Consider the following 72,089-nt stretch of genomic DNA (forward strand, 5'->3'; position numbering starts at 1 on the left):
ACGTAATGGACGGTAGTGGAAAATAGGAAACAAATTTATACCTAGAGGCAAACAAGGAAAAATATATTTTCCAGTGTCAAATAGGGAAGCGAAATTTAAGGTAGTGTCAAATAAGGAATTCTCTCTTGCTCATGTTGTTCCATCATCGGTGCCATCTCTCTAGTAGTCGGGACCATTTGGTGGAGCCAATCCCACAATGGTGGCATGTCGGCGCATTGTTCGTATCGGTGGTGGTGTCATCCCTATAGTCGGTGACATGGTAGATCAACAACGCCGTACCTACCATCGCATGCGTCATCGGCAACATCGGTGACCCCCTCTCTACTGTCCGCGGGGTGGTGCGGTGGAGTAGAAGCGGAGTGGGAAGCGCGACAGAGTGGTCGAGCTAGTAGACATAAAGGTAAGGAAACCTAGTGTAACATGTAGTATGTGCTTTAACATAATTTATATTTTATTAGCAAAAAAACATAATTTATATTTCTACCCCGTAAAAAATATACAAATATATTTTACACTGTTCAACAAAAAACAGCGAGCCAAAGCTAGCTAGCTAAGCAACTTGATGGATGTAAGAATTTGGTTCATGCATTCGTATGTGGTATTGTGCTGCTGACCTGCTGAGCGTGCATGCTCGGTGGCCTATAGACGTGGAGTGAACACGCTAGACGCGGGAAGGAGTTGGCAGAGAAGAAAAAGGGAGATCGCGAGATAACGTCGATAAAAGGTTGGCCCTGATCGGTTAGCGGATTTAAAGGTTTCCTCCAATTTAGACAGAGGACTGGTCGTCAAGGTGTTGTTAGCTACAGGTCCAAAAAAAAAGTGTTATTAGCGATTTTTTCTTTTTGAAACCGTACACCCGTAGGCATACGCTACTTGTATTTATACGAGTAGGAAAACAGTACAGACAACTTTGACAGCAGACGTACAAATACGATAATACAGGAAGGATACAAGCCGAAGAGCTGACTCCGCCTTGCACTACAGAAGACCCCAAACAAGGAAAAGCTCTGCCGTCCTTGATCTTCTCTGCTTCCGATGCCGCTCCGTCGCGTCGATGCCAGCCACCATCGCCGCGGGTCGGAAAAAACGCAAAGGAGCGGCGCACCTGGAGATGAAGGAACCCCTTGCACAATGGCGTTAGTGAGCCGCAGCAGCCACCGGCTCCGTAGAACCGGATCTGATCCCCAATCTTCTATCGGCCGGAGGCGACGACCATATCGGCCGTGTTCCCCGAGCTCCTTCACCCCCGGGCCTGGGGACGACGCCACACCGCCTTGCTGGAGACGGCCAGGCCCCTCCGCCACGAGCCAAACCCCAAGCCAGCCGTAGACTCCATCCATCCCAAGCGGGGATCCGGCAGCACCGCACCAAGCCGCGCATCCGGGCGAACCCCGCCGCAAAAGACACCGAGCCCTCACACGATCCCCGCTGCCGCACCGGAGCACACCCCCAGAGCCAGGGAGGAGCGAAGAGGACCACACGCCCACAAGCTTCTCGCCGGAGATAAGATCTCCCGCGAAACGCGGTCGAAGCCGAGGCGACTTATTTCCGACGCGGCGCCGTCGCCGACGCTTCAACGGCGTCACCTGGAACCTATCTACACGCCCACGGATCCCCGGAGCTCCCCCACCTCACGAGGCTAGAACAGCCATCGGAGGCGGGGAGGGGCGGCGAGGTCGCCGGCGGAAGAACCAAACTCGGTTTCGCCTCCTGGTCGCCTCTCTCGCACTGTATCGAGACTTCGAGAGAGCCAGTGTTGTTAGCGATTTTGTTGGGACTGGATAAGTACGTCCTCATTTTATCTACTCTGGCCACTATTAGTTGCGTTTTTTTTGTGATGTGGGGGTATTATTGTCCATCCTGAAAATGTGACACCAGGCACTCACCAGTTTGCTCTTAATAGTAGAGATTTGAACTATTTGGTTTGTTTGTGTTCCGTTCAAAACTATGTGCTATGTGGTGTGAAACATTGTTATGGTTTTCGGATTTCTATTTATTGAGATCAAGGCTATTATATTATGTGTGATGCTATATCTCTGTATTATATATCTACACATGGGTATGATTTCTTGCATCCTATCTCAACTTCATATTTGTCGATGTCTATTGTTAGAGCTCATGTTGGATACCTCTTGTGTTGAGGCACCTCTCTCCTATGTGTTGTGTATTTGTATTCAAATGCAAATTACTTATATGCACACATGTAGGGGAGTGCCTCTATGTTTTGCCATCATGCTTGTCTCTATAGTGATTCTCTTGCAAATCCGTATATTGTCATCAAACACCAAAAAGGGGGAGATTGAAAGAACATCTCTCACATTATGTTTTGTGTGTTTGATGTCAATATATGTGATACACTAATGTTTGTTTAAGTGGTACATGGATTACATAGATACATTTTCATGTGTGTTGGATGTGGTCAGTTCTGTCAAAAGAAAGCAGAAAAAGTTCATCAGGCCGGATAATCCGGGCCGGATATTGTGGAAATATCCGGCCCCCAGTTTTCGACTAAGTCTTTGAGGAAAAACAAGTCAGTATAGGGGCCGGACATTTGCCCGGATATTGTCCCGGTTTTATTCCAGGGCCGGAATATCCGGGCCGGACTTTTTGGAAATATCCGGGGCCCTCGAATTTGGCTAAGGACCTGAAGAAAAACAAGTATGGCATAGGGCCGGACATTTGGCCGGATTTTGTCATGGTTTTGTCCCGAAGGCCGGATTATCCGGGGGAGGGGGGGCGGATTATCCGGCCCTTACTTAGGCCGGAATATCCGGCCCCCCGGATGCTGCAACGGCTCATTTTCTGGGGGGGGGGGGGGGGGTATAAATACCCCCCTTCTTCTACCTTGGAGGCTTGCTCAATCATTACACAAGAAATCTGCCAAGCCACCTCCATTAGAGCCACCTCAAGAAACACAAGATTTGCAAGATCTCCTTCCTCCCCCAACCAAATCTCTTGATCTTTGGAGATTCAAAGGAGAAGACACCGATCTACATCCTCACCGAAGCGTTTCTCATTTCCCCCTCTCTTGTTTGAGGGATCTCATGCTAGTGTTCCTATTTGGTTCCCTAGTTGATTTGTGTTGATGTATTGTTGATTGATTGTTGTGTTGTAACAGATTTGGGAGCCTCCAATTCGGTTGTGGATGTGTGCCCCAAGAACCTTGTAAAGGCCCGGTTTCCGCCTCGAGGAAATCCCTTAGTGGAAGTGGGCTAGGCCTTCGTGGTGTTGCTCACCGGAGATCTGAGTGAAGCCTTCGTGGCTGTTGGTTTGGCTTTCGTAGCAACCACACTCCTCCAAACGTAGACGTACCTTCTTGCAAAGGAAGGGAACTACGGGAATCATCTCCGTGTCATCGCGTGCTCCACTCTCGGTTACCTCTATCCTATTCTATCTCTTATATTGCTTAGTTGCTTGCCTTGTCATATAGGTAAATTCACTTAGTTGCATATCTAGAGAATTTATCTTTGTGTCAAGCCTAAATTGAAAAAGAACTAAAAATTGGTTAGCACCTATTCACCCCCCCCCCCCCCTCTAGGTGCGGCATACGATCCTTTCACCAACAATTCATGATTTTATTTCTATTTGTTTGCCTCTATGAATAATTTAAGTACTATTTGTTTGTTGGATTGTATGAATAATTTAAGTAATATTTATTTGATTGATTGTATGAATAATTTAATTATATTTGTTTGATTGATTGTATGAATAATTTAAATCTATTTGTGTGATTTTATGAATAAAATGTGATATGTTGTTTCAAATATTGTAAAAAGAAAAAAAAAAGGGGGCCGTTGTTTGGGAGGCGTCGGTGTGTGAGTAGCCTCCCCAAATGGTGGATGCACTGCCGGCGCCTCTGCCGGCACCTATTTAGGGACTACCGGTAGAGATGCTCTTACCAAGTTTTTAGAAAAGCATGCTATGCCATGAACCAAACATACCCTTACAGCCCAACTCCTGATTTTAGACTAGTATCTTGTTGAAATAGAACTACCCTCGCAATGGCGCCCGGCACAACGTTGGGCTCTGGTTTTGGTTTAGCCAGGCAGAAAGGCGGCTCCATCGGTTGCTGCTAGTGTACTGGTACGGGAGAGACGGCAGGGAAGATGCAACGCACCGGGACTAGCGGCTGCCTTTGCGCGTTTATGGAGGCAACAGCTACGTGCGTTAATTGCGTCATCAGTGCTAGCGTCCCGATCGTTTTGCCCCGTTGCACCCGTCCAGCTGCCTGATGCGATGGAAGGCTGGAATCGCTGGGTGCACGCCACGCAGCCAAACTCCTTTCCCTTATCCGAAATATCAGCCACCCAGACACTCACATACACGTGTATACACTCACCCCTATGAACGCACATACGCACATTCTACCCATAGGAGCACGATTTGTACGTGTGGCGCGTAGGAATTTTGGTTCAACAATAAGGTTTCAGCTACCTGCTGCACGGCCGCTTAATGCGCAGTCAGGAAGAAATGGATGTTCTACTTCATAAAAGAGTATCGAGCCAGGTTGCATTGTGACGTGTAAGCGGCTATTGCTCGTCTCATCTAAAACCAATTCGGAAAGTTTAAAAGGACGAAATTTGTACAATTCTAACTTTATAGGTCAGAGTATCAAAACTGTGTTACTTGTGAGGGGCCAGAATCATAGAATTCATTAACATTTTCTAGAATCAGCTTGTTTCGCTGCCACGAAATCGGATAGGAAATTCACTAGGAACTCCTTGGAATCCTTCGGTTCCGTATCTATACTCCGTCATTCCTCTAAATCTATTCCGTAGCCAAACACGATTCGTGAACTTGCGATTTAAATTTTGCCAAATGAAGTAACGTCATCATTGTCATTTCATTTGATTTCTCCCAAATGAAATGAAATGAGGGATGCCAAACGAGATACTATCTAAACTCCTTGCAAGGAAGAAATAGTTTGGTCATTTATAAAAGGTAAAAGATATTGTGCTTTCACTTTATTTAGCCAATCAATAAAATTGGATCATTCACCAAAATGAGAAAAGATGTGATGGGCTGCATCAACTCGATGGAAAAATGGAGTAGGGGCGTTCATGCAGGTTGCAAATAGAGAAGTTTCCGTCAAGAAAGTACACCGATTTCCAGTGGGAACGAAGATATGGTTGTCGCATCGAAAATGTTTGGTCCAGATCACACACCTTCACAATGTCCGTATCTTTTACAGAAGCATCTGCATGCATGGTGCTTCGATGAGCTTTTGTTGGGGTTTCAACTACGTTTCAAAGAGTTTGAGATATGAGGTTTGATATAAACACGTGTCATTTACTTTTATGGATTAGTACTATCTCCATAGGGGATGTTGGGATTGGATGTGTTGGTTGATACCAATTTTACAAAATAACATTTTATTTTATTTAAATTAACCTGCAATCCATATCATAAGTAAGTTTCATCTATGCAAATAAATTCCTAGTATTTTATCAAACACGAGCCTCACTCCATTATATCTAAGTTTTTATATGGAATTTACATGAGGTAGAGTGTGGGTTAAATTTGATAAATGTGAGGTTCCTTTTTACAAATATGTGAATTGTCAAAATATGATCCTGTTTGGATTTCAATTATTCACTGTTTTCCTTATATAAAGGAGAAGAGGATCTTCTCCGGTGTCTATAATGAACGGTGCACACATTTTTTTGGCGAAATATATGTGTGTCAGATATGGTTTTCATGTTTCTAGAATGACGACTTTGTAAGTGCTACGACGTTTACTGACATGTCATGTGGAGTATGATATTGCTTGTATGTCATAATATAGAACACGCCTCAGTAGACTGTTTTTTCCCACTGATAAATCCAATAGGGTTTGAAAGTTAGGAGAACATCGACTGGTTGATGTTTGATTTATGCAAGTGGTGCAGCAGTCAAACAAATTTGGATGTTACTGATTGCCCGGTTGTGAGCAATATCTTTCTCTTCTTCCCACCTGAAATCTCCTTATCTGAAGATATATGTGCATTTTGTGATCGAATAGGGTGTATGTTGATCCATCGATATCTTCTTTATGGAAATGGTCAGCATCAACAGATAATCGTCTTTGGAAAATCCCCGGACTTTTGTGGCGAGAAATATATTGATCTTCTACTTCCTCGGGATAGACTAATATTTCTGAGATCATTATTTGGATTGTTTTGGCAAAAACAACGTCATATTGTCTACTACACTTGATATCGTCACCACATGTATACTTATTCAAATACTATGAGATTCTCACAATCTAGTTGACCTGATCGCAGCCCAGAGCAAAATATTAGCGCATCACGACAGTAGGTTGACGCCAAAGCTGGTTTAGGTCCATCATCCATGACTCCATGTGAACTTATATCCAAAACAAATATGCAAACTCAGTCACGTCGTGATAGGGCACAAATTATTAAAAAAAGTGTACCGCGCAAAATCAGACGATCAGCTTGGTTCTTCAGCCCGTGGGTTTACTTGTATATGTATGCTGCAGGTAGGTAGAATTTCATAAGAAAAGGTTCAGTTCTCTGTTCTCATGTATGGGATGACCGATGACGTATGACGATTCCACGTTGGGATCATGCCATGCAGTGTGCCCATGTCGAGAGGGAGAGGGAGAGGGAGAGGGAGAGGGAGAGGGAGAGAGGGAGAGCGAGAGCGAGAGAGCGAGAGAGAGAGCGAGAGAGAGAGAGCGAGCACATGCCCATCTTAAATAAGTCCCAATCATCATAAAGGGGGCTTAGCTCTGTTATACTCCAACTGTTTCTTTGTACGTGGATTATATTAGTTTGATATGCTTCATTAACAATTATACACCTTTTGGGTTAACACGTCTTCTAATCCAATTATTAAGCATTGGAAATCCCCACAAATGAATGTTTATTTTGCCCTCTTTCTGAGATGACAAGCGTAGAACTTAGGGTATCTCGAACGGCTCGACGGAAACAGACACCAAAAGCATTCGTTTGGATCAGGCCGCGAACACGAAATTGGATTCGTTCGCTGATATGTCTGTTTGGGTCAGAGTAGTTCCAACGGCCCGATGCATTTTTTGCCCAAAATATTTTTTCAATATAATATAACCATTTTACAAGTGCCAAAAATAAGTTAAAAGACTAGAAACTAGGGCGTCTGCCATGGCTACCTACTTGCCGCCGTCGTCGTCGACGAGGTCGATGAAGACCAGAGACGTCCAAGGCCACATCCAATGCAGAGGCTGTTGAGGCACCAGAGGCGGTGCTAGCGTGGTGGGAGGCGGTGTTGGTGTGGGCTGAGGCGGTGCTAGTGCGGGGGACTCGCCAGAGAAGTGGATGGCCTCCCTTGGGCCAGCATGGACGCGCGCAGCTGGACAGCGGGGCCATCCCACTAAGCGAGCTGGTCGAGCTCGTTCTGGGCGAACGGCCATTTCAATCACCTCCTCCTCTGTGAGGTTAGGCGGTTGGAGTTCCTCCTCCGAGGCTCCATGCTCGTCCTTCTCGTCGTCGCCGAAGCGGACATGTTGCTCCCGATTGAAGAAGTCGATGTCGCATAGGTAACCAGCGTGGCGCCGTGGGTCGAACTCCCAGGTCCCGAAGGTGGACCAGTTGTAGGAGTTGAGGGCGAATGTCGGATCCTCGCGCAGATCCGGTGGCTGGATGAATCGGTGGCGGTAGATCCCGTACCGGCGCTGCCGTTCCTCGTGCGGCACCGGAGACACTAAGACAAGGTGGTGGTTGAGGTACCAACCCCCGCTCGGCAGGCTCGCATCCGGCTAAGGGATCGGGCAGTTCTCCTCGAACAACCGGTGCACGAACTACCAGCGGTTGCGTGGGGTTTTCTCCTTATCGACGTTGGAGAGGACCCAGCCTCGCGATCGTGCTTTGTCTTGCAGAACGACCAACCCTTTCCCATGACGATGTCGGTGACGGTTGGCTATAGGCGAGGAGTGGGCTGACTAGTCCTCTTAAAAAGGCCATGCGCCGCCTTCAACTGGCGGGATACAAAAACGCCGCCCACGCCAACTGCCGCGCGTGTAGGCGGGACAGCGCCAATAACGTGGTGCGGGAACTGACTCGTCACCGGAGCCATTACTCGCTTCCGCTGACCGTGTTGTGTCCGCGAAGATGCATTCCAAGCACATATTTGAGCCGTGAATGCACTGACCTACCGATCAGTTTGCGTCGGTCCGATGGGTTGAAATTTTTCCCTTTTCTGTCCAATCCGACCTTGCGTCCGAGCGCTGGAGATGCCTTATGTCACATCTGGTTAACTTACTAGAGGCAGTCGATCAATCATGTACAAATATATATAGTGGCGGGGAGGATAGAGAGGCGAAGTATCACGATTTAATCAATAGATTTTGAGCTGCCAACCGGTTATTATTGTGCCATCTGGTGCATGCAGGTCCTTCGTAGCAAAGCTAGCGATTACTAGTAGTATTAAGAAACGTCACATCTGGTTAGCTTATTTGTTGTAATGTGTGCAACTAATCGCAACTACCCTGTGATGGAAGCAAAGTTGTTGTGAATTGTGATGGATACTTCTGAACTACGGAATGTGATGGTTTGTAGCCTCATATATGACACATGCCTGGTCTCTTCTGTTCGGTTATTCCACCGATCATCAGATCCAGCATCTTTCATTTATTTATTAGAGTTTTTTTCACTCATCTTCTCGGCCCGAACGTACTACACAGTTTCTCCCCACATATCTGAAAACCGATCGCCAGTAGGCAATACCAGGATGAAACTATTTCAGTACACAAGGTCACCTATCATTTCATATGCGCTCAAATACACATAAGAACATAGTAGTCAGAATTGTGGAATAACCTCTTTAAGAGTTAATGAGCAACCTGATGCCATAACTGATTCAGATGACGAAACTTGCTTATTCAAATAAACAAATCATTGATAACACACAAGATAGAAGAATGCACATTTTGCCAGGGGATTTTGCAGTAAGCCTAATAAAAAAACATTCTTGATACCTTTTTCACTAGTCAATATGATACTTATACAGAGTACAGTAAGGCTACAAAGAGAGATTTCTCAGGTGAAGATATCAGCACATATGATTGCTAGAGGGCGATGATAAATTACAGATTGGATGTCATCCGTTAAGGAAAAAAAAGAGGGAAAACTTCTTTTCCGGGTGAGAGATAACACCAAACACCGACACCGACCGTGCACGGTGCAGGCAGATTCTAATCTTTTAACTCTATCTTTCGGTAACTTAACCGAAGCAGGTAGCTCAGTACCATAGTTGCATCATACACAGCTAGACGAACTGTTGCAACATACAGTAATAATCGAGGCAGGTAGCAGATGCTTGCCATTGCTTATGATTCCTTTCCATTGCACCACTGGTGCAAAATCCTAAATGCTTTGACACAAAGGAAGTCATGACAAGCAATTGATTCTCCCCAAGCAATGAGCGAGTGAGGGATGCATCATCATCATATTTGAGCTTTTTCTATTTTTGATCACTCTATTGGGAGGGTTTCCAATCATACTGAAGATTATTGAAGTTATTTGCAGCTCTAAGTCCACCCAACAACTGATTACCGATGTCATGCTGGTGCTGCTGCTGCTGCTGTTGGTGCTGTTGGTGCTGCTGCTGCTGCTGGGCCAACTGTGATAGATCATGTGCACTGTGATGCATTCCCATCCTCCCGTTCATCGTCATTGCACTGTTCACCATTGCCATTCTCAGTCCACTAGCTGCAGGGTTTGAACCAAACCCACCCATGGCCCCAAATCCCATCCCTCCCATTCCTGATTGATTTGTGACAGCATTACCAACTAAGCAGTTAACCCCATTAATACCAGGGGTAAGCCCGTTTGGTCTCTTCATGTCATTCGCTACATGGCCAACACCATTCCTTTGTGATGACATCATCTCTTGCAAGATTCTCTCAACCGAGCTTTGGGAATCGCTTGGTTCAGGTTCCTGAGGCCTAGTTGCAGGCGGCTGCATTGGTGGTAAGCTTGAAGATGATGCTGCTGGGGAACCAAGTTGGTTTGTATTCTGAGGGACAGGCATCATGTTGTTATTGGAGGACGTAGGCACCTGGGAAGGGAACGAGGTAGACGGGTTTGACTGCAATGAGCTTGTTGAGTTCACCTTGGGAATTGCACCATTATTTCCACTGTTATACAGACCATTTACACTGGTCATCGCATGATCTTGTCTAGAATTCACGGAACCTTGGAGGAGCCCAACAACAGATGGTGAGGGTGCAGATGTAGAGGGTGCACACGTGAGAGAATTATTTGATGTCACATCTGCATTGGCAGAGGCAGAAGTCTGCACACCAGCCATAGGAGCAGAATTTTGACCACTCTGGTTTGAACTCTGGGGGACAGCTTGCTGATCTTCAGGCTGTTGCTGTTGTGTTTGAAGAGGATTGATCCCTGGAGTCCTCCGAGGGAAGTTATGAAGGCTAGCTGAAATAAACAAAAATAACAGTGAATGTTAAATATTGACAAACATAACATACAACAGCAAATAGCAGGCATCAATATGACTAGAGATCACATCTTGTTCAATGGCAAACTAACAAAGCTACTGCATTTTGCAACCAGGAATCAAATAATCAGTAGGAATCAGGCAGCCTAGTTCCCAGCCATTTCCGTGAGGCTCAGGTGCAAGACAAATCATCTTTGAGTATTTACAAATTTCTTCACCAGAGATGTGTATCAAGTAACACTGAAAGGCAATCACGATATTACAGTTTCCTGCCTATGGATTTGGTTGGAAAACTTGAAATCACCCATCACATCATGCCTAGAAAGGAGAATCCATGGGACCTGCCTTGGTGATATTTGGTTGATGTCCCGAATAGTCAGCTAGTGGCCTGGCCTGGAAAACCTGGCACCAATGTTACCCTGGCTCGGGCACCTTGAGTTAGAGCACCTTGAGTGGGCCAGATGCAGTCTGGGAGCTCCTCCCCACTTAAGAAGAGGAGGTAAGCAGAGGTGGGAGCTCATCCCCACTTAACTGAGCAATGGCAGCCAGCTCGGTGCCTCCATGGCACCATAGCATTGAAGCTCCATCCTTATCGGGTCCAAGCTCCACCGTTGCTGCATACAAGCTACTGTGCTGGATATTGGGTCTGGGATGAATAGGGGGGAGAAGGCACCCCATGAGGCTGCGCCGTTTCTTCTGCCGTTACAAAGGCCAGCCTATATGCCAGCGACAAGTGACCATCCTGCCACCAACAGGCTGGCCTGCTACTGCTGACAATGGCGGTGGGATGGATACGAATATGATGCGCGTCACTGCCAATTTGGGACTTCTTCGTATTTTGTTAGAAAAATGAAAGCTTTGTTGCCCCTGGCCTCTGCACCAACTACAAAACCAACAAACGAGGGATATGCATTGTCATCCCGGGATTGGACTAACAAGGACAAATCCTGGATTTTCATCTGGGAAGCATGCATCAGCTCCCAACAGAAACACCTTCAGGGGGGAAAGGCCGCATAACATCGCCATCACCAGGTCCAGATAGTCAAACCTAAGTTTTCACCCTAGTTAGCCAGTACAGTAGCTGCCAACTGAGTCCCCAATATGCCACCATCGCCTGATCCAGTCAGACAACATCCTGGCTGATCACCGTCACCATCACCGCCACTCCTCGGACCTGCCTACCTTACCAACCATAACTCTTCTGCAGATAGAATGTATGTTACTGCTTGGTACGCAAATCCAGTGAAGGCAAAATCATCAACATCTCAGACCCAGGCCAGGCACCACTCTTACCCAGGCATAAAACCCAGGATACCAACCAAACTAGCCTTTTATCCCTGGTTATGAGTAGTTATGGGCTTGTGATAGATTGTCACCAGCATCAAACTAGTATCACGGTGTTGTCTGACAAAAACTGAATGATCTCCTACCTTATCACTGTCCTACCATATTTAGAGGAATGAGTAGGCAAGTACAAAATGTATAGCAAGGGAACTTGGCTAAATAAATAATGTTATAAATATACAGACCAAAGAACACATATTTATGTCTCGTACAAGTGCGTATGCACATGGCATGTGCAAATTTGCTTCATGCTGAAAAAATGATGTGAAATTAACCAACGGGATAAAATGGTTAAGATGCTATACCGATTGGTCCAGATCCAGTCTGCCTGCTGTAGTCAATCAAATCTTTCATGCAGTTTACGACCTCCGCTATCTGATAGTATCAATGTTTTGCATGATAATAGGTCAGAAAGAATTGCATACTTTTAACACAATCTAACACCAACTTCAATTGATAGAAGCTTAGAAAGGAAACTATGACGGATCAGATTGTACCTGAAGGCAGCGGACATATCGTTTTGTGTATCCTAAATCATTTACCAGAGGCACCTCCAAGGCTTTGGCCAATTGGCGGGCACATGCAACGAACCTATTAGTTCAAGAGTGCAATATAAGTATATTGAAGGGACTAGAAAAGTACAATGAAAATTGATGGAGTTGGTGAATGGTTACTAAAAGAAAAGCAAGGACAGTGTGATTTAGGTGCTACCCTTAAGATCGCATTGGTAACCATGGCAATTTCTATCAGAGATGAGTTATAACAATGGAAGCAAAAGATAATGCACATAAAGTCCACGCAAAGAAGTTCAGTACAGACAAGCATTGTGCATATAAAGTTATATTTGCTTAGGAACATTTTATGCTTCTAGAACAAGAACAATAGGCTTTTGTTGTTGGTAGATAGAAGTAGAACTTGGAAATTAACACATAATATCTTGCTGCTAGAGGCTAAAACATTACATATGAAAGCATCCGCTTGCCGCCACATAACATCATAATTACTGAAACAAGATCAGCCATTTAACCCAGCAAAGCTTCCGGTCCACTCGTTCGCTATTCGATAACTGGTGGCCACCGAGGGAGCTTAGTTTAGCACGCATAAATAAGACCAACCATTTCCCTTTGGCACAATACCAAACCAAGGCTGGACATGCTAACACCGTGAATTGTGATCACCAGATTATAATGTCTAGCGTTCAAACCACACCCCTCATCAATTTTGCTAACTCTGTGCACATTGACTGGCTAACCAAAGTCAGACCAGGCCAAGCGCTAGCCTCCAGGTATTTTCTAGTCGAGCCACCTATCCCGGTTTCAATAATAAAGCATAAAATCCAGTACCCTGCATTTACACCAATTTTTTCAAGCAACTGTTTTTTTCTCAATCGGTTCTATAGTCCGAGAATCCTCATGATTTTAACTAGAATCCCATTTCCGAGGGATTAATGAGCAAGTATTAATTCAGATCGAAACAATTACAGCTTATCAAGATACACGAGAAACAAAAACATGCTTAAGATGAGGTTACCTTTTTCAGCGAATAAATGCACAACTTTTAAGTAAATTATTGACCATGCCCTGACAGCATAAGCTCTTAGGTGAGTTGGCTTGGCTCACGTATGAAAAAAATGAATACGAGGAAGCGCAGAGTTCAATACTCGGCATGCCCCTTTTATTATTCAAAAAGGATAGTGCTTATACAGTTTAAGAATGCATGCACTTGCAATTCTAGCTCCTTTCACGACCTAACTGAAATTGACTACTAATGAAACCTCACCATATTTTTACTCTGTAATCTATAAAGATCTGACTTAAGATGAGTCTAGATGTACTTTAAGAGAGTGGTCGGATGAAATTCGACTATAACCAATGACCAAAGGGATGGCAAAACCTTCAATGTTCAATGAATTACTTGATTCCTTCCAACTTTATCTCCCCTAACCCTCCACACAATGCAGTGGAACGGAAACACGTTACAGTAGTTTTAATTATAGTTCTGATGAAAACACTTCTTTTCGGAGTAAAAGACTTAAAAGGCATGTGAGACGAATATGTTGACTTCACATCATATCTCTTTATTATGAAAGACCAGATTGGCCCATTCCGCCATACATAAGTAACCCCTTTCGTCTGAGTAGGATTCGACAATTGATGAGTAGGATTCGACAATGGGCTTGAGTCAGTGATTTGAAAATTTAATCAACTTCATTTCCTTAAATCTCAGTCTGAATTCGCGCAGCAAAAATGATGATACTAGCGAACGGGGAGGGGCATCGCCGAACCAAACTTCCTGGTTTAGATAATGTAGTGTGATGTAAAATGACCTAGTTAACCATCACGTTCAGAATGCTCAATAGGTGTTTTTATTGGTCACACCTAGTTAACGGGTTATTTAGGAATATATTAAATGACTTCTCCATGAGAAACATTGCAGACCAAATAATCACTGTATTTACAGCAGAAACACGTGTTCGCACAGGACCGTGTATCAAATATCCTGCTAATTTAATTTCTTAGCAAGGTTTCAAGGTGTTCACAGTTATCCAAGTCTTTTCGCTGCTCAGGAAGGAAAATTTAACACGTGAATTTGATAGTAGAGTATTTCATAGTTCCTATAACGGCAAGGGAGAATAGAATAAGAATGTTGATTTACTTCTTGATTGTTTGATATGAGAAGTTGAGAACGACGAACTCATTATGCAAAGGCGCTTAAACTTTAAAGACAAACTATTTAACAGGAAACTACAAAGATAGCAACTAACCAAAAGGAAATATCCAATATAGAAACAGATCATAAAAACCCGACCAAGAGCCACTAGCACCTGTGGTATTTTTATTTAGAACAACGTTGAGGCACCACGGGGAGACCAAACCTCAAACCCAGGTGGGTTAAGCAAGCAAAGAAGTTACTAACCAACTCAACGAGGCTGAGTTATCTATGGATACAAATTATGATAATCCCCAATGTGATGTTTCTAGCTTTCTACAATATGCACTGATTAACTGCTGCTGTGTTGGACAGGCCAGGTGCAGATGACTACTTCCTCCTAAACTTGGAATCTCATCATTGTGCTGTTGTGGTTGCGAGGTTGAACACTACGTAACATCTCCATCACGTTAAGCAAGAGAATGCAAAGAATTAGAAGAAAAAAATGGTAAATGAAAATGAAAAGGTGCAGTAACCTAAACAATAGGAAATGTCTAAAAGCAAACTTTATACATATGTGTGTATTAAACAAAAATACTGATGTAGAAAATAATTGTAATAACCACTCATTGTGTTCCTGCCTTATACGCCAATTTGCAACCAGGTGAGGTACATGTGCACATGATAACATGACAAGTGTACTGCTCAGGGCCAGCTCAGACACCACATGGCATGAAACAACAATGGCAAGCATGGAAACAATCTGAAAGTCACCTTTAGTGAAGCAAGATGAGCCAAGAGCCCAGCTTTGCTTCCATTCTGTTCCTAAATCTCATTATCTTAATGGCTTATTTACAGAATGTTCCTATAAACTACAAGTCATGTGTATGTCAATGGGACATTTTACCCTACCCAAATTATCAAATTATCTTCGTATGGACTAAGGTCCATAGACCATAGCACCTTGGCTCCTAACTTGTCATGGTGACCGATGCATCTAAAATTACGCATTGAGGGAAACTAGCTCAACCCTACAAATGCATCCTTAACATGGATGGTGGATGATAAATTTCAAAAGATCAGGCACGAATGCATGCAGAAGTGATGTGGACAAAGCATTAATGAAAAGGGAAGAGATAGCACCAGTATCAAGTTGGGTACACCAAATGATAAGACAATATGTAAAGCTGATTTTAGAAAAGAACTTAAGATAAAACATATATATGCACATCAGGGCCAATCTCCTTACGAGTTGCAATTATTCTGCATGTCCTGAGTCGTTAAACTTGTTGAATTTTGAGCAGCGGCCTGGTATTTTTGTACAACTGTGCCAAGCTGGCTAACCTGAATTGAACATCAAGGTGCAAGAATATATCAAATGGTTGTTACCAAATTGAATATAAATAATGGGATCCATGATCTGGTAGTGAGACTATGTCTATACACTAAAAGTCTTCCTACCTGTGGTACTATTGATCTCCGTGGAATAAGTTCCTCATGACGCCTAGCACAAAACTCCCAAGATGCGATCTTTAATAAAAGAAAATAGCACAAGATTGTGAAACATGCTAGTAAAAAAGGCACCACTTATTTAAAGAATAATATTATACAAGAAGTGACATAATAATAATACCTTGAGATCTGGATTAAAAACTATTCTTAGATGCCCCTCACGTACAACACGCAATTGGTCAAAGACACTTTCCTGGATTGCTTTTGCATAGTCCAAAATAATCTGACCAGATGCGTTCTGGGATTCACGTGGCATATCTATATACAATAGTTCTTCCAACGTGCCACTCGCATATTTGATTTGGCATAGTCGCGGTAAGACCTCAACCGTTGTCTCTGTAAAGGTAACAACATAAGATAAAAATAGGAACACGTGGAAGAGAGGAAGATGCAGAAACTAAGATGATGCTCACCAAATCCTCGGCCAGGCTTTCGATTGCATATTTCACAGTGCCAGACATCCTGCAATTGCAAACGTATATGGGAAGTTAAAGATAAAAAATTGAAAGGAAAAGGTATACTCGAAACAATGTGGTGCTCCAAATCCTCAGACTAAGAACAGAACATAGTTCACTTGCATAAATGAAGTATAGGAAAACTCGAGTGAAAGAGGTACAGATTCAATAGCACCAGAAATACACCTGTGGGAAAACTCCAGTAGTTTGACGACCACTTCCATAGAGAGATACACACCACCTCTTTTTAGCAGTTGGAGCAAAATATTCATTGACAAAGTTTCTCCAGTACTCAATATTGTTATCCTGTATCAAAAGGAATATATTGATGACTAAGTTGTAAGCACCCTTTTTTGGTTGGAGCAAAAAATTACATGCATTAAGGCAAACCAAAAGAACATACCTGTGGCCTGTTTTGTTGGTGATACATGTAATGGGTCAATCTCTTTGCACAGGTACCTGGCTCATAGGGAGGCGACTTTCCAGGGGTTCTCATATTAAGACTCTGCTGACGAAGTAACTGCTGCTGCTGTTGTTGTTGTTGCTGCTGCTGCTGCTGTTGTTGTTGCTGCTGCTGCTGTTGTTGCTGCTGCTGCTGTTGGAATTGATTTCTCTGTAAAGGGAGATTCTTCAAAATCTGTTGATGTTGGTGCTGATGCTGCTGCATATGCAAGAGACGTTGTTGTTGCAAGAGGTTCAGTTGGGCAGCCGCAGCAGCTTGAGGATTCTGCTTGTTGAGTTGCAGCAGATGGTGATGGTGCTGCTGTTGTTGCTGCTGCTGCTGCTGCAAGAACGCTGATGGGTCATTTGATTGCTCCATCTTGACTGTGCCCAAACCCCTCAACGCTTGCAACTGCTGTGGCTCAAACTTTACATTGGCAGCATTGCGCATCATCTGGGCTGGGCCATTCTGGTCAGGCTGCCCCATCTGCTGCTCTAATTTGACTCCACCCATGCTGCCACCATTCTCCAACTTGACCGTAGCCTGTGACTGCGGCGGCAATTGCTGCTGGCCGTAAGCCATCTGCATTTGCTGCTGCTGCTGTTGTTGCTCCTGTTGGTGCTGCAAATCCTGCACATCTATCTGCTGCTGCTGCTGCTGCAGCATATCTGAACCTAGGTGATTGCCCAAACTAACCTGCGAGGAAGATGGGAACGAGAGAGGATCGGACCCTCCAGCGCCACTGAAATCACCAGCACCATCAAGCCCTCCTCTCTGCTGAAGAGTGTTCATCGGAATGCCACCATTTGGCATTTGTCCTGGACTTGGAACAGGGCCTCCGTTTCCGAACGAGGACCGGTTGAGTAGGTTGGAGACATTAGAGGCTGCTCCGAGCAAGCCATTTCCGGTGAACTGCGCGCGCTGAGAGACGAGAGATGAGAACGGGGACTGCGACTGAAGCATGCCGCCGCCACCGCCGCCCATTCCCTGCTGGCCACCACCACTGAGCAGGTTAGAATTCGAGCGGAGAAGCGAAGCGGCGCCGCCGACTGGCTGCCCAGGGCCCATGGGGTTGGGCGGGCCCGAGGACACCATCCTCGCTGGCAATGGGCGAGGTCCGAGCTGAGCAGAAGCTAGTCCGAGATCGAGCGCGCCACCAACCAGCTCGCCATCCTGTCAGCCGGGCACGCCCGCAAGATCCACCGGAAAGGAGAAGGAACCAGCTAGTATATCCCCTGAAAAGAAAACAAACAAAAGATTGCATCTTTAGAGGACGCATTGGATCTAGACCAGCATCTCCGGCGCAAATCTGCTAAACACCCCCCGAAATCAAGTAGAAAGCAGCATGAAGAAGCATCCGAAGCAGATTTTCCCCCTTTCAAATCCGCCGCAAAGAAGAGCCCCACCAGATACACCCAAAAGAAAAAACGAGAAGAGCACCAGGCACGAGCAGAATTAAGCTGCAACCCCCGAGCTCGGCAACTAGATCGCAGCTCCCCGCGCCCAGAACCGCGAAAATGAGCAGAATTTTTTGCAGGCAAATAGAGAAAATGAGCAGAATTAAGCAGCAGTCATCCCGTCACCGGGAGTAGACCCACCCGAGCAAAGCACGCCGCCCGAATCCGGCGATCCCAGAGCTCAAACCGGCGCCAAGACGCGCGCTTTGCGGCCCGTAAGGACGCCTCGTCCCGCCGGTGGGGCGCCGCCGCTGCCGCGAGGAGCAGCACTGCCACCGCCGCCGCCGCCGCGCCGGACTAGCTCGGCTCCGGCTAGGGTTTAGGCCACCTGGTGCGCGGCGGTCGGAGGCAGGAAGATAGCAGCGGGCAGGATAAAAGAAATCGAAGTTCGTTAAAAAAATCTTTCTTGCTTGTTCCTGTGTGCGAGCGACGGGATTTGGAGGAGGCGAGGCGAAGCGAGGGGGGAGGAGAGAGAAAGCGAGACGAAACAGGAGAGAGAGAGAGAGGAGAGGAGAAGAGAAGAGGAAGCAGAAAATTCAGAGACTTTGTCCTTGCGGACGTCAAAATTCCCATTCGATTTGATTAAGATCCGGCGGCAGCGACCTGCCTGGTGTGGCGCGCGAGTCACTGATGCGTGGGCCAGGCGTTGTGCTGGAGCCCACGTGGAAGTGAGAGGGTAGGCGCGTGGATCAGGTGGGGAGTGGTTCTGATTAGGATGGTATTTTTCTGTTTGGGTGTTTCATCAGATTTTATTAGTTGTGTGCTGCTGAGGTTAAAAAGAAGGCAAGTCAAAGGAGCGCGTGCTCCGTGCCATGCCATGGCCAACGGTGTGGCTGTGGCTGTGGCCTAGGGATGGATATCCCTGCTCCTCTCCTCTCCTCTCCTCATCACCACGCGCACGCTCTCCCCGAATATAAATGGAACGACTAGTACAAAAGGTTGCTGGTTTTTCTGTTGTTCTTGTTATGGGGAAGGGGTACTGAGTTGAATGGGAATGAATTTGCATCTGTTTTATCTTCTCAAAATCAAGAATGTGTTTTTTTAGAGATTGTCATGTAAGAGAAAATGTTGACTTTGGAAGAGGAATATTAAAATGAGCATGCAAGACTAAGAGGACGGAAAAGTTTGACATGCACATCAAATTATCTCTTATGTTGATATCTTTTTACTCCTGGGTTTATCAGGAAACTTTACATGGATAGGGTTGCTCGGAACCTTTCGGTGTGTGAAATTGCTCTCCAAGTTACTAAGATGACCCGAGATCTACAATAGTGGTTAGGCTCTAACTTGGTGTAAGGAGTTCAATGTAGAAGAAGATTATATATGTATGGGATCGTGTCAGCTTGGTTCCACGGACTTCGGGATACATCACTGAGTCAGTCTTCTCCTCCTACTTGGTTATTTCGCTCCTCTCGTTTACTAGTTGTTGGGTATTTACCGCATCATATATGCTTATCCATCTAGTTGCATTTTAGGAGAAAAAAAATCCGCGTTTATATCGTACATCAACAAAATGTAGTACAAGTTATAGTAGCATATTCAAAACCCTCTAGACGTCCTCTTTGATCCTTCAATTCATATCAGAGCCAGGGGCAATCTCATTTTATGATTCACCGCCCAGAGAGTAAAAATGGAACAAAAGACGTTGAAAACATCACCTTTATAAGTGACACTGTTTACAAATGCTTGGGTTGTAGTTCTCTGCGTGCTACTGTGTACAAGAAAAAAAAATCATCGAAATACATGAACTTCAAATGAGCCGTTAAATTTACCCTAAATGCTTATTTTTTGTCCTTTGCATGCACATATTGTTTTTAAATTTTCTAAGTAGTGCTTCAAAAATCATCTTTAAGATGATGCAGTTTTAGAAAGATTATGTCTTATATTGTTTGTGTGACTTGTTTGATTTGTATGAGGTTTCTTCATGAATCCCTTGATCACTTAAGTTCCTGGACTTTGAATGACTCTCGGGATATATCTACCCATTTTATTTGGGTATTTATTCATAGCATGCTACACTAAAACACAACACACGGGTCCTAGCGGTTATAAACGCCGAGGCACGCGTCGCGCTCGCCCTAGCCCGCAAAAAAAGTCGGCAGGGCCGTCAGGGTAACTGCATCGAGGAAACTACAAACCTGGCTCTTTTTTTCACGGGGTGCATCGTGATTCGTCACGCGCTCTCGTGTGTGGCACCAACAGGTGGCGGAAAATTTTCTGCCGGTATATGGTTAAGTGCGGCACAAAAGTATGCCTTCTTTGGTACATCTTCTACGTCACCTCAACTAATCACAATCAATAAATTATAATCAAGAGATCTATTCCTTCATTAACATAGTAATATTGCTTCCATTAAGCTATAAAATTCCATTACATTAAGAGAGATAAAACTCATTACATTACATTTTTATGATTAATGCACACTTGTACTTGCCCTAAAAGGGTGATGAACTAATCTAGGGTTTGAGCCCCTCTTTGTTTAGCTAGCCTACACCAATAACAATTATCAAGGATCTTGGCTAGGCTTGAATATGGAAAGGCTTCGTCCTCCACCAGTGTCTTTGCGCGTCTCTTCCTTCAGAGGCAAGTTGGACGGCAACCGGTTGGAAGGAGTGTACATCATGTCGGATATGAAAGAGAAGAGGTTGTGATTAAACAAGAGAAAGAAGAACGACATGAATGCTATTTGCACATGGGATGATGCCTAAATCTGCGGGGCGGAAACATGGGTGGACGAGCGCAATCGTGAATTAGCGACTCTATCCAAGCTGAACACATCCTCGCAAGCTTCGCTTCTTCTCCCGGACCATATTGTGAGGGATTTCGATGAGCCTAATCGCGATCTAGGGTTAAAGGTTGGACATTTGAGAGTACGGCGGCGGGGTAGTGAGGAAGTGGGGAGTGGGGAAGGGTTATACTATTATATAGAACTATGAGTGGGGCGCAGGTATTAGGGTTTATAATGGTCCCTTGAGTACCCGCGGAACAACATTGTGGGCCACTGTTCCAACAAGGGCCTATAATAGTCTTATCCGGTGATATTTGTTGTGGGCCACATGCGTCAGTGTGGGAACGAGAATAAGAATGTGAACTAAATAAGAACAAAAAAAAACCATACATCAAAATACACACATATTGTTGTTACCTCGAATAAAAATATGTTACTCATAAGTAAGGTGGTCTAGAGTTTCTGCATGATACTTGAAACGATTCGACCCGGTAGGGTTGAATCTCTATTCTTTAAAGTGCTAGTCACTGGATCAAATAGCTATAGCACGCATAGTTTAAGATATAATACCAAAAAACAAAGATCATATTTATTACATCATATGATCCAAAATGAAAATAATCAATTACAACTTGCATAGCACATGGCTAGATTATTTCAGAGTTACAACGAAACAAAACGTAGCAGGGAGCCCTTCGTCTTCATGTGCCACTAGCGAGCATGTTGAGGATAGACTCATAACCCTAATCGTACCTTACTCATCATTTAAACCTGCAACATGAAATGCCTTGAATGGTCTCAATACATTTTGGATTGTATTGGTAAGATGTCACTATGGTGGATATAAATGGCACCTAACATTACATGCTTATTTGGCTAGTGGAGTTTAGGCTCATTTGCATAAAGCGGAAGTTTCCCTATCTTTTATAAATAATTTTATTCAAAATGGTTAATACATTTTAAATTGTATTGCCGAGATGTCACTATTTGGGTAGTGTGAGCTATCGGGAGAGATTTGGAGCAATAAGTGTAGTGTGATGCGGAACACAGAAAGATGGATAAATAATGGGGAAACAAACGGTTGAGAGTTGGTGGGTCACACTAGTTAGTGAGACGAGCCTTACCAGTCAACTCGAGGTGCTTGACCAGGGACTCATTGTAAGTACACGTACAATGCATGTCGCGCTTTCATATGCTTGTATCCATATATTGTTGCATTAAAATGCACCGCCCATGCTGACTGACAAAGGGTTAACCTTGTCAATGCCCATAATGATGGATTTGGGTTTCTAGGAAGGATAACGTTGGCGAATCAACAAACCGGTCAGCCAAACTAGATAGCCGATGAAAAGTATGATCAAGGGCGAATCACCGAGACTGTATTGCAAGATCTAGGGTTACAAGGTATCACGTGTGGTCCAATCTATCCTCTCGATGGCTCCTCCTAAGCCTTTATATATATATAGTCCACCTCGAGGAGTTATTACATCGTATAAGTTAGTTACCCGATATGGGCCTTGCTAACTTTCCTATTCTGATATGTATTGGGTTTCGACTCCATGTCAGTTTCTTCATGGGGCTTCGCCAATTCCTTCCAGGAGTTTGCACCTGGGATGCTAATGATGAGCACCCGATATAGTGTACCCATGTCAGTAGCCCACGAGACTCTACTCGAGTCATAGACTCGGGTCGAGTCTCATTCCTTCGACTTCTTTTTCTTTTGAGCATAGACTTAGTCAATAATTCATTATTTCCTTCATAGTCAAATATTTTGATCATAAGGATGTTTGGAAACAAGCCTGATGCATCTGACAGATCGGGAATAATTAATTGTCTGGGCAAATACAAGTAAGCCTACTTCAAGCTCGAGTCCTCGGACACGAATTTGGATAACTGGTGCAATTCAGCCCGAGCCACGAAGAACTTATCGGAATCTGAATTCCAGTTGATGTTAATTAAAGGTACCTGACGCGTCTGTCGGGATTTTTCACATCGACAACAACTTGGATATTTCTAGCAGAGCACAGTATGTGGCGGTGCTAGGCCTCGCAGGATGGATCCTAATGGTCTTACCTTCGTGTAAGAACACTGCTTCCAAACATTTTGTGACGGACGCGGTCCAGGATTTTTTTATTTTTCGGATGCCTTGTTTGGTTGTTGGATTACCCAAAATTGACAGGTTGCCCTCATTTTTGGATGTACATGGAGTAAAGGTCGGAGTAATATTCCTTGTGTTTACCACTTGAACATGTATTCGGAGCTTTGAATAAACTTCGCTTTACTTGTCCTATCTTCATTGATTATCGGGTGTGCGTTCAGCACTCCTGATGGGAGTAGCCCGCGAGGATATACTCGGGTATTTGTATTCGAGTATGGGCTCACAACCTGCATTGTCAAATATGCTAAAATAGAAATTGTTACCTGAATTTTTGCATTGTCAAATATGCTAAAATAGAAATTGTTACCTGAATTTTGCATTGCTATCGGTTGCGCGTTCAGCGCCCTGATGAGTGCAGAGCACACCGTTGGGGAACCCCAAGAGGAAGGTATTATGAGCACAGTAGCAAGTTTTTTCCCTCAGTAAGAAACCAAGGTTGAATCGACCACTAGGAGAGAGAAATGACTTATGAAGGTGTTGCTAACTGACTTTTGGCAGGACGCACTACCGGCGTCAGCAACAACATGGAACCTGCACACAACACAACCAAAATAATTTGCCCCAACTTACAGTGCGGTTGTCAATCTCACCGGTTTTGCTGAAACAAAGGATTAACCGTATAGTATGGAAAGAGATGTTTGTTTGCAGTAGAATTGAAGAGAACAGTGCTTGTAGTAAGTAAACAGAACAGGTGTTTGCAGTAGATGATTTTATCAGTGTAAAAGAAAGGACCGGGGTCCACAATTCACTAGAGGTGTCTCTCCATAAAGATGAATAACATGTTGGGTGAACAAATTACAGCTGCGAAATTGACAAAATAAAGACCATACATGACAATATGATTACTATGAGATTCATTTAGGCATTACAACATAATACATAGACCGTAATACAACTGCGTCTATGACTAATAATCCACCTTCCGGTTAGCGTCCGCACCCCTTTCGGTATTAAGTTGCAAGCAACAGATTATTGCATTAAGCAAAGTGTGTAAAGTAAACAATAGAATTATCCTCAGACAAAGCATTGTTATTTCTCCCTAGTAGCAACAACACATCTACAACCATAGAAGTTATTGTCACTCTTTCAGATTACTAGAGGCATGAACCCATTATCGAGCATAAATACTCCCTCTTGGAGTCACAAGCACATACTTGGCCAGAGCATCTACTAGAAACGGAGAGCATGCAAGATCACAAATAACATATGACAAGTATATAATCAATCTCAACCATAGTATTCAATATTCATCGGATCTTAGCAAACACAATACGTAGCATTACATAAAGATGATCTTGATCATGATAGGCAACTCACAAGATCTAAATATGAAGCATAAATTGGAGAAGACAACCATCTAGCTATTGCTATGGACCCGTAGTCTAGTGATGAACTATACTCACGCATCACTTCGGAGGCGAGCATGGCGATGTAGAGGCCTCCGATGATGATCTCCCTCTCCGGCAGTGTGCCAGGAAGAGCTTTAGAACCCTCCTGAGCTAGGGTCGGCGATGGCGGCTGCGATGGAACTTTTCGTGGATAGAGGCTCGGGTATTTAGGTTTTTCCCGGACATGTGAATAAATAGGCGGAAGGGCGAGGTAAGTGCGTGCCCAAGGGGCCGACACCACCCCTAGGCACGACCAGGGGCTGCGCCGCGCCCAGGCCTGGTGTGGCCACCTCGTGGCTCCTCTTCGCCTCTCCTCTGGACTCTGTCTTCGTTACAGTAAAATAGGAACTTCGACTTTTATTTCGTCCAATTCCGAGAATATTTCATGTACAACTTTTCTAAAATAAAAAATAGCAGAAAACAAAGAACTGGCACTGTGACATCTTGTAAATAGGTTAGTTCCGAAAAATGCATAAAAGTGCAACGAAGTGTACACAAAACATATAAAAATTGGTGTAAAACAAGCATAGAGCATAAAAAATTATAGATACGTTTGCAACGTATCAGCATCCCCAAGCTTAACTCCTGCTCGTCCTCGAGTAGGTAAGTGATAACAAAAATAATTTTTGAGGTGACATGAAGCCAACACAATCTTGATCAAGTTATTGTAAAAGCATTGTGAGCTGGGATCAAAGTACTCTAAACGTAGGCATGATAGATATGATTCTAACAATAGAACTTAGCAACTATGTTACAACATGAGAAGTAACTCAAACAAAAGATCATGAATAATACTGCACTGAAAGCAACTCTTTGTTTTTTTTAGCATAGAGTAAACATAGCAAAGTGGTACTTTGCTTGTCCTTTATGAAATAGCAAAACATAAATGCTAGGACACCTTTAAAGTTCAAAGGGTGACTAGATATAAGTAATTTGAGAACAAGCAATAGCATAATCATGAATCAATCAATAATAAATTTTGGGACTATGCATATTATACTAAGAATGACAACTATGCTCTTAATTGGTGCATAAAGTAAGAAGATGAAGACTCAACATAGAAGTAACAGAAAGAGCATGCGCAGAGGGATGCAAGATTACTAATTTGCTAGAGCTTTTTTATTTTGAATGCAATAGAGGTATTGAAAATTTATTTTGAGAGGTACACTACAAGAAAAGTTGTCATAGCCGACGAAGTTGCAGTCGCGCCGTGGTTGCTGCTGCACCATGGCCGACGATTTTTGGTCTCTCCGTGATGCATGCCAAAAAAAAAAAATTTCACGTTTTTGAGGCCACCTAGCCCGACGAGAACGTCCAAAACGTCGCGTATGGTGGCCCGGGACGTGGTGCATCACGAATTCTCGGGTTCGCCGGCCGAGTCAACGCAAATCCGCACCGCCCAGGGATGTAGGGCCCAGATGGCAGCCTCTCTAGCATTGTTTTTTTCTCGATCGTGCCATCTCGTTCAACGCTCTCCGATCGAGCTGTTCACGATGCAGGATCATGGGTCCCGCATGTTATTCTCTATGAACGAAAATTCTTTCTTTTCTTGGATTTTTTTGACCCCCTGATTTCTGGCTACTTCCTTTTTCTTTTGATCTTGTGCCGCCTTGGAAACGTTGAGACCGCTGCTGCTAAATGGGACCCGCATGTCATCCTCTATGTGCAATCAAGTTTCTTTTCTTTGAGTTATTTTTGGCACCTCATATATTTGGTCACTTGCCTTCTTTTCTTCGATTTTTGACCCCCTGATTTCTGGCTACTTCCTTTTTCTTTTGGTCCTGTGCCGCCTTGGAAACGTTGAGACCGCTGCTGCAAAATGGGACCCGCATGTCATCTCTATGTACAATAAAAGTTTATTTTCTTGGATTTTTTTGGTTCCTGATATTTGGCACTTGCCTTTTGATTTCGATCTCATGCCGACTTTGAAACGTTGAGACCGCTGCTGCAAAATGGGACCCGCATATCATCCTCTATGCACAATAAAGTTTCTTTTATTGGATTATTTTTGGCTCCTGATATTTGGTCACTTTTCTTTTCCTTTCGATCTGAAGTCGCCTTTGAAACATTGAGGAAGCTGTTGGCTCATGGGTCCCGCATGTTATCATGTATGAACAATAAAAGTTTCCTTCATTGGATTTATTTTCACCCCTAATTTCTGGTTATTTGCCGTTTTATTTTGATACCCTGCCCCCTTTGAAACGATAAGGACGCTACTGGCAGGTCGGTCCCACATCCTCTATGAACAATAAAAGTTTCCTTTGATGGATTTATTTTTGACCCCTTTTGATCCCCTGTCGCCTTGGAATCGTTGAGGATGCTGCTGCCTCATGGGTCCCGCATGTCATCCTCTCAGAACGGTAAATGTTTCTTTTCTTGGATTTTTTTACCAACTGATTTTTGGCCTTTGTCTTTCGATCTCATGCCGCCTTTAACACGTTGAGGACGCTGCTGGCTCACGGGTCCCACATGTCAGCCTCTATGAACAATAAACCTTTCCTTTGTTTGATTTATTATTGACCCATAATTTCTGGCTATTTGCCTCTTTTTCGATCTGATGCCGCCTCTGAAACGTTGAGACGCTGCTGGCTCATGGGTCCCACATGTCAGCCTCTATGAACAGTAAAAGTTTCCTTTGTTGGATTTATTTTTTACCCTAATTACTGGCTATTTGCCTTTGTTATCCCCTGCCGCCTTTGAAACTAAGAGGACGCTACTGGCCCATGGGTCACACATCTCAGCCTCTCTGAACGATAAACCTTCCCTTTTTTCGATCTTGTGCCGCCTTGGAAACGGTGAGACCGCTCCTGCAAAACGAGACTCATATGTCATCCTCTATGTACAATAAAAGTTTCTTTTCTTGGATTACTTTGGGCACCTAATATATGGTCAGTTGCCTTTTTTCCAATCCCCTGCCATCTTTGAAACGTTAAGGACGCTGCTGGCTCGTGAGTCCCACATGTCAGCCTCTATGAACAATAAACATTTCATTTCTTGGATTTATTTTTGATCGCTGATTTCTGGCAACTTTGCTTTTTCTTTCGATCCCATGCTGCCTTTGTTAAAGTTGAGAACGCTGCTGCAAAATGCGTCCCACATGTCAACTTCTCTGTACGATAATTGTTTCCTTTCTAGGATTTTTTTTTCCACTGCTGGCTGATGGGTCCCCGATGTTAGCCTCTATGTATAAGAAATATGTGATTTCTCGATATATTTTAACCCGATATATGTAGGATACTTGCTTTTTTTTCGAGCCCTTCTGTTTGTTTTTACCTTCAAATGTTGAGGGGCGCTACTCGCAAATGGGTCCTTCTCTAGCATTCTCAACTGAAGGAAAAACTGAAATATTGCCTATTCATTTGTTTGTCGTACTCCATGCATCTAATCCATACTAACTGTTGATCCGGGTTTTGGTTCAACTTAATTAGTTCAAATTTGATCTACGAGAGAGTATGTAATATATTTTGGGTTCACAACACTGCACTTGTTAACAACAATCTGATGAAGAGGTTTGTCATTTTTTTAAAAACTACAAATACACTCTAAGATCTTGAAATCTTGGAACTTTATATAATTTATGAAGATTTTGAAATCGACTATATGAATATATCAAAATATAGAGCCCATGTAGATGCGCATACCGGCTATGCGCATTTAAAAAGAATCAGAATCATAATTGATACGAAATAAAAATAACTTTAAACCGAGATATGTAGAATCTCGGTTTCTTGGGGGCCAATCATAGGATCTCCGTGTTTAAATTAGCAAGGGCCCCAATGGCATGAGTCGGATGGCTCATTAATTTTTTTTGGATTGTTATCAGTGAAGTAAGCAGGCTGGCAGCAATCACCATGTACATGGTCGGCAGCAGCCCAAAAGTACAAACAATTGGCCCATGCAGGGAAGGTAGTACTTTTTTTTATTGGGAAGCTTGTCTGGGCTAACCCAAAATAAAGTGGTGCTACATGGGGTAAGCACTTGAACCTAGAATGAGATCGAGTGCCTTGATGAAGGCGAGGCACACATAAACAGTACCATGCCTTGCCCCTCCCTTTCAGCCGTTGGATAAAAAATAATTGGACAGATGACTATGAACTAGTAACTGCTACAGGACCAACCAATGTACATGACATGTGCTACAGTATGTCGTCCACAATGCATGTGCTTTAGAACCATGAACAATACATATGCTACATGCTACAGTACTTAGATCTTTGCTATCTATTTTCAATCCAACGGCCAAATCTACAAGTCACTGTACTGTTCATCTGTGCCTTGCTTATGTCAAGGCACTGGATCCTGGATACTTGAACCCATGATCGTTACTGAGGGTTGCCTATTTGCGCATAATATGTTTTGTCAGCGGGCACTTCACTAGTTTGTGCAAAACATATCCAGCGCAGGATTCGAAAAAACATCACGTTTTTTCTTTACGAAAACAACAGAACATCTCATGCTCATCACAATCCAGCCAACATAAGCACATAATAATTAATAGTACAACTAGAGAGTTGTACACATAAATAAGGTTTGTCAAGCTTCATGCACTAGCCAACGCAACCAAAAGTTTGAACTGATGGAAAGGGCTAGGCAATCCACTTATACATCTCAAAACCCCTCCTCACGTGTGACCGGAAGAAGGGAAGAGGTCAACACAAGGAGACACTCAGAGGTATAGCTCAAGAGGCATATACGTGGACTCCGAGGAGGGCAACGGAGGGTAGCAGCAGTATTTAGGATAAATTACGAAAGCCAGGTCTCGAACTCGAGACCCTGGCCTCTGATACCATGTCAAGCTTCATGCACTAGCCAACGCAACCAAAAGTCCGAACTAATGGAAAGGGCTAGGCAATCCACTTATACAGTTCAACATCCCCCCCTCACATGTGACCACAATCCAGTAATGGTACCATTATGTTCACCACAATGCATCATTAAAGAGAGCGGTATACTATTATAGACCAGCTCTCTCTACAGAACATTTGTAAGAAACTTAATACAACCGTGATTCATATTGTTGCCCCAGCGATGGGTGATAACCTGAACACCATATAACCTTCTCACATCATTTGTAACCAAATATGAGCACCTGTAATGATTTGGTGTCAAGCTTCTTGAAGGTCAGGAGGTATCCTACCTTCAAGTCATGTGCTTTGAAAAACTTTGGCCATCCTGCGTCCATTAAAACATTGTCATCTTGTAGCTTCAGGTCCATAATCCAGGTGCATGCAGTGGACATCTTCAGGTTGATGGACTCTGGACACCCACCGTAAAACCAGGGTAGCTCTAACTCCGATGTACACAGTACCTTGCAGAAGCTGTCAGCGGTATTCTCCTCATCGATGCGCCTAAACACCTTGCACACTGGGGCTGGCTCTACAGATGTCTCCTTCTCCATGATAAGCTCTCTCCAAGCTTGAGCTTTGATACGCGTAAAGCACACGCCCGTTGGGAAGCCCAAGTGGAAGGTGTGATGCGTGTAGCATCAAGTTTTCCTCAGTAAGAAACCAAGGTTTATCGAACCAGTAGGAGTCAAGGATCACGTGAAGGTCGTTGGTGACGGAGTGTAGTGCGGCGCAACACCAGGGATTCCGGCGCCAACGTGGAACCTGCACAACAAAATCAAAGTACTTTGCCCCAACGTAACAGTGAGGTTGTCAATCTCACTGGCTTGCTGTAAACAAAGGATTAGATGTATAGTGTGGATGATGATGTTTGTTTGCGAAGAACAGTAAAAAACAATTGCAGTAGATTATATTTCAGATGTAAAGAATTGGACCGGGGTCCACAGTTCACTAGTGGTGTCTCTCCCATAAGATAAATAGATGTTGGGTGAACAAATTACAGTTGGGCAATTGACAAATAAAGAAGGCATAACAATGCATATACATATATCATGATGAGTACTATGAGATTTAATCAGGGCATTACGACAAAGTACATAGACCGCTATCCAGCATGCATCTATGCCTAAAAAGTCCACCTTCAGGTTATCATCCGAACCCCTTCCAGTATTAAGTTGCAAACAACAGATAATTGCATTAAGTATGGTGCGTAATGTAATCAACACAAATATCCTTAGACAAAGCATCAATGTTTTATCCCTAGTGGCAACAGCACATCCACAACCTTAGAACTTTCTTTCACTGTCCCAGATTTAATGGAGGCATGAACCCACTATCGAGCATAAATACTCCCTCTTGGAGTCACAAGTATCAACTTGGCCAGAGCCTCTACTAGCAACGGAGAGCATGCAAGAACATAAACAACATATATGATAGATTGATAATCAACTTGACATAGTATTCAATACTCATCGGATCCCAACAAACACAACATGTAGCATTACAAATAGATGATCTTGATCATGATAGGCAGCTCATAAGATCTAACATGATAGCACAATGAGGAGAAGACAACCATCTAGCTACTGCTATGGACCCATAGTCCAGGGGTGAACTACTCACACATCGATCCGGAGGTGATCATGGCGATGAAGAGACCTCCGGGAGATGATTCCCCTCTCCGGCAGGGTGCCGGAGGCGATCTCCTGAATCCCACGAGATGGGATTGGCGGCGGCGGCGTCTCTGGAAGGTTTTCCATATCGTGGCTCTCGGTACTGGGGTATTCGCGACGAAGGCTTTAAGTAGGCGGAAGGGCAGGTCAGGAGGCGTCACGCGGGCCCCACACGCTAGGGCCGCGCGGGCCCCCTCTAGGCCGCGCCGCGCTAGTGTGGCGGCGCCCCGTGGCCCCACTTCGTATCTCCTCCGGTCTTCTGGAAGCTTCGTGGAAAAATAGGCCCCTGGGCGTTGATTTCGTCCAATTCCGAGAATATTTCCTTACTAGGATTTCTGAAACCAAAAACAGCAGAAAACAGCAACTGGCTCTTCGGCATCTCGTCAATAGGTTAGTGCCGGAAAATGCATAATAATCTATACCTAATAATAAAGGAGCTAACGTTTCCTTGGTTTGGTCCGTTGAAATGCGTTTTCGTCCATCAAACTTTACGCCTTCATCCGTTGCACTAATACGACCGATCGGTAATAGATAGAGTCTCGCTCAAAACTGAGCCAAACACGGCAGCCGGCGGTAGAGATCGGCTCGAATCCGCTAGATACTATACCCTCAGAAAACTAACCGTATAGGTTCAGGACAGTAGGCCACAAGCGGTAGAGAAGTTAGAGTCGAACTTGATTGATGCTAGCATCGTATAAGTAACAACGCCGGTGGAAGGCAAGAACGAGTAGGGGGATTGGAGAAGGAAGAGGACCACGTCGGTCTACTCAACGAGGCCCCGCCGTCGCAGACACGCCTCCGAGCAGCAACCATCGAGAGAAACCGGACGATGAATAGGATAAAACTGCCGGCGTGACCCACGGAGGCACAATTTGCTCCTCCCACCACAACCGGAAGTGCATCCAAATCTCCAGATCGGAAACACCATGGCCAAGTCTGAAGCGACATGAGAACTCAGTAGATAATAGGGAGCTGAAGTAGATAACATGGAGCTCCACGAAGAGATAGAGGTCTCTCCTGGCTGTGCACGGAGAAGTATTCATGTATGTGGTTTAACAACTTCGCGGTTGCCATGATCCATCGCGAAGCTGATGTATCGATTGATGAAAAATTCAGTAACCTTGTGTATTGATCGATCTACAAGTCGGGGACCTCGTAGTCGCAGCGCGGGTGGACGTCATGTACGGGATGGCCCAAAGCGCCGGAGTTGGCGGGCGTCGGGGCCTGGCGAGAGGAGGCCGCTGGTCGTCGCGCACGACGCAGCCGTCGTGATCTCGATTGCGAGGCGTGTCTGCTGTTGCCCCAGGAGAAGCTGCTGGGGCGATCGCCGGGTGCGTTAAGACTGACAAGGTTAAGTGCGATGACCGTGAGACGGCAATAGGAGCGGTCCAAGCTTCCTGCCGTCCACGTCCCTCTTGTTTGGCACTTTGGCCTACGCGGCGAACCGATGTTGGTGCAACTCCGATGCGATCTCGATTATCTTTTTCCAAAAGTAAAAAAAAATTACGGAACCACGCAAACAACGATCGACGATCTTTAGTTGCACGCCACCGATGATGGAGTTTAAATTTGAAGGAGGAGCGGCTAGGGAGCCGCTGCAGTATGATTCCGGAGGTCTGCCAGAGGAGAACTCAACATCTCCTTCTCGAGAAATCGCCCGCCTACCTCCCCATCTCTCCGTCCTCGTGGCGGCGGCGACGGATTGAAGAGATGCCAGCCCATCAAGAGGGACAGGCGCCGCGCGCGCATGAAGGCTGCTCGAGCTGACCACCGCACCGGGTGAATCTCGCACTCTCTGTCTACTGCAAAGGTATTGGACGCAGAAGCTCTCCTTCGAACAGGGCGGCACGGGGGTCTGACGGCCCACGAGCTAGCGAATCGAGATGTGGTAGCCACAGCGCGGAGTGGCGACGAGCGATCGGACGCAACCGACATGGAAGGAGAGCGCGCCACAACTGGCAGATTGACTGACGCGTTGGGCATTCGATCGGCGCTTGAGCAGCACGCAACCCACGTCAGAGAAGAGGTACCTCTACTTACACAGGTGGATTAATCGATTGATTTTTTTGTTTAATCAGATGGCTTGTGAGAAGGGTGATTGATTTCGGCCTCTCCCTCTTAGTGTTTCTTCTCCACGTCGTGCATGTTTAAGAGATTGAGGTGAGTGGAGGAATATTGAAGGAAGATTTTGGGATTGACGGAGGCCTCAAACCAATTTATGTATTCCAGTGCCCTGCAATTAATTAAGTATCTGACTTATGCTATTCATGATATTAATTTTCAGGTGCATTGGATGTGAATAAACGATTGACATCGCTCCTTGTCAGTTGGCACACTAAGCACTGTTGAGAGGCATAGGAGATTCAAAACACTGATCTTCAATGAGTGGGTGTGGGTGGTTTTATAGGTGCACAATTTCAGTTGATAAGTGTATGAACACCGGAAAAAAGTTAGAAAAATTCTTTCTCAAGAAAGTTGGCGACAACTTAGTTTTCAATATTCTTGGGTTATTTTTTTGAATGGTTTTCTTAGGATATTTATATGTCCACTAAGTTTATTTCGCAAATAAAATTATTTTTGAATAGGAAAATAGTTGTAGTTGCAATTTATGCATTAAAATCTTGTTTTCTTATCGAAATCTCCGAAGAAACTTAGAATTTTGTTTTCAACAACACATCCAACTTTCTTCGGCCGTAGCAACGCACGGGCATTTTTACTAGTGACATATAATGTGTATAAAACATGTGAGTATCATCATAAAAGTAGCATGGAACATAAGAAATTATAGATACGTTTGAGACGTATCAAGCATCCCCAAGCTTAGTTCCTACTCGCCCTCGAGTAGGTAAACGATAACAAAGATAATTTCTGAAGTGACATGCTATCATAATGTTGATCATACTATTGTAAAGCATATGAGATGAATGCAGCGATTCGAAGCAATGATGAAGATAATAAGTAAACAAATGAATCATATAGCAAAGACTTTTCATGAATAATACTTTCAAGACAAGCATCAAATGAATCATATAGCAAAGACTTTTCATGCTATCATAATGTTGATCATACTATTGTAAAGCATATGAGATGAATGCAGCGATTCGAAGCAATGATGAAGATAATAAGTAAACAAATGAATCATATAGCAAAGACTTTTCATGAATAATACTTTCAAGACAAGCATCAATAAGACTTGCATAAGAGTTACTCATAAAGCAATAAATTCTTAGTAGAAGCATTGAAGCAACACAAAGGAAGATATAAGTTTCAGCAATTGCTTTCAACTTCAACATATTGTCAACACAAAGTATTATAACAAGTGCAATAGGTAAACATGTAAGAATCAATGCACGCAGTTGATACAAGTGTTTGCTTCTGGGATAGAAAGAATAGGTAAACTGACTCAACAATAAAGTAAAAGATAGGCCCTTCGCAGAGGGAAGCATGGATTACTATATTTGTGCTAGAGCTTTTCATTTTGAAAACAAGAAACAATTTTGTCAACGGTAGTAATAAATCATATGTGTTATGTATAAGATATCCTATAAGTTGCAAGCCTCATGCATAGTATACCAATAGTGCTCGCACCTTGTCCTAATTAGCTTGGATTAACATGGATTATCATTGCATAGCATATGTTTCAACCAAGTATCACAAAGGGGTACCTCTATGCCGTCTGTACAAAGGTCTAAGGAGAAAGCTCGCATTGGATTTCTCGCTTTTGATTATTCTCAACTTAGACATCCATACCGGGACAACATAGACAACAGATAATGGACTCCTCTTTAATTCATAAGCATTCAACAACTGTTAAAAATCTCATAAGAGATTGAGGATTGATTGTCCAAACTGAAACTTCCACCATGAATCATGGCTTTAGTTAGCGGCCCAATGTTCTTCTCTAACAATATGCATACTCAAACCATTTGATCATGAAAATCGCCCTTACTTCAGACAAGACGAACATGCATAGCAACTCACATGATATTCAACAAAGGTAAAAGTTGATGGCGTCCCCAGAAACATGGTTACCGCTCAACAAGCAACTTATTAAGAAATAAGACACATAAGTACATATTCTTCACCACAATAGTTTTTAAGGCTATTTTTCCCATGAGCTATATATTGCAAAGACAAAGAATAGAATTTTAAAGGTAGCACTCAAGTAATGTACTTTGGAATGGCAGAGAAATACCATGTGGTAGGTAGGTATGGTGGACACAAATGGTATGGTTTTTGGCTCAAGGATTTGGATGCACGAGAAGAATTCCTCTCAATACAAGGCTAGGCTAGCAAGGTTGTTTGAGGCAAACTCAAGTATAAAAGGTGCAGCAAAGCTCACATATGAACATATTGTAAGTATTATAAGACTTCATATCGTCTCCTTGTTGTTCAAACACCTTAACCAGAAAATATCTAGACTCTAGAGAAACCAATCATGCAAACCAAATTTTAACAAGCTCTATGTAGTTCTTCATTAATGGGTGCAAAGTACATGATGCAAGAGCTTAAACATGATCTATATGAGCACAACAATTGCCAAGTATCACATTATTCAAGACATTATACCATTTACCACATGCGGCATTTTCCGTTTCCAACCATATAACAATGAATGAAGTAGTCCAACCTTTCGCAATGAACATTAATAATAAAGCTAAGAACATATGTGTTCATACGAAACAGCGGAGCATGTCTCTCTCCCAAACAAAGAATGCTAGGATCCGATTTTATTGAAACAAAAACAAAAACAAAAACAAACAGACGCTCCAAGTAAAGCACATAAGATGTGACAGAATAAAAATATAGTTTCACTAGAGGTGACCTGATAAGTTGTCGATGAAGAAGGGATGCCTTGGGCATCCCCAAGCTTAGACGCTTGGGTCTTCTTAAAATATGCAGGGATGAACCACGGGGGCATCCCCAAGCTTAGACCTTTCACTCTTCTTGATCATATTGTATCATCCTCCTCTCTTGACCCTTGAAAACTTCCTCCACACCAAACTCAAAACAATCTCATTAGAGGGTTAGTGCATAATTAAAAATTCATATATTCAGAGGTGACATAATCATTCTTAACACTTCTGGACATTGCAAAAAGCTACTGAAAGTTAATGGAACAAAGAAATCCATCAAACATAGCAAAACAGGCAATGCGAAATAAAAGGCAGAATCTGTCAAAACAGAACAGTCCGTAAAGACGAATTTTTTAGAGGCACCAGACTTGATCAGATGAAAATGCCCAAATTGAATGAAAGTTGCGTACATATCTGAGGATCACGCACGTAAATTTGCAGATTTTTCTAAATTTTCTACAAACGGGGCGGCTCAATTTCATGACAGCAAGAAATCTGTTCCTGCGCAGTAATCCAAATCTATTATTGACTTTACTATCAAAGACTTTACTTGGCACAACAATGCAATAAAATAAAGATAAGGAGAGGTTGCTACAGTAGTAACAACTTCCAATACTCAAATATAAAACAAAGTGCAGAAGTAAAATAATGGGTTGTCTCCCATAAGCGCTTTTCTTTAACGCCTTTCAGCTAGGCGCAGAAAGTGTAAATCAAGTATTATCAAGAGACGAAGCATCAACATCAATAGGTATCTTAGATGTTCCATCATCCATAGTGGTGCTAAGGGCTTTGTCAATTTTAGGCCTATAATAGCTTTTTGGTTAGGCACTTTAGAGGCATACATGAATTTTTGCTCCTTACCCACATAAGCTTTCTCCTTAAACTTAAGAGAAGAAAAAGTTGAACTCAAGGTTCCCATAGCTTCTTCAAGTTCACTAATCCTATGGGTTCGATTATCATGAGTAGCACAAGTTTCTAAAATGACAATTCTCTCATTGATTCCACTTAGAGTTTTATCAAGTTTATCAGTGTTATTGAGTAATATTCCCAATTTTGTCTCAATACTTGGAAGATTTTTCTCTATGACCTCCAACTTTTTCATGACATCTTCAAGAGAGATTTCAATTTTAGCTTCATTAACAGGTGGTATTCCAACTAGACTCTCAATAATGCAACTAGCTTCTAAAGCAGGAGTGCCTAGGAAATTACCTCCCGCAAGAGTATCAAGAACATACCTATTCCAACTAGAGATACCAACATAAAAGTTCCTAAGTAGTATAATAGTGGAATGTTTCTTAATGCACCTATGATGAGCATCGCTAATTCTATACCAAGCATCTTTAAAACTTTCTCCCCTTGTTGCTTAAAGGAACGAACTTCAACTTCCGGATTACTCATTTGTAGCAGTAGTAAATAAAGCAAACTAAATAAAGTAAATGCAAGTAACTAATTGTTTTTGTGTTTTCAATATAGAGAACAAGACAGTAAATAAAGTAAAACTAGCAACTAATTTTTTTGTGTTTTTGATATAAGAGCAAACAAAGCAGTAAATAAAGTAAAGTAAAGCAAGACAAAAACAAAGTAAAGAGATTGGATGTGGGAGACTCCCCTTGCAGCGTGTCTTGATCTCCCCGGCAACGGCGCCAGAAATTTACTTGCTGGCGTGCAGTTGACGTGGTAGTTAGAAATCTTTGTGGTGTAACTTTTCTTCGTTCCCCGGCAACGGCGCCAGAAATTTAGCTTGATACGCGTAAAGCACACGCCCGTTGGGAACCCCAAGTGGAAGGTGTGATGCGTGTAGCAGCAAGTTTCCCTCAGTAAGAAACCAAGGTTTATCGAACCAGTAGGAGTCAAGGATCACGTGAAGGTCGTTGGTGACGGAGTGTAGTGCGGCGCAACACCAGGGATTCCGGCGCCAACGTGGAACCTGCACAACACAATCAAAGTACTTTGCCCCAACGTAACAGTGAGGTTGTCAATCTCACCGGCTTGCTGTAAACAAAGGATTAGATGTATAGTGTGGATGATGATGTTTGTTTGCGAAGAATAGTAAAGAACAATAGTGTCTCTCCCATAAGATAAATAGATGTTGGGTGAACAAATTACAGTTGGGCAATTGACAAATAAAGAAGGCATAACAATGCAACATACATATATCATGATGAGTACTATGAGATTTAATCAGGGCATTACGACAAAGTACATAGACCTCTATCCAGCATGCATCTATGCCTAAAAAGTCCACCTTCAGGTTATCATCCGAACCCCTTCCAGTATTAAGTTGCAAACAACAGACAATTGCATTAAATATGGTGCGTAATGTAATCAACACAAATATCCTTAGACAAAGCATGGTGCGTAATGTAATCAACACAAATATCCTTAGACAAAGCATCAATGTTTTATCACATCCACAACCTTAGAACTTTCTGTCACTGTCCCAGATTTAATGGAGGCATGAACCCACTATCGAGCATAAATACTCCCTCTTGGAGTCACAAGTATCAACTTGGCCAGAGCCTCTACTAGCAACGGAGAGCATGCAAGAACATAAACAACATATATGATAGATTGATAATCAACTTGACATAGTATTCAATATTCATCGGATCCCAACAAACACAATATGTAGCATTACAAATAGATGATCTTGATCATGATAGGCAGCTCACAAGATCTAACATGATAGCACAATGAGGAGAAGACAACCATCTAGCTACTGCTATGGACCCATAGTCCAGGGGTGAACTACTCACACATCGATCCGGAGGTGATCATGGCGATAAAGAGACCTCCGGGAGATGATTCCCCTCTCCGGCAGGGTGCCGGAGGTGATCTCCTGAATCCCCCGAGATGGGATTGGCAGCGGCGGCGTCTCTGGAAGGTTTTCCGTATCATGGCTCTCGGTACTGGGGTATTCGCGACGAAGGCTTTAAGTAGGCGGAAGGGCAGGTCAGGAGGCGTCACGAGGGCCCCACATGCTAGGGCCGCGAGGGCCCCCTCTAGGCCGCGCCGCCCTAGTGTGGCGGCGCCCCGTGGCCTGATACGTCTCAAACGTATCTATAATTTCTTATATTCCATGCTACTTTATTGATGATACTCACATGTTTTATACACATTATATATCATTATTATGCATTTTCCGGCACTAACCTATTGACGAGATGCCGAAGAGCCAGTTGTTGTTTTCTGCTGTTTTTGGTTTCAAAAATCCTAGTAAGGAAATATTCTCGGAATTGGACGAAATCAACGCCCAGGGTCCTATTTTCCACGAAGCTTCCAGAAGACCGAAGAGGATACGAAGTGGGGCCACGAGGTGGCCACACACTAGGGCGGCGCGGCCTGGGCCTTGGCCGCGCCGGCCTATTGTGTGGGGCCCTCGTGTGGCCCCCTGACCTGCCCTTCCGCCTACTTAAAGCCTTCATCGCGAAAACCCCAGTACCGAGAGCCACGATACGGAAAACCTTCCAGAGACGCTGCCACCGCCAATCCCATCTCGGGGGATTCAGGAGATCGCCTCCGGCACCCTGCCGGAGAGGGGAATCATCTCCTGGAGGTCTCTTCATCGCCATGATCGCCTCCGGATCGATGTGTGAGTAGTCCACCCCTGGACTATGGGTCCATAGCAGTAGCTAGATGGTTGTCTTCTCCTCATTGTGCTATCATGTTAGATCTTGTGAGCTGCCTATCATGATCAAGATCATCTATTTGTAATGCTACATGTTGTGTTTGTTGGGATCCGATGAATATTGAATACTATGTCAAGTTGATTATCAATCTATCATATATGTTATTTATGTTCTTGCATGCTCTCCGTTGCTAGTAGAGGCTCTGGCCAAGTTGATACTTGTGACTCCAAGAGGGAGTATTTATGCTCGATAGTGGGTTCATGCCTCCATTAAATCTGGGACGATGTAAAAGTTCTAAGGTTGTGGATGTGCTGTTGCTACTAGGGATAAAACATCGATGCTTTGTCTAAGGATATTTGTGTTGATTACATTACGCACCATACTTAATGCAATTGTCTGTTGTTTACAACTTAATACTGGAGGGGGTTCGGATGATAACCTGAAGGTGGACTTTTTAGGCATAGATGCATGCTGGATAGCGGTCTATGTACTTTGTCGTAATGCCCTGATTAAATCTCATAGTACTCATCATGATATATGTATGTGCATTGTTATGCCTTCTTTATTTGTTAATTGCCCAACTGTAATTTGTTCACCCAACATCTGTTATCTTATGGGAGAGACACCACTAGTGAACTGTGGACCCCGGTCCTATTCTTTACATCTGAAATACAATCTGCTGCAATTGTTCTTTACTGTTCTTTGCAAACAATCATCATCATCCACACTATACATCTAATCCTTTGTTTTCAGCAAGCCGGTGAGATTGACAACCTCACTGTTACGTTGGGGCAAAGTACTGTGATTGTGTTGTGCAGGTTCCACGTTGGCGCCGGAATCCCTGGTGTTGCGCCGCACTACACTCCGCCGCCATCAACCTTCAACGTGCTTCTTGGCTCCTACTGGTTCGATAACCTTGGTTTCTTACTGAGGGAAAACTTGCTGATGTGCGCATCACACCTTCCTCTTGGGGTTCCCAACGGACGTGTTAACTACGCGCAATCAAGCTCTTTTTGTGGCGCCGTTGCCGGGGAACGAAGAAAAGTTACACCACAAAGATTTTCAACTCCCACGTCAACAGCTCTTTTTCTGGCGCCGTTGCCGGGGAGATCAAGACACGCTGCAAGGGGAGTCTCCTACTTCCAATCTCTTTACTTTGTTTTTGTCTTGCTTTACTTTATTTTATTTACTGCATTGTTTGCTGCACTTAATCAAAAACACAAAAAAAAATTAGTTGCTAGTTTTACTTTATTTACTGTCTTGTTCTCTATATCGAAAACACAAAAAAGTTAGTTACTTGCATTTAGTTTACTTTATTATCATGTCTAGCTCTGTACCTGTTACTTCTTCACCTGAGGAATTAATCTTTACTTTTAAACAAGGGGATGAGGAGAGTTTTAAAGATGCTTGGTCTAGAATTTTTGATTCTTATCGTAAAGCTAAACCTCAAATAACTCTAAGTCTGCTCCTTAGTAAATTTTATTTTGGGCTTATGATTCGCTATAGATATGCCTTGGATGCTATAGTAGGAGGAGATTTCCTTCATTGTAATGGTGATCAAGCTTTTAATGCCATAAAAAAATTAGTTGCATCACATAGTTCAGCTAATAACTTTGATTCAGCTCTTATTAGCATTTATGGTAGATTAAACACTCTTGAGACAAGTGCATCTTGCTGGAAAGAAAATTATAGTTATGTTCGTAACCGTCTTGATCAAGTTTTAGTGAACTCTGAACCTTCAAAATGGGATCCTACTATTAAAGTTGTTATTGGTGGTGAAACTTTTCATGCCCATTGTGATATTATGTCTGAATTTTGCCTTATGCCTAAGAGTATTTATGAATCTTTGACACTTTGGGGACTCGTTGAAGGGGGAGAAGGAATAACTCTTATTGATAACTCTGTTATAATTCCTAAGGGAATAGCCGAGGGTGTGCATACAACCATTCTTGGAAGAACAGTATCCACTGATTATCTTGTTATTGAATGTGTAGGAACGGGACAAATCACACTTGGAAGATCCCTGCTGAAACTATTGGGAGCAGTCATAAATGTGGGAGAAGGCACCCTAAAATTCACCTCTACACCGGGAGGTAGACATGTATTCCCTAAACCAAAGAGTAAGAAAAAAGAATAAGAAAGGCATGCATAAAGCCTGAGGTAATGTTGATGCTTCATCTCTTGACAATGCTTGATTCACACTTTCTGCGCCTAGCTGAAAGGCGTTAAAGAAAAGCGCTTATGGGAGACAACCCATTATTTTACTTCTGCACTTTTGTTTTATATTTGACTCTTGGAAGTTGTTACTACTGTAGCAACCTCTCCTTATCTTTATTTTATTGCATTGTTGTGCCAAGTAAAGTCTTTGATAGTAAAGTGAATACTAGATTTGGATTACTGCGCAGAAACAGATTTCTTGCTGTCACGAATTTCGATCTGCCTCTCTGTAGGTAGCTCAGAAAAATCTGCCAATTTACGTGTGTGATCCTCAGATATGTACGCAACTTTCATTCAATTTGGGCATTTTCATTTGAGCAAGTCTGGTGCCTCAAAAAAATTCGTCTTTACGAACTGTTCTGTTTTGACAGATTCTGCCTTTTATTTCGCATTGCCTGTTTTGCTGTGTTGGATGGATCTCTTTGTTCCATTAACGTCCAGTAATTTTGTGCAATGTCCAGAAGTGTTAAGAATGATTATGTCACCTCTGAACATGTGAATTTTTGATTATGCACTAACCCTCTAATGAGTTTGTTTTGAGTTTGGTGTGGAGGAAGTTTTCAAGGGTCAAGAGAGGAGGATGATACAATATGATCAAGAAGAGTGAAAAGTCAAAGCTTGGGGATGCCCCCGTGGTTCATCCCTGCATATTTTAAGAAGACCCAAGCGTCTAAGCTTGGGGATGCCCAAGGCATCCCTTCTTCATCGACAACTTATCAGGTCACCTCTAGTGAAACTATATTTTTATTCCGTCACATCTTATGCGCTTTATTTGGAGCGTCTGTTTGTTTTTATTTTTGTTTTTGTTTGAATAAGATCGGATCCTAGCATTCTTTGTGTGGGAGAGAGACATGCTCCGTTGTTTCGTATGAACAAATATGTTCTTAGCTTTATCTTTAATGTTCATTGCGAAAGTTGGACTACTTCATTCATTGTTATATGGTTGGAAACGGAAAATGCCGCATGTGGTAAATGGTTTAATGTCTTGAATAATGTGATACTTGGCAATTGTTATGCTCATATAGATCATGTTTAAGCTCTTGCATCATGTACCTTGTACTCATTAATGAATAACTACATAGAGCTTGTTAAAATTTGGTTTGCATGATTGATCTCTAGAGTCTAGATATTTTCTGGTTAAGGTGTTTGAACAACAAGGAGACAATGTAAAGTCTTATAATAGTTACAATATGTTCATATGTGAGCTTTGCTGCACCTTTTATACTTGAGTTTGCCTCAAACAACCTTGCTAGCCTAGCCTTGTATTGAGAGGAATTCTTCTCGTGCATCCAAATCCTTGAGCCAACCACTATGCCATTTGTGTCCACCATACCTACCTACTACATGGTATTTCTCCGCCATTCCAAAGTACATTACTTGAGTGCTACCTTTAAAAATTATATTCTTTGTCTTTGCAATATATAGCTCATGGGACAAAATAGCCTTAAAAACTATTGTGGTGAAGAATATGTACTTATGTGTCTTATTTCTTAATAAGTTGCTTGTTGAGTGATAACCATGTTTCTGGGGACGCCATCAACTTTTACCTTTGTTGAATATCATGTGAGTTGCTATGCATGTTCGTCTTGTCTGAAGTAAGGGAGATTTTCATGATCAAATGGTTTGAGTATGCATAATGTTAGAGAAGAACATTGGGCCGCTAACTAAAGCCATGATTCATGGTGGAAGTTTCAGTTTGGACAACTAACCCTCAATCTCTTATGAGAAAATTAATTGTTGTTAAATGCTTATGCATTAAAGAGGAGTCCATTATCTGTTGTCTATGTTGTCCCGGTATGGATGTCTAAGTTGAGAATAATCAAAAGCGAGAAATCCAATGCGAGCTTTCTCCTTAGACCTTTGTACAGGCAGCATAGAGGTACCCCTTTGTGACACTTGGTTGAAACATATGCTATGCAATGATAATCCGTGTTAATCCAAGCTAATTAGGACAAGGTGCGAGCACTATTAGTATACTATGCATGAGGCTTGCAACTTATAAGATATCTTATACATAACACATATGCTTTATTACTACCGTTGACAAAATTGTTTCTTGTTTTCAAAATGAAAAGCTCTAGCACAAATATAGTAATCAATGATTCCCTCTGCGAAGGGCCATTCTTCTACTTTATTGTTGAGTCAGTTTACCTATTCTTTCTATCCCAGAAGCAAACACTTGTGTCAACTGTGTGCATTGATTCTTACATGTTTACTTATTGCACTTGTTATATTACTTTGTTTTGACAATTATCCATGAGATATACATGTTGAAGTTGAAAGCAACCGCTGAAACTTATATCTTCCTTTGTGTTGCTTCAATGCCTTTACTTTGAATTTATTGCTTTATGAGTAACTCTTATGCAAGTCTTATTGATGCTTGTCTTGAAAGTATTATTCATGAAAAGTCTTTGCTATATAATTCATTTGTTTACTCATTATCTCCATCATTGCTTCGAATCGCTGCATTCATCTCATATGCTTACAATAGTATGATCAAGATTATGATAGCATGTCACTTCGGAAATTATCTTTGTTATCGTTTACCTACTCGAGGGCGAGCAGGAACTAAGCTTGGGGATGCTTGATACGTCTCAAACGTATCTATATTTTCTTATGTTCCATGCTACTTTATTGATGATACTCACATGTTTTATACACATTATATGTCATTATTATGCATTTTCCGGCACTAACCTATTGACGAGATGCCGAAGAGCCAGTTGCTGCTTTCTGTTGTTTTTGGTTTCAGAAATCCTAGTAAGGAAATATTCTCGGAATTGGACGAAATCAACGCCCAGGGTCCTATTTTTCCACGAAGCTTCCAGAAGACCGAAGAGGATACGAAGTGGGGCCACGAGGTGGCCACACACTAGGGCGGCCCGGCCTGGGCCTTGGCCGCGTCGGCCTGTTGTGTGGGGCCCTCGTGTGGCCCCCTGACCTGCCCTTCCGCCTACTTAAAGCCTTCGTCGCGAAAACCCCAGTACCGAGAGCCACGATACGGAAAACCTTCCAGAGACGCCGCCGCCGCCAATCCCATCTCGGGGGATTCAGGAGATCGCCTCCGGCACCCTGCCGGAGAGGGGAATCATCTCCCGGAGGTCTCTTCATCGCCATAATCGCCTCCGGATCGATGTGTGAGTAGTCCACCCCTGGACTATGGGTCCATAGCAGTAGCTAGATGGTTGTCTTCTCCTCATTGTGCTATCATGTTAGATCTTGTGAGCTGCCTATCATGATCAAGATCATCTATTTGTAATGCTACATGTTGTGTTTGTTGGGATCCGATGAATATTGAATACTATGTCAAGTTGATTATCAATCTATCATATATGTTATTTATGTTCTTGCATGCTCTCCGTTGCTAGTAGAGGCTCTGGCCAAGTTGATACTTGTGACTCCAAGAGGGAGTATTTATGCTCGATAGTGGGTTCATGCCTCCATTAAATCTGGGACAGTGACAGAAAGTTCTAAGGTTGTGGATGTGCTGTTGCTACTAGGGATAAAACATCGATGCTTTGTCTAAGGATATTTGTGTTGATTACATTACGCACCATACTTAATGCAATTGTCTGTTGTTTACAACTTAATACTGGAGGGGGTTCGGATGATAACCTGAAGGTGGACTTTTTAGGCATAGATGCATGCTGGATAGCGGTCTATGTACTTTGTCGTAATGCCCTGATTAAATCTCATAGTACTCATCATGATATATGTATGTGCATTGTTATGCCTTCTTTATTTGTCAATTGCCCAACTGTAATTTGTTCACCCAACATCTGTTATCTTATGGGAGAGACACCACTAGTGAACTGTGGACCCCGGTCCTATTCTTTACATCTGAAATACAATCTGCTGCAATTGTTCTTTACTGTTCTTTGCAAACAATCATCATCATCCACACTATACATCTAATCCTTTGTTTTCAGCAAGCCGGTGAGATTGACAACCTCACTGTTACGTTGGGGCAAAGTATTGTGATTGTGTTGTGCAGGTTCCACGTTGGCGCCGGAATCCCTGGTGTTGCGCCGCACTACACTCCGCCGCCATCAACCTTCAACGTGCTTCTTGGCTCCTACTGGTTCGATAACCTTGGTTTCTTACTGAGGGAAAACTTGCTGTTGTGCGCATCACACCTTCCTCTTGGGGTTCCCAACGGACGTGTGAACTACGCGCAATCATGGCCCCACTTCGTATCTCCTCCGGTCTTCTGGAAGCTTCGTGGAAAAATAGGCCCCTGGGCGTTGATGTCGTCCAATTCCGATAATATTTCCTTACTAGGATTTCTGAAACCAAAAACAGCAGAAAACAGCAACTGGCTCTTCGGCATCTCGTCAATAGGTTAGTGCCGGAAAATGTATAATAATGACATATAATGTGTATAAAACATGTGAGTATCATCATAAAAGTAGCATGGAACATAAAAAATTATAGATACGTTTGAGACGTATCAAGCTTCTTGTTTGAACACTGCAAAAAAGAGGTCTCAATTAGATAATGCCTCTAGCTTCTGACCGTAATTCCAAGCAAATGCATAATCAAAGGCACCTAGCAAAGTCAGCGGATCATTGTTCTTATCAAATACACAGTCTGAACAATAAGCTTCTGAATCTAGCTAGGCTGATATGTACAACCTTGTATCATCAAATTATTCGGCATAGTGTATCATTTTATCGCAGAAGCCAAATCGATATAAATAGTAGCTATGAGAATAGAAATCAAGCTAGCATGAGCCATGCATGCTTGCTGGCTAGGTCTAGCATCAGAGTAATGCATTTGCAGTTCATCATCCGCAAGTACAGATTGACCAAGCAAAAAAAAAATCAGCGTCGGCCTAAAGAGTCCACAAGCCAGACATGCATGCTCGGTGTCCTCATATGTGATCATCGGCCGTGGATTGACCAATATCATATTTCAACGATTATTACTGCACACATTAGATCCAGTACCAACCTAGCTAGCATGCATGCATGTGTAACCGAGTCTTTACCAGAGAATTAATATATACACTGGATGAGAGAAATACTCTATATCAAACAATGCTAAGCAACCGGCAATACAACTTATATATAATAAAGATGTGACCGGCAACGCTAGTGATTCGGGGGAAACCTACCGCCATCGCAGCCATGGACCGAGGGAATCGGGGATGCCGCGCCGCCTTATTGGAGTTTTTAGATGCGACGTCGCTGCATCCGTAGAGAACGGAGTCCAAGCCGTGTAGTCCGAGCGGTGGTGGACGCCGATGGTGTAGGGAGAGGACTCAGGGGAGATGGACGGCGAGGGATCTGGGGAGATCTGAACATGAGGGGGTTGTGAGAAACTGAGAATGATACATCAGCAAGGGAACAAATGCGCGTGTCCTCCCGGTAAAAAAAATGCGCATGTCTTGGAGGATCGAAGCCAGGTACGCAGGAATCCACACAGAAAACTTCACCCGGCGGGTCACTGTGCTTTATCAGTATCTGGTGGGGTCGGGACCTACATACCAATGAGACATGTCGTGTGGGTTATGATCCGTTCAGTGTGCACACAGAAATTGCATTCAGATCTCAGGGCCTCAGGCTACGTTGTACTATACATTATATCCATTTCTTTTGGTAAAATGAAAACGATACTCCATCTGATCCTCATTACTCGATGATAAAATGGATGTCTCTACAACACCAACAGGTCTTTCACTTACGTGTGGTTCCCATGCGTGAGGTCCCACACTTCAGTGAGCACAAGTCACGGACAATTTTTTGCAAATATTGCAAAGGATAAAAGGTGGAAGAGGGATCACACGGAAGGAGAAGAGGAAGGGAGAGCAGTCACGACCTCGAAATGCTTCAACTTTTTCAGGAAGTGATGTTGACTAGCATGCAGGGTTTTTCAGTGCTGCAAACCCGCAGTTCGGCGATTTTGATAGAAATAACCCTTTTGGCAAAGAAAAGCACGGATTGACCCTCCGAGCAATCTATTTCACTGGACTAACCTTTTTGCGTGGCTCATTATGTGCTTTTCTTCGCCAAAAGGGTTACTTTTGTCAAAATTGCCCCCCTGTAGTACAGGCTACGCGCCCGTCTAATATTCTTTTTTTCAGTGACAAAAGGGGGGAGAGAGAGAGTCTTGACGACGTGTCTTCACTTGACAAAGAAGATTGTTGGAAGTTTGTCTACCTACCGTACGTGACTTGTGCTCACTAAAATGTGGGACCTGCACGCATGGGACCCTGCAGCCCTCTGAGGACAGACGTGTCAGACGCAAAATAGGGTTTTTAGTTTAGTAAGGCAAAAAAATAAGCCTTGGGGGACCGAGGCGGGTCGGCCGTCCGCCATTTTATACCTTTACGCCCCCCACACCTTGTTTCATTTGTCATGTCTACCAAGGAAGAGCTCGGAGGAGAAGATGCAGTCCTAGCTTCTCGACCCCTGGCGCCCCATGCATAAATACTACTACCAAAAGTACACTGTCTCTAACAATCCTGCCTGCGAAGGGAGATCTCGGAGGAGACAATGCAGGCTCAGCGTCCCCGCCGTTGATGAGCCAGGACACAAGGGTTACTACGCCTCTTTTAATTACCTTCGTTTTGCTGGTAATACTCGGACTTATATCTGTTATCTTCCGCCGGAGAGGGTGGATATCGCCGGAGAAGATGATGTGAGGCAGATGATCAAGCTCGCAGGAGAAGATGATGTAAAGGAGATGGTCAAGCTCGGAGCAGAAGATGATGTAAAGGAGGTAGTCAATGTCGGAGAAGATGATGTAAAAGAGATAGTCAATCTCGGAGAAGATGTGGTGGCATTGGACCAACCGCGGTCGTTGGGCGAGATCCCAGAGATTCACTTACCTCGTTTGCACTGGTAATGCTTTGCCTGATCTGTAACATTTTGAACATTTTTTGTCGGCTTACACAGGAGCTATCTCGTCTTAGGGTCAACAAGGCCCCGGGAGCGGAACTTCCGCATCTCGGCGTGGAAAACTCCAAGTTACGCCAGAAGCGCCCTGGGGAATCGCACGCGCACGCGCAGCACATCCGTTCATAGGATCTCTCATCCTTAGTCGTCAGGTTCCAGCGAGAGGTCGTAGAAGAAGATAAGTTGCCAACTTCCCCGCCGTTCAAGAGGATGAAGAAGCTGAAGATGGAGGTTACTTCGACGGAGGTTAATATTAGCTGACTTTGGGTTGCTTGTTTTTAGGTACTTCGAGTCACTGACATGTAGACACCACTTATGTATGTCCTACATGTCAGTGACCACATTCGTCGATCAGCCAATTTGTGCCCTTCGTTTGCCGATAACGCTCGATATGTTTGTTGTTACCTTTGGCAGGGTCACTCCTCTTGCTTATGTTTTCGGAGGATGAAGTTGGATCTTGCTAGCATGCGGGAGGAGAACAGAGAGTTAGGGATCAAGATATTTCGGTACATGCAGGCGGTGTCTTTCCTAGAAATGGATGAGATCACGGCATGTGCTCGTAGGAGTTGTGACGAGGCCATTCATCTGGGAGAATAGATCAAAGCTCAGCTTGTCTCTTTGATGAAAGTCGCAGAACGCATGATTTGCAATGCTAGAGAGGCGCGGGAATGACTTCTGGTGGCTGAAGATCTCGCATAGCACTTTAATCATGTGCGCTTATTAGTTGCCTACTACTTTTGTAATTATTCACAATTAAGTATATATCAATGGCATGCTGTCTTTTGTGTGACCGAGGCATACCACCACTTGTTGGTGCAGTTTTTGCACATAACACAATTTGAGATTCTTTTTACACAAATAACTAGATTTTGACGTAAAATTTTGCACAAAAACAACCTTACTCCATGTTTTCCTTTTGTATTCTAAAGACATGTAGGTGCTTCGAAAAATACCTCTGTTCCAATGCTTAAAGCTTAGTATATTTTTCTTGAAAAGTCAAATCAAGTAAAGTTCGACCAAACTCTTAGAAGAATCTATCAGCACATATAATATTTTGTAGACACCATATGAAAATATAATTTATTTTCTATCTGTAAGGGTATTTTACCCTTATCCATTTTTTTGGTAACAATGACACCGTGCTAGAGTGTTTGGCCTGATACATGTTTATGAGGTTAATCCCAGGTATTAGCCAAAGAGGCATAAATGGTGTATCAATGGAACAAGAAGGCTAAAGGAGACCCCCCAACTTCGACAACAATCAAAAGGGGATCTACTGCACCTTGCTGGTCATAGACCCGGTCGGACCGGCCCCAGCGCCGGCCACGCCCGGCGCAGACCGGCTCGTGTGCTGGTGCCAGCCGGGGAGTGTTTTGTAAGACACAGAGACTGCCCGGTCATGGCTTGGCGGTCTTGCTTGACCGGCCTGTTCGTCGGGCGCCCGTCGACCGGGTTCTCAGCCGGGCGCCTCGGCACCAACCGGCTCCTGAGCTGGTGCCAGCCGGGGGCACTACTGCACGACAACGACCTGCTCCAGTCATGGTCCGGTCCCAGCTCCGGTTTGGACCGGCTGGCCCGGTCTGACCGGGCCCTGCGCCGGACGGCCCGGCCCCAGGCCCGGTTGACCGGGTTCCTCGAGGAAATTGCTGAGGTGGCAAGTCATCAACGGCCATATTTCAAGTGACACTATATATACCTCTTCTCCTACCTCTGAAGGGGTAGGCACTACACTACAAGCTGTTCTTGAGCTCTCTCTCTCTCATACTCCATTGTTAGAAACACCAAAAGCCTCAGATCTCCTTCCTCCTCCACCCAAACTCAAATCCCTTCGGGGAAACGATAGAGGAGGACCCGATCTACTGTTCTACCAAGCCAAATCTTCTTCCCCCGTGTATTCATCAAGATACTTGCTCTCTAGGGTTCCTTGGAAACCCTAGGTGGGCAAGAGTGGTCCGGAAGCATCCGGGCTGTGGATTTGCTCCTGATAAGATTGTGAAGTTTGGAGGCTACCTCAAAGTCTACCACAAGTGAGTGAGCTATTCCTTCGTGGGATAGGCTCCGGAGAATAGGGTGAGCCTTCGTGGCGTTGGGGAATCCTTCGTGGGACCTCCACCCCTCCAAACGTGATGTACCTTCTTGCAAAGGAAGGGAACACGAGAACCCTCGGCTCCGCGTGCTATCTGTTATCTCTAACCGAACTCCTTACTTGTGATATAATTGCCCGTGAGAGCCTTCGTGCTTGAGTTACTTGTATCATCATATAGGTTGCTCCACCTAGTTTGCATTAGGCTCATCGTTATATTCCGCAAAGCCTAATATTGCAAAGAAAGAATTAAAATTTGTAGAAACCTATTCACCCCTCCTCTAGGTTTACCATCTCTGAACTTTCAATTGGTATCAGAGCCTGGACTCTTTTCAAGGGCCTCACAGCCTTAAGCGTGAGATGGATAAACTATTCGAGGGCCTGGATGAAGATTCTAACCTTTCGGTTAAGGAGATGAAATCTAGATTCTTAGCATATGATGCCGAGAAAAAGAAAAAGGAGGATGAAGTACAAAGCCAAATGGCACAAATGACTGCCATGCTTAAGAACCTGACTAGTGGGACTCCTAGTGGGGCTTCGGCTTCTCAAGGAAGCTTCCATGAAGTCAACCATGACTATCCCAAAAGCACTTCACCCGCCTCATATAAACCATAGTGGGAATGTTCCCCATTTTGATGGAACTCACTTTCCTTTTTGGAAATCTTCTATGGAATCTCATATTCGCAGCTGCTGTGTGGAGTTATGGGAGATCATTGTTGATGGATACCGGAAGCCACAAGATCCCGCTCAGTTGACCTCCACCGAATTCTACAACCGTCAACTCAATGCCTCCGCACGTGACAAGATTAAGAGTGGCATCAACCGCAAGCTTCTTGATAAAGTCCATGACATTGACTCCGCTAAAGAGTTGTGGGATCAGATCGTAGTACTCCAAGAGGGAACCAATCTGATCCAATCAGCTCTTTATGAGTCCGCAAAGCAAGAGGCCACTATGTTCATGATTAGAGAAGGAGAATCCGTAGCCGATGCATATGGAAGGCTTGGTGCCCTTAGAGTGAAGGTCAAGGGACTTGGATGTGAGAAATACAACGACGGCTTTGAGATGAATGAAGCATTCATAAAGTCCAAGGTCATTGCCATGATTGCAGTCAAGAAAAAAGACACCAACCTTGCACTCAACTTGCAAATCATTACCAAGAGTGCTGATCTGAATGCAGATGATCTAGTCTCCTATGTGGCACTGATACGTCCAATTTGCATCACTATTTTATATCATAATTTGCTGTTATTCATTGATATATTTCATATTTGGAGATGATACTTATGTTATTTCATCTATTTTGCATGTTTCATGATTATTTGGGGATCGCGCACCAGAGCCAGGATTCTGCTGGAAAAAGCACCGTCAGAATGCAATATTTCGGAAGATCAACAGTTGAAGGAAATTATACGAAAATTCCTATTTTTCCAGATGACGAAGGGAGCCAGAAGGGGGAGAAGAGGGGACCCGAGGTGGGCCCACCCATTAGGCCGGCGCGGCCCAAGGCCTGGCCGCGTGATACGTCTCCGACGTATCGATAATTTCTTATGTTCCATGCCACATTATTGATGTTATCTACATGTTTTATGCACACTTTATGTCATATTCGTGCATTTTCTGGAACTAACCTATTAACAAGATGCCGAAGTGCCGATTCTTGTTTTTCTGCTGTTTTTGGTTTCAGAAATCCTAGTAACGAAATATTCTCGGAATTGGACGAAATCAACGCCCAGGGTCCTATTTTGCCATGAAGCTTCCAGAAGTCCGAAGAGGAGACGAAGAGGGGCCACGAGGGGGCCACACCCTAGGGCGGTGCGGCCCCCCCTTGGCCGCGCGGTCCTGTGGTGTGGGGCCCTCGTGCCGCCTCTTGACCTGCCCTTCCGCCTACTTAAAGCCTCCGTCGCGAAACCCCCAGTACCGAGAGCCACGATACGGAAAACCTTCCAGAGACGCCGCCGCCGCCGATCCCATCTCGGGGGATCCAGGAGATCGCCTCCGGCACCCTGCCGGAGAGGGGAATCATCTCCCGGAGGACTCTACGCCGCCATGGTCACCTCCGGAGTGATGTGTGAGTAGTCTACCCCTGGACTATGGGTCCATAGCAGTAGCTAGATGGTTGTCTTCTCCCCATTGTGCTATCATTGTCGGATCTTGTGAGCTGCCTAACATGATCAAGATCATCTATCTGTAATTCTATATGTTGCGTTTGTTGGGATCCGATGAATAGAGAATACTTGTTATGTTGATTATCAAAGTTATATCTATGTGTTGTTTATGATCTTGCATGCTCTCCGTTACTAGTAGATGCTCTGGCCAAGTAGATGCTTGTAACTCCAAGAGGGAGTATTTATGCTCGATAGTGGGTTCATGCCTGCATTGACACCGGGACAAAGGACAGAAAGTTCTAAGCTTGTGTTGTGCTGTTGCCACTAGGGATAAAACATTGATGCTATGTCTAAGGATGTAGTTGTTGATTACATTACGCACCATACTTAATGCAATTGTCCGTTGCTTTGCAACTTAATACCGGAGGGGTTCGGATGATAACTCGAAGGTGGACTTTTTAGGCATAGATGCAGTTGGATGGAGGTCTATGTACTTTGTCGTAATGCCCAATTAAATCTCACTATACTCATCATGATATGTATGTGCATGGTCATGCCCTCTTTATTTGTCAATTGCCCAACTGTAATTTGTTCACCCAACATGCTGTTTATCTTATGGGAGAGACACCTCTAGTGAACTGTGGACCCCGATCCAATTCTCTATACTGAAATACAATCTACTGCAATATCGTTCTACTGTTTTCTGCAAACAATCATCTTCCACACAATACGGTTAATCCTTTGTTACAGCAAGCCGGTGAGATTGACAACCTCACTGTTTCGTTGGGGCAAAGTACTTTGGTTGTGTTGTGCAGGTTCCACGTTGGCGCCGGAATCCCTGGTGTTGCGCCGCACTACATCCCGCCGCCATCAACCTTCAACGTGCTTCTTGGCTCCTCCTGGTTCGATAAACCTTAGTTTCTTTCTGAGGGAAAACTTGCTGCTGTGCGCATCATACCTTCCTCTTGGGGTTCCCAACGAACGTGTGAGTTACACGCCATCAAGCTCTTTTTCTGGCGCCGTTGCCGGGGAGATCAAGACACGCTGCAAGGGGAGTCTCCACTTCTCAATCTCTTTACTTTGTTTTTGTCTTGCTTAGTTTTATTTACTACTTTGTTTGCTGCACTAAATCAAAATACAAAAAAATTAGTTGCTAGTTTTACTTTATTTGCTATCTTGTTTGCTATATCAAAAACACCAAAAAATTAGTTACTTGCATTTACTTTATCTAGTTTGCTTTATTTTCTGTTGCTAAAATGGCCAACCCTGAAAATACTAAGTTGTGTGACTTCACAACCACAAATAATAATGATTTCTTATGCACACCTATTGCTCCACCTGCTACTACAGCAGAATTCTTTGAAATTAAACCTGCTTTACTGAATCTTGTTATGCGAGAGCAATTTTCTGGTGTTAGTTCTGATGATGCTGCTGCCCATCTTAACAATTTTGTTGAACTATGTGAAATGCAAAAATATAAAGATGTAGATGGTGACATTATAAAATTAAAATTGTTCCCTTTCTCATTAAGAGGAAGAGCTAAAGATTGGTTGCTATCTCTTCCTAAGAATAGTATTGATTCATGGACTAAATGCAAGGATGCTTTTATTGGTAGATATTATCCCCCTGCTAAAATTATATCTTTGAGGAGTAGCATAATGAATTTTAAACAATTAGATACTGAACATGTTGCTCAAGCTTGGGAAAGAATGAAATCTTTGGTTAAAAATTGCCCAACACATGGACTGACTACTTGGATGATCATCCAAACCTTCTATGCAGGACTAAATTTTTCTTCGCGGAATTTATTGGATTCAGCTGCTGGAGCTACCTTTATGTCCATCACTCTTGGTGAAGCAACAAAGCTTCTTGATAATATGATGATCAACTACTCTGAATGGCACACGGAAAGAGCTCCACAAGGTAAGAAGGTAAATTCATTAAAAAACCTCTTCCTTGAGTGATAAGATTGATGCTATTATGTCTATGCTTGTGAATGATAGGACTAATATTGATCCTAATAATGTTCCGTTAGCTTCATTGGTTGCACAAGAAGAACATGTTGATGTAAACTTTATTAAAAATAATAATTTCAACAACAATGCTTACCGGAACAATTCTAGTAACAACTATAGGCCATATCCTTATAATAATGGCAACGGCTATGGTAATTCTTATGGGAATTCTTACAACAATAATAGGAATTCACCCCCTGGACTTGAAGCCATGCTTAAAGAATTTATTAGTACACAAACTGCTTTTAACAAATCTGTTGAAGAAAAGCTTGGGAAAATTGATATACTTGCTTCTAAAGTTGATAGTCTTGCTGCTGATGTTGATCTTTTGAAATCGAAAGTTTTGCCTAATGGAAATCATCATGACAAAATTACTACTACAGCAAATGCCATCCAAGTTAGAATTAATGAGAATATAAGATTGATGGCTGAACTGCGTGCTAGGTGGGATAGAGAAGAAAATGAAAAACTAGCTAAAGAGAAGAATGTAGCTAAAGTTTGGACTATTACCACCACTTGTAATGCTAATGCTACACATGTTGCTGCACCTCCTACTAATAATAATAAAAGAATTGGTGTTAGCAATGTTTCCACTTCTAATGCAAAGCGAGAAACTGCCTGAAATCGCTAAAACTCATTAAATCGCTTGTGATAAAACTGCTGAAATTTTTTCCAACATTGGGGATGATGATCCCATTGCTTTAGATTATAATGGTTTGAATTTTGATGATTGCCACATCTCTGAAGTTATAAAGTTCCTGCAAAAACTTGCTAAAAGTCCTAATGCTAGTGCTATAAATTTGGCTTTCACGCAACATATTACAAATGCTCTCATAAAAGCTAGAGAAGAGAAACTAGAGCGCGAATCCTCTATTCCTAGAAAGCTAGAGGATGGTTGGGAGCCCATCATTAAGATGAAGGTTAAAGATTTTGATTGTAATGCTTTATGTGATCTTGGTGTAAGTATTTCTGTTATGCCTAAGAAAATTTATAATATGCTTGACTTGCCACCGCTGAAAAATTGTTATTTGGATGTTAATCTTGCTGATCATTCTACAAAGAAACCTTTGGGGAAAGTTGATAATGTTCGCATTACCGTTAACAATAACCTTGTCCCCGTTGATTTTGTTGTCTTGGATATTGAATGCAATGCATCTTGTCCCATTATATTGGGAAGACCTTTTCTTCGAACTGTTGGTGCTATCATTGATATGAAGGAAGGTAATATAAAATATCAATTTCCTCTCAAGAAAGGTATGGAACACTTCCCTAGAAAGAGAATGAAGTTACCTTTTGATTCTATTATTAGAACAAATTATGATGATTACACTTCGTCTCTTGATAATACTTGATACACACTTTCTGCGCCTAGCTGAAAGGCGTTAAAGAAAAGCGCTTATGGGAGACAACCCATGTTTTTACCTACAGTACTTTGTTCTTATTTTGTGTCTTGGAAGTTGTTTACTACTGTAGCAACCTCTTCTTATCTTAGTTTAGTGTTTTGTTGTGCCAAGTAAAGTCTTTGATAGTAAAGTAAGTACTAGATTTGGATTACTGCGCAGAAACAGATTTCTTTGCTGTAACGAATCTGGGTCTACCTCCCTGTAGGTAGCTCAGAAAATTAAGCCAATTTACGTGCATGATCCACAGATATGTACGCAACTTTCATTCAATTTGAGAATTTTCATTTGAGCAAGTCTGGTGGCCTAATAAAATTCGTCAATACGAACTGTTCTGTTTTGACAGATTCTGCCTTTTATTTCGCATTGCCTCTTTTGCTATGTTGGATGAATTTCTTTGATCCACTAATGTCCAGTAGCTTTATGCAATGTCCAGAAGTGTTAAGAATGATTGTGTCACCTCTGAATATGTTAATTTTTATTGTCACTAACCCTCTAATGAGTTGTTCTAAGTTTGGTGTGGAGGAAGTTTTCAAGGATCAAGAGAGGAGTATGATGCAACATGATCAAGGAGAGTGAAAGCTCTAAGCTTGGGGATGCCCCGGTGGTTCACCCCTGCATATATCAAGAAGACTCAAGCGTCTAAGATTGGGGATGCCCAAGGCATCCCCTTCTTCATCGACAACATTATCAGGTTCCTCCCCTGAAACTATATTTTTATTCCATCACATCTTATGTGCTTTGCTTGGAGCGTCGGTTTGTTTTTGTTTTTTGTTTTGTTTGAATAAAATGGATCCTAGCATTCACTTTATGGGAGAGAGACACGCTCCGCTGTAGCATATGGACACGTATGTCCTTGGTTTCTACTCATAGTATTCATGGCGAAGTTTCTTCTTCGTTAAATTGTTATATGGTTGGAATTGGAAAATGATACATGTAGTAATTGCTATAAATGTCTTGGGTAATGTGATACTTGGCAATTGTTGTGCTCATGTTTAAGCTCTTGCATCATATGCTTTGCACCCATTAATGAAGAAATACATAGAGCATGCTAAAATTTGGTTTGCATATTTGGTCTCTCTAAGGTCTAGATAATTTCTAGTATTGAGTTTGAACAACAAGGAAGACGGTGTAGAGTCTTATAATGTTTTCAATATGTCTTTTATGTGAGTTTTGCTGCACCGGTTCATCCTTGTGTTTGTTTCAAATAAGCCTTGCTAGCCTAAACCTTGTATCGAGAGGGAATACTTCTCATGCATCCAAAATACTTGAGCCAACCACTATGCCATTTGTGTCCACCATACCTACCTACTACATGGTATTTCCCGCCATTCCAAAGTAAATTGCTTGAGTGCTACCTTTAAAATTCCATCATTCACCTTTGCAATATATAGCTCATGGGACAAATAGCTTAAAAACTATTGTGGTATTGAATATGTAATTATGCACTTTATCTCTTATTAAGTTGCTTGTTGTGCGATAACCATGTTTACTGGGGACGCCATCAACTATTCTATGTTGAATTTCATGTGAGTTGCTATGCATGTTCGTCTTGTCTGAAGTAAGAGAGATCTACCACCTTATGATTAAGCATGCATATTGTTAGAGAAGAACATTGGGCCGCTAACTAAAGCCATGATCCATGGTGGAAGTTTCAGTTTTGGACAAATATCCTCAATCTCATATGAGAAAGTTATTAATTGTTGTTACATGCTTATGCATAAAAGAGGAGTCCATTATCTGTTGTCTATGTTGTCCCGGTATGGATGTCTAAGTTGAGAATAATCAATAGCGAGAAATCCAATGCGAGCTTTCTCCTTAGACCTTTGTACAGGCGGCATAGAGGTACCCCTTTGTGACACTTGGTTAAAACATGTGCATTGTGATGATCCGGTAGTCCAAGCTAATTAGGACAAGGTGCGGGCACTATTAGTACACTATGCATGAGGCTTGCAACTTATAAGATATAATTTACATGATACATATGCTTTATTACTACCGTTGACAAAATTGTTTCATGTTTTCAAAATCAAAGCTCTAGCACAAATATAGCAATCGATGCTTTTCCTCTATGGAGGACCATTCTTTTACTTTCAATGTTGAGTCAGTTCACCTATTTCTCTCCACCTCAAGAAGCAAACACTTGTGTGAACTGTGCATTGATTCCTACATATTTGCATATTGCACTTATTATATTACTCCATGTTGACAATATCCATGAGATATACATGTTACAAGTTGAAAGCAACCGCTGAAACTTAATCTTCCTTTGTGTTGCTTCAATGCTTTTACTATGAATTATTGCTTTATGAGTTAACTCTTATGCAAGACTTATTGATGCTTGTCTTGAAGTGCTATTCATGAAAAGTCTTTGCTATATGATTCACTTGTTTACTCATGTCATATACATTGTTTTGATCGCTGCATTCACTACATATGCTTTACAAATAGTATGATCAAGGTTATAATGGCATGTCACTCCAGAAATTATCTGTGTTATCGTTTTACCTGCTCGGGACGAGCAGAACTAAGCTTGGGGATGCTGATACGTCTCCGACGTATCGATAATTTCTTATGTTCCATGCCACATTATTGATGTTATCTACATGTTTTATGCACACTTTATGTCATATTCGTGCATTTTACGGAACTAACCTATTAACAAGATGCCGAAGTGCCGATTCTTTGTTTTCTGCTGTTTTTGGTTTCAGAAATCCTAGTAACGAAATATTCTCGGAATTGGACGAAATCAACGCCCAGGGTCCTATTTTGCCACGAAGCTTCCAGAAGTCCGAAGAGGAGACGAAGAGGGGCCACGAGGGGGCCACACCCTAGGGCGGCGCGGCCCCCTTGGCCGCGCGGCCTGTGGTGTGGGGCCCTCGTGCCGCCTCCTGACCTGCCCTTCCGCCTACTTAAAGCCTCCGTCGCGAAACCCCCAGTACCGAGAGCCACGATACGGAAAACCTTCCAGAGACGCCGCCGCCGCCGATCCCATCTCGGGGGATCCAGGAGATCGCCTCCGGCACCCTGCCGGAGAGGGGAATCATCTCCCGGAGGACTCTACGCCGCCATGGTCACCTCCGGAGTGTTGTGTGAGTAGTCTACCCCTGGACTATGGGTCCATAGCAGTAGCTAGATGGTTGTCTTCTCCCCATTGTGCTATCATTGTCGGATCTTGTGAGCTGCCTAACATGATCAAGATCATCTATCTGTAATTCTATATGTTGCGTTTGTTGGGATCCGATGAATAGAGAATACTTGTTATGTTGATTATCAAAGTTATATCTATGTGTTGTTTATGATCTTGCATGCTCTCCGTTACTAGTAGATGCTCTGGCCAAGTAGATGCTTGTAACTCCAAGAGGGAGTATTTATGCTCGATAGTGGGTTCATGCTGCATTGACACCGGGACGATGACAGAAAGTTCTAAGGTTGTGTTGTCTGTTGCCACTAGGGATAAAACATTGATGCTATGTCTAAGGATGTAGTTGTTGATTACATTACGCACCATACTTAATGCAATTGTCTGTTGCTTTGCAACTTAATACTGGAGGGGGTTCGGATGATAACCTGAAGGTGGACTTTTTAGGCATAGATGCAGTTGGATGGCGGTCTATGTACTTTGTCGTAATGCCCAATTAAATCTCACTATACTCATCATGATATGTATGTGCATGGTCATGCCCTCTTTATTTGTCAATTGCCCAACTGTAATTTGTTCACCCAACATGCTGTTTATCTTATGGGAGAGACACCTCTAGTGAACTGTGGACCCCGGTCCAATTCTCTATACTGAAATACAATCTACTGCAATACTATTCTACTGTTTTCTGCAAACAATCATCTTCCACACAATACGGTTAATCCTTTGTTACAGCAAGCCGGTGAGATTGACAACCTCACTGTTTCGTTGGGGCAAAGTACTTTGGTTGTGTTGTGCAGGTTCCACGTTGGCGCCGGAATCCCTGGTGTTGCGCCGCACTACATCCCGCCGCCATCAACCTTCAACGTGCTTCTTGGCTCCTCCTGGTTCGATAAACCTTGGTTTCTTTCTGAGGGAAAACTTGCTGCTGTGCGCATCATACCTTCCTCTTGGGGTTCCCAACGAACGTGTGAGTTACACGCCATCACCGCGCCGCCCTGTGAGGGTGGGGGCCCACAGCCCCTCTCGCCTCCTTTTCTTCGCGTATGCCTTCGTCCCGAAAACCTAAGCCAGAGGGGTACGTCGAACAGAGCCACAGCCGCCTCTGCGGGGCGGAGAACACCAGAGAGAAAAGAGCTCTCCGGCGGGCAGGAATCCGCCGGGGAAATTCCCTCCCGGAGGGGGAAATCGACGCCATCGTCACCGTCATCGAGCTGGACATCATCTCCATCACCATCACCATCATCTTCATCATCATCACCGCCGTCTCCACCGCTGCACCTCGTCACCGCTGTAGCAATTTGGGTTTGATCTTGATTGTTTGATAGGGGAAACTCTCCCGGTGTTGATTTCTACTTGTTATTGATGCTATTGAGTGAAACCGTTGAACCAAGGTTTATGTTCAGATTGTTATTCATTATCATATCACCTCTGATCATGTTCCATATGATGTCTCGTGAGTAGTTCGTTTAGTTCTTGAGGACATGGGTGAAGTCTAAATGTTAGTAGTGAAGTATGGTTGAGTAATATTCAATGTTATGATATTTAAGTTGTGGTGTTATTCTTCTAGTGGTGTCGTGTGAACGTCGACTACACGACACTTCACCTTTATGGGCCTAGGGGAATGCATCTTGTACTCGTTTGCCAATTGCGGGGTTGCCGGAGTGACAGAAACCTGAGCCCCCGTTGGTATATCGATGCAGGAGGGATCGCAGGATCTCAGAGTTTAAGGCTGTGGTTAGATTTATCTTAATTACTTTCTTGTAGTTGCGGATGCTTGCAAGGGGTATAATCACAAGTATGTATTAGTCCTAGGAAGGGCGGTACATTAGCATAGGTTCACCCACACAACACTTATCAAAACAATGAAGATTAATTAGCCGTATGAAGCGAAAGCACTAGACTAAAATCCCGTGTGTCCTCGAGAACGCTAGGTCATTATAAGTAAACAAACCGGCTTGTCCTTTGTGCTAAAAATGATTGGGCCACTCGCCGCAATTATTGCTCTCGCACTTTACTTACTCATACTTTATTCATCTGTTACATCGAAACCCCCTGAATACTTGTCTGTGAGCATTTACAGTGAATCCTTCATCGAAACTGCTTGTCAACACCTTCTGCTCCTCGTTGGGATCGACATTCTTACTTATCGAAGATACTGCGATACACCCCCTATACTTGTGGGTCATCAAGACTATTTTCTGGCGCCGTTGCCGGGGAGTGAAGCGCTATTGGTAAGTGGAATTGGTAAGGGAAATTTCTACTGTTTGTGCTGATTTTATTTACTCGCTGCTATAATTCATTATGGAGAGATCTTCTCTTGAGTGTTTATTTGGGAAATCTACTACTACCGCAAAGGTAGTGGATGAGGCGCTGTAAGGAAGAAATACCATACAAAATACCTATGAAAATTATTGAACGTGTAGTGGGTAACCGTTATACAGGGGATGGAACTGTCCACCCCGGAGATCATTCTTGTTCTTACATGAATTATGCGGTTTATTCAAGTGTGCAGGTATTGCTATGGATGAAGTGAGGAAGAAACTATTCTCTGTATCGGCTGTCCGGTAAAGCGGCGCATTGGTATAAATTACTGGATAATGGGGATTCTCTTGAATGGAATGATATTGTGCCCCGGTTTTATTCTAAGTTCTATCCTCCAAGTGAGATTCACAAAGATCGGAATCGCATATATAATTTTTGGCCTCATGAAGGAGAGAGTATTGCCCAAGCTTGGGGGAGATTGAAGTCTTTAATGCTCAAATGCCCCATTCATGAGCTTCCTGGTAATATTATTATTGATAATTTCTATGCAAGACTTTCTTTTCAAGACAAGACCTTGCTGGATACTTCTTGTTCTGGATCATTTACACGCAACAAGGAAGAGTTTAAAAGGGACCTTCTTAATCGGATCCAAGAAAATACTGATGGATGGGAGAACGACAAGGATAGAGAATCGGGTATAAATTATGATTATAAATGCATTGAAGCTTTTATGGATACTGATAAATTTCGTAATATGAGTGCTACTTATGGTCTTGATTCTCAAGTTGCTGCAAATCTTTATAAGGCTTTTGCTTCTCATTATGAATTGCCTAAGAAGAACTTTGATAAGTATCATGAACCGTATAAAGATAAAATTGATTCATCTATAAATAAATGTGTTGTAGTTGAAACGGTTGATCATGTTATTCACGAAGCTTATATTGAAAAAATTCCTTTCCACTGCTAAAATGAAGGAGTACTGTTATAAATAGTCCGGTACATAAAAGTGAAAAGAAACCTATAGAACCTGAAGAACAAATAAAAGTTGAACCTCCTGTTGCAATTGTTAAAGATCTTGTGACTGAAAATGTGGAAGATGGTCATATTATTTTCTGTGAAGATGCTTCTAATATTGTTTCGCATCCTAATAAGTCTAGGAAAGCTAGTGTTCCTATGCTATCTGTTAGAATTGGTGATCATTGTTATTATGGTTTATGTGATATTGGTGCAAGTATTAGTGCTATTCCTTATGAGCTTTACACGGAGATTATGCACGAAATTGGTTCTTGTGAACTTGAAGATATTGATGTGGTTATTCGGCTGGCTAATAGAGAAACTATCTCTCCAATTGGTATTATTCGAGATGTGGAAGTTTTATATGGTAAGATTAAATATCCTGCTGACTTTTTGGTACTTGGTTCTGCTGCTAGTAAATATTGTCCTATCATTTTTGGTAGACCTTTTCTAAATACTTGTGGAGCTATTATAGATTGCAAGAAAGAGAAAATTTTGACTAAATTTGCTGGAGAATCTTATGAGTTTAACTTCTCTAAATTTACCAAAACTCCTTATAAAATTGATTCGCCTAATAGTGATTTTAAAGTTGAACAGTGTGCATCTATTGCTCTTGCTCCTAGTAATCCTTTGCAGCAACATTTGGAGAATAGTGAGAGTGAAGTTTTCAGGGAAGAAAGAGATGAACTTGATGAAATTTTCCTTCGTCAACCTATTCTTAAGCATGATTTACCGGTGGAAGATTTGGGTACAACACCACCACCAAAGGAAGATCCTGTCTTTGATTTAAAACCATTGCCTGATAATCTTAAATATGCTCATATTGATGATAAGAAAATATATCCTGTTATTATTAGTTCTAATCTTTCAGAGTTTGAAGAAGAAAGGTTATTGGAAATATTGAAGAAACACCGAGGTGCTATTGGCTACACTCTTGACGACTTGAAGGGGATTTCTCCCTCTATTTGCCAACACGCCATTAATATGGAAGATGATGCGAAGCCTGTTGTTGAACCTCAGCGTCGTCTAATTCCTAAGATGAAGGATGTGGTAAGAAATGAGGTATTAAGACTCCTTGAAGCTGGTATTATATATCCTATTGCTGATAGTAGATGGGTTAGTCCTGTGCATTGTGTTCCTAAGAAAGGAGGAATGACTGTTGTGCCTAATGATAATGATGAGCTCATCCCTCAAAGAGTAGTTGTAGGGTATAGAATGTGCATTGATTATCAAAAAGTTAATAAGGTTACTAAGAAAGATCATTACCCTTTACCATTTATTGATCAAATGCTAGAAAGGTTATCTAAAAATACTCATTTTTGCTTTCTTGATGGTTATTCGGGGTTTTCACAAATTGCTGTTAAAACTAAAGATCAAGAGAAAACCACTTTCACTTGTCCCTATGGAACTTATGCTTATAGGCGTATGCCTTTTGGTTTATGTAATGCTCCTGCTACTTTTCAAAGATGCATGTCTGCTATTTTTCATGGCTTTATCCTAGGGATGTTAAAGGTATTCGTAGTGTTCTTGGTCATGCTGGGTTTTATAGGAGATTTATTAAAGTTTTTTCTAAGATTTCAAAGCCTCTTACTAATCTTCTTCAAAAAGACGTACCTTTTGTTTTTGATGATGATTGTAAGGAAGCTTTTGAAACTCTAAAGAAAGCCTTAACAACTGCTCCTATAGTTGAACCTCCTGATTGGAACTTACCATTTGAAATTATGTGTGATGCTAGTGATTTTGCTGTAGGCGCTGTTCTTGGACAGCGAGTAGATAAAAAACTGAATGTTATTCATTATGCTAGCAAAACTCTTGATGCTGCTCAAAGAAATTATGCTACAACTGAAAAAGAACTGTTAGCTGTAGTTTTTGCTTGTGATAAGTTTAGATCTTATATTGTTGATTCAAAAGTTACAATTCATACTGATCATGCTGCAATTAGATATCTTATGACAAAGAAAGATGCTAAGCCAAAGCTTATTAGATGGGTACTTCTTTTGCAAGAATTTGATTTACATATTGTAGATAGGAAAGGTGCTGATAATCCTGTTGCTGATAATTTGTCTAGATTGGAAAATATTGCTTATGATCATGTTCATGTTAATGATAGTTTTCCAAATGAACAATTGGCTGTAATAAAGGTGAGCTCGCGAGACAGTCCTTGGTATGCTGATTATGCTAACTTTATTGTTTCCAAGTACTTGCCTCCAACCTTTTCAGCTCAGCAAAAGAGGAAATTATTTTATGACTTGAGGCATTATTTTTGGGATGACCCACACTTATATAAAGAAGGAGTGGATGGTATCCTGCGAAGGTGTGTTCCCGAATATGAACAACAAGAGATATTGAGTAAATGTCATGGTAGTGCTTATGGAGGACATCACGCCGGAGATAGAACCGCGCAAAAGGTTCTACAATCAGGTTTTTATTGGCCAACTCTCTTCAAAGATGCAAGGAAGTTTATTTTATCTTGTGATGAATGTCAAAGGGTTGGTAATATCTCCAGACGCAATGAAATGCCTATGAATTATACTCTCGTTATTGAACCGTTTGATTGTTGGGGATTTGACTTCATGGGACCTTTTCCCTCTTCAGAAGGTAACACTCATATACTTGTTGCTGTTGATTATGTTACTAAATGGGTGGAAGCCATACCTACAAAAAGTGCTGATGGTGAGACCTCTTTAAAAATGCTTTTAGACATTATTTTTCCTAGATTTGGAGTTCCTAGATATATTATGACAGATGGAGGGTCTCATTTTATTCATGGTGGTTTTAGAAAGACTCTTGCTAAATATGGTATTAATCATAGAATTGCTTCCGCTTATCATCCTCAAACTAGTGGGCAAGTAGAACTATCAAATAGAGAAATTAAATCTATCTTGCAAAAGACTGTTAATAAAACTAGAAAGAATTGGGCTAGTAAATTGAAGGAAGCACTATGGGCTTATAGAACTGCTTATAAAAACCCCATGGGAATGTCACCTTATAAAATGGTTTATGGAAAAGCTTGTCATTTACCTTTAGAACTAGAGCACAAAGCTTATTGGGCTGTTAGAGAACTAAATAAAGATCCTAAACTAGCCGGTAATAAGAGGTTGCTGCAATTAAGTTCTCTAGATGAATGGAGAAGTGAAGCTTATGAAAATGCTAAACTCTTTAAAGAGAAAGTTAAGAAATGGCATGTGTTATCACCAGATTTTGGCCAAATCAGGAGGTGGGCCGTAATTGAGATGGGCTTGAAGAAGATGCACGTGGAGAATATCTGAAGCGGCCTTGCGCGAAGAGTTTGGGCTAAATTGCCCGTGTATCTGTATTTTATTAGTAGATCGTATTTAGAATTAAAAGATAGAGTTTAGCCCGTACACGGTTAGGTGTACTTCCGAATTAGAAAGTCCCTTGGACTATAAATATGTACCTAGGGTTATTGAGAAAGGAGGACAATCACGTTCACAACAAACACAAACCAGGCGCATCGCCACCCCTTATTTCGAGGGTTTCTTCCGGTAAGCATCATGCTGCCTAGATCGCATCTTGCGATCTAGGCAGTACACGTTTATTCGATTACCTTGTGTTACTCGTGCTGAAGCGTTGTTGATGGCGAGTAGCACTATTTATCGTAGATGTCTTTGGGCTTGCATTGATGCTTTTCTTATGCATATTTGCTTAGCAATGCCGTCCCTCGATATCTAGCTGTCCTTACACCTGAATAGGTGTAAGGGTAGCACCTTGCTTATTCGTTACTTAGTAGATCCAATCTGTTATAGTTGCTCCTTGTTTCAAGGATTAGTTTAATATCTGCATGATTAGGCCTTATGCTGGGGTTGGATGATCCGGTAGTGCGTGAGGTGTTGTTTTACCGTTCCTATAAGGGATGTTCCGGGAATTGACTTAACGTTGGTTTTTAGGCCTCTTTTAGGGATAGTTTCCATCATCTTCCGTATCTGCTAGGCCCAACTACGCGTAGGATGTTCCGATTATGCGGTGAAAACCCTAAACTGTCGTAGATTGGTTTAGCTTTGTTTTGATCAAGCAGGAGCCCCATGCCATCGTAAATCCAACGTGAACCATGGGGCGATCGGCTCTTTGAGCCGATCCACAGGGCAACCTGAGAGCCGATCGGGCTCGTATTTAATGTTTACGTGTCTACCATGCAGGAGACTAGTCGAAGCAATCCAACACCTTCCTGATCAGGTATAGGTCAGGTGGCACGCCCTTACAACCGCCAGGACGTGTGCTGGGACTTTGCGGGACGACGCGAGACGCCAGGGCCCACTAAGCGGTCGTGGGAGTCTCCCGGCTCTTCGTGTTGCTTAACCACTGCTCGCCGGTGAGTTTTGGCAGGCAACACATTCTGGCACGCCCGGTGGGACACTTTCTACAACAACCACGTCAACATCGGCAGCCAAGATGTCGAACGAACCGATCAAGTATGAGGATCTACCTGCAGAGCATAAGAAGAAATACGATGAGCTGAAGGCCATCTTTGAAGCCGATCTCATCGGCTCTTTTGAGAAGACCCGTTCGCACGGCATCAGGTTCAAAGGATTCACACCCGAAGGCGCGTTCGAGGGATTAGATCTGTCTCTCCCTTCGGAGGAACGTACCAGAGCCCTGCGCCAAGAAATTAACTATGTTGTGGCTCATTCTCTACATCGGCATTCTGAGAGCCTGGTGAATACGCTTGAGCGAGTTGCGCTTCATGTGGTGCAAGAAATCATGAAACATCAGTATTCTCCGTCAGGACCTGCTTTAGGGACTTATCAGGGAGAGATACCATTCCACACCAGGCCACCACTGCCATTCACGATGGCAGCTCCACAGCAACAAGGTTCACCGGCATACGTTGTCTACAAGGTTGGAGGTGATCCTGGCGACTACCAATTCTTGTATGAGCCGCCCAAGGAGATCCCATATGGATACGTGTGCACATACGTGCCGAACTGCAACAACTGGACGCGCGCGATCCAAACTTCGGCAGGAGGAATTGCCGGAGCAGGAGCGATGGTTACGGCAGGAGGGATTGCTGGAGCAGCAGGGAGTTCTGGAGCAGATGCTGAGAAACAGGCGTGGCTAACTAAATATGCCACTACAACGAGTCTGGACAGCTCAACCTCTACAGCTCCTACTGTGGATCAGATCAGCGCAATCTTGAGAGATCAGTTCGGTATCCTGCCGAAGAAGAAAACAATCGGCTATTCCAAGCCGTATCCCAATGAGTATGACCTGATCCCGCTGCCACCTAAGTATCGGCTCCCTGACTTCACAAAATTCAGTGGATCAGAAGGATCTAGCTCCATCGAGCACGTGAGCCGATACTTGGCACAGTTGGGCATGGTTTCAGCATCAGAACCGCTACGTGTGAGGTTCTTTGCCCAATCTCTCACGGGTCCAGCCTTTGGGTGGTACACCTCGCTACCCCCAAATTCAGTTCGGACATGGAAGCAGCTGGAAGAGCAGTTTCACATACAATATCATTCAGAAGCTACCGAAGCGGGCATTGCCGATCTGACGCAGGTTCGGCAAAGGCGAGGAGAGACGGTGTCTGAATACATTCAACGTTTCAGAACTGTCAAGAACCGATGTTATTCGGTTCATTTATCTGAGAAAGAAGCAGTCGAGCTGGCCGTGGCAGGCCTCGCAGCGCCACTCAAGGATCTGACGTTCCAAGTGGAGTACAATTCGTTAGCGCACATGGTCCAGAGACTAACTTCGTATGAACAGCGCCACCCAGAATTGTACCAAGACAAGTTCAAGCGCACGATAGGCCTGGTCGACGCTGAGGAGGATGAAGACCCTGCGGAAGATCAGGAAGTCGCTGTGGCTGAATGGACTCGGACGGCGCTCCCGTGTCCTGCAAATGGGTGAAACAACCAGGGCCTCCAAAAGGGTTTGACTTCGATTTAAGCAAAACTGAGCAAATTTTTGATTTGCTGCTGAAGGAGAAACAGCTGAAGTTACCCGAAGGCCACAAGATTCCTACGTCACAAGAGATGAACGGTAGGCCATACTGCAAATGGCATCACACGTTCACCCATGCCACCAACGATTGCAAAGTGTTGCGCGCACAGATTCAAATGGCGATAGAGTCAGGCCGATTAATCTTCGGACAATTTGCCATGAAAGTAGACACACATCCGTTTCCTGGCGTCAACATGGTGGATCTCAGTCACTCCCTAAGACGCGAGCCAGGTTTCTCTTTTGGTGTCAACATGGCAGGGCTTGGGACCCGCCATGGCAAGGATAAAGCAGAAAGCAGTCACTCTCGTGGCAAGGAGAAAGAGGAGGCCGATCCACGCGACCGACCCCAACATGATAACAGACGGTACCTGACAGAAGAAGAAGTGAGAAGCGTGCGGTATCAACGACCACTCTCCGCACATCTCCTTAACAAATATGAGCAGCAGTATGACCGACGTCGGCGCTACGACGTGGATGACGAAAGATATCGTCGGTCTGATGCAAATGACAGGAGGTATCGTCGATATGATAGAGACGATGAAGGGTACGAGCGTCACGCTAGAGGGAAATCAAGAGAGCAAGAAGACTTAGATAGGCATTGGAACTGCCCTTTCTTTAAACACTGCTGGGACTCAGGAATGAGCCGATTGCCTACAATCGAAAACTGCCTAGAATGTAGACCGCAGAGGAAGGGAACGAATGAAGTTTCCGTGTTCAAGCGTCTCGAGCCTCTCCCACCTCAGGACAAATGAGCTGAGTCGTCTCAAGATGAAGACTTTGAGGAGTCAGATGAAGAAGAGGATAGGTACCACCAGCCAAGGTGGTGCCTTGATGGACTCAGCCATTCCACTAGTAGGAAAAGCCTCATCAGTGGCGCACGAAAATTCGATTCTGTGGCGCATGGAGGGTGCGCCACAGAAACCTCGCCACAAAAATAAGCTTTCTGTGGCGCATCTGGCCGTGCGCCACAGAATTAAGGTTTTTGTGGCGCACTCGGGCCGGTGCGCCACAGAAATAAGTAGTTCTGTGGCGCATGTGATATAGCTGCGCCACGTAAATAGGTGCGCCACAAATTATTTTTTGGTGCGCCACGTAACTATCTACAGGTATACTCGATTTTGTGCTCCCCGGTGTATTATACAGGTTTTATACTGGTTTTATACATGATACAGGTTATATACTGATATAATATAGACAGATATAATATGGACATATATAATCATCACATCATCATCACATTACTTAGAGCCCGATCGAGTTATACATATAGCTCCATACAACTCATAATCCATGCAAATTAAGAAAGTTCTCATCATCTCTAGATACAAACGAAGTGACACCGGCCGCCGCCTACACTAGGATGAAATAGAGTACCGCCGCGACGATGGTGAGCAAGAGCGAGAGCACAAGGAAGGCCTTCATCTTGCTCTTGTTCGCTTGGTGCACCCTCCACTTGGCAACCGCCTCGTGTCTAGTCGGGTACCCTTTGTAGCAGTTGCCGCTGAACTTGTGCACCTGTTTCTTGCACTCCTCCCACTCCTCGTACACTCCTGGAACCCACCCCTCGAACACGACGTAGTACGTCATCTCTATGGACACAAGGCATATTAGTATATAACGCAATGGAAAGAGTTAGAGGGTTCACATGCATACATATTCACAAGAATTAAAGCAAGGAAATAATAATAAACCTAAAAGAAATATAGCATCGGTATCACATAAGTAATATGGTTCAACGATAACGACTACAATAGAAATTGAAGTCCAACAACGACGACCACCGTTTCGAGCAAATTAAGCAAGTTTAGTTTACAACACGGTACAAATTGTCCATCGATTCAAAGTAATGCTAGCTAGGCACACCGGCCTCGGTCAACGAGACGTCTTCTTGAGCGGCTCCGGGAACGGCTTGTACAAGTCCTTCGTCGTCCACGTCCTTCCATCACCCTGCCTATGTAGGCGTTCTTCGATATCCCTCTTAGGCAACGCTCTGGCTACGTGTAAGAGCCCCGATCCGTTGGATACATCTTGTAAGATAATTTCCGAGAGCTTTACTTGGATGCGATGGAAGTCTTCTCTAAGATCATCATCACCGATTTCCCCGACATTTTAATGGGGTCTCGCTTACTAGGTGGCGAGACATCATCTCTGCATCCTCGACAAACCCTTTAAGGTGATGGAGGACATAGAAGGCCTCCTTAATGCTGCCACTGGCTGCTTGATACAAGGGAAGTTGATCACGTGCTTGAACCCGATCTTTTTAGTGTCCGGCCTGATATATTGCCCATTCTTGTCGAAGGTGCCTCCACTTTTGGAGTAGCCAAGGATAGCCTCATCGAGAACACCCCTTATTCTCGTGTAGTCTTTCTTCGTCGTCGTACTCGACGAGTCGAAATACTGGGCTAGTGACCACTTTGGATCTAGGATGATGAGTGTGCGATGTTGTCCCTGCTCAACACATGCAATTGAAATGGAATGTTGGAAATGATCGGCAATGGAAGAAATATATAAGAAAGCATAAGTTACGACGGCCGTGAGCGGATGTGTACTTACTCGGGAAAGACAGCAGAAGAATGGTGTTGCTCTCTTTGTGCATGAGCATGAAGTTACGGAGGTACCGCACCGCCTTGGTCCGTGTCCTTGAGCCGTCCTGGAGCCGGCTATCGCGCATGTTGTAGGGATCCGCTACCGCGATGTGGCGGGGTCTCTCTCTCGTTGATCTTCATCCGAAGATTGATCGCGTATAGGCGCACCAAGTTATAGTCGAGCCGTTTCGAGTGAAATAGATTGAAGATGTCCTCGAACGCTATGAAGAAGATATCCGCGGGGTCTTCATTGACGAAGCTCTGGTCGGACGGCACCTTGACCGAGAACACCGGGTAATTTGGATCCTTTTCTTTAAGAAGGACGCTCTCTTGATAATGAATAGAGTGCTGCAAAGGGAGCATTTGTCCACTTGCGAGGTGTTCCATGTCCGGAGGCGATAGGTTTACCAGCCTCATGACACCGGGGCAAGCCATCCGGGGTAGGTGGTACCATGTCGTCGGCCGGATCCTCTTAGGAGCAGGCTGGCTCGAAGATGCGCCCTTCTTGGGTCCTCTCTTCCTTCCCTTCTTCACCTGACCTACCGGGGGTGCTTGTGGTGCTGATGGTGGTGCTTCGGTGCCGGTGGTGCTTCGAGGTTGCCGGGGTTGATTTGGGTGGCTCCCCGATGATCGTCTTACGCAGCGTGTTAGGGCTGAAAACGGTAGCAGGCTTGACTTGAGCTGGATTGCCAGCCTCCGGAGGAGTGTCTTGAGAAAGACCCGTGAAGACCAGGCGCCGCTTCGTGGATCGTAGGGGGACGAGTAAGTTGATCGCCGTGTGTGCGGAAGGCTTGTTCATCCATAGGAGGCATGTACATATCTTGGCTGCA

The 72,089-nt window shown here is 43.4% G+C and overlaps 1 protein-coding gene across 1 annotated transcript; it reads right to left on the reverse strand.

Moving 5' to 3' along the window:
• Window positions 1-8,919: 8,919 nt before the first annotated feature.
• On the reverse strand, window positions 8,920-18,789 carry LOC127294121 (transcriptional corepressor SEUSS). The gene is made up of 10 exons (XM_051323875.2): window positions 18,438-18,789; window positions 16,801-18,074; window positions 16,584-16,703; window positions 16,356-16,404; window positions 16,064-16,278; window positions 15,892-15,960; window positions 15,680-15,774; window positions 12,279-12,372; window positions 12,087-12,156; window positions 8,920-10,415 (listed from the first exon to the last, which is right to left on the reverse strand). Exons 2-10 carry the CDS (start codon window positions 17,932-17,934, stop codon window positions 9,457-9,459), a joined length of 2,805 nt encoding a protein of 934 aa, XP_051179835.1. The 5' UTR covers window positions 17,935-18,074; window positions 18,438-18,789; the 3' UTR covers window positions 8,920-9,456.
• Between the last annotated feature and the right edge of the window lie 53,300 nt (window positions 18,790-72,089).

Source organism: Lolium perenne, chromosome 4, assembly GCF_019359855.2.
Source record: "Lolium perenne isolate Kyuss_39 chromosome 4, Kyuss_2.0, whole genome shotgun sequence".
NCBI classification, from domain to species: domain Eukaryota; kingdom Viridiplantae; phylum Streptophyta; class Magnoliopsida; order Poales; family Poaceae; genus Lolium; species Lolium perenne.

What these genes read in the sequence shown, in the direction of transcription:
- LOC127294121 (XM_051323875.2), bottom strand. Translation starts at nt 17,934, where the DNA reads ATGGTGTCCTCGGGCCCGCCCAACCCCATGGGCCCTGGGCAGCCAGTC. An exon ending in ACCAACAAAACAGGCCACAG is followed by an intron (nt 16,704 to 16,800) that starts GTATGTTCTTTT and finishes CTTTTGATACAG; the next exon opens with GATAACAATATTGAGTACTG. An exon ending in TTTTTAATCCAGATCTCAAG is followed by an intron (nt 15,961 to 16,063) that starts GTATTATTATTA and finishes CTTTTATTAAAG; the next exon opens with ATCGCATCTTGGGAGTTTTG.